The sequence below is a fragment of the Talpa europaea genome, assembly GCF_964194135.1.
Source record: "Talpa europaea genome assembly, chromosome: 9".
Classification (NCBI taxonomy): Eukaryota; Metazoa; Chordata; class Mammalia; order Eulipotyphla; family Talpidae; genus Talpa; species Talpa europaea.
Window position 1 is genome coordinate 38,502,771 of NC_140076.1, and position 61,989 is coordinate 38,564,759.

The window sequence follows — 61,989 nt, forward strand, 5'->3', positions numbered from 1 at the left end:
TCACACGAGAAAAATATTTTCTGTTTTCAGGAAGAAAAGGGGAAGTGAAGTGTCCTTCTTACACTTGCTGTTATTCATGTCTTTAGTTCAAAATAATCCTTATGCCAAAGTGGCATTTTGGGGGTGTCATATTCTGTATAACATGTAGCAGTAATGCTATAAAATGTAGTAGAAATGCTAGGGATTGTTGGGCATCAATTGGAGGCTAATGACAAGGTCTTGATTTTGGACAACCTGATCTTTTACTGAAAGACATGGAACATAATGAGCAATTATTTACATTGTGAAAGGAATCGATATTTCATAAAAGGGCTCATAAACAGCCCACTTAAATTATTAATTTATAAAGATTTTACATATTCAGAGAAGTAATTTAGAATGCATGCCTGGAATCTAAGAAAGTAACCTAAGGTTCATTCATATATTCTCTATATTTGTCAAGGACCAATTGTAATTCTTTCCAAACAACTTTGAATAGCTTGTTTCTAAAAACTTTAAACTACTATTCTTTCAATTGTGCTATGTAAGTTTATGGTCTATCAGCTGGCTCTCTTTATCTGATAGTGATGTGTCATGTATTTATTTTCTTCTCAAATTTTCTTCTATCATGCAGCATGTTTTTGGCCTCAAGAAGAATCTGCTCCCTAGGGAGCAGCACACAACTCCTGAAGACAATTTATTCTTCAAAAGTCCTTGCACTCTCTACTTCTGCTGTAGGTATTGCTTATCACAGGTAAAATATTGTATATATTCTGTGATGACAAGATGATTACAAGATATAATTTTTCAGATATTTTATCAGAATCAATATTTCTGTTCTATAAACTGAAGTCAATCTGTTGTCATCAGCCAGAACTGACATTACCGAGTAGCTGTTTGCCTGTCTATGTATCAGGCATAGTCCTGGGTATTTATATTCTTCATCTCATTTTATGTTCTCAAAACTCTTCAAGTTATGAGTTATTATATGCCAGTTTTACAAAGACAAAAGGTGGAGGCTTAGATAGCTTTAGTGACTTACCGATGGTCACAGTTGTTAGAGGGGGCATAACCAAGACACACCATACACACCCCTTTCAGCTCTGGCACTCTAAAGAGCAGACTATGTCCACTCAAGAAAAGGTATTATAGTGACTGTAAGTCACCAGGCCCTGTGACTTACAGTTTATAGGAGAGGTGGCAGATTAGAGATGAGGAAATGTTGCATCATAGAAAACAATAAATCCTGAATGTGGATCATAATACAGGAGTAGATAATTGACCCAGTTTCTTCAGCTGTCAGTGGCTTAAGGAAAAATGGGAGAGGGGTATTTTAGAGGGACTCCTCTATGGTAAAAAGGTCAGTTAAGAACCACAAATTCCAAATAAAATCTGTGGGCTTTGTTTAGGAAATTGATCCAGTCAACCAAAATAGTAAAAGGGTGTTTTTGGAGATAATCAGAGAAATACAAATATAGGTACTGAGCAACTTTGTTAGTTAGGAGTGACAATGAATTTGAAATGTGATATTTTAAAAAGTCATTTTTTTAAAGACTTATGTTAAGTATATAGGTGTGAAATGATTTAAGGTCTAGGGTTTCCTTTAAAATTACCAATAAAAAATTAAAAGGAAAAGGGAAGAGATAAAGCAAATGAGCAAAATCTTGATGATTGTTGAATCTGGGTAATATATATACTATCGGTAAGTGGTTTATATTATGTTGAATGATAACAAGTTGTCATTTTTGAAGGTCAGAAGGGATGAATATTGGCAGTTCTATCTTGTAAAACCCAATTAGAATCTCTCAACTTTTATGTAGGTTTGAAATTTTTATGAAAGCCATCATCAGCTCCTCCTTCTGCACATTAACACTTTCTACTATATAAACACTAAAGTTCTGTCTTTCTTCTTTATTAGTAACATGACTACCTTAGTTCAGACACTCCTCCATGTGGAGTTGTTTCAAGACAAAGAAGTAGATATACTCACTGAGGGTGATCAGATCAAGCCATGATGTTAAATTAAGGGTATTTGTATATAGATTATACCATCTGTGGAGTTCTGTTAAAATGCACTTGTCCATGGTCCATCCTAAGAAATTCTAATTCTATTAAGTCTGGGGTATATTTTGGAAAAGTTTTCCAAGTTAATTCTGATATGCATCCCAAGTAAGAATCTCTAACAATGCATTCGTTATTCAGATTCATTCTTTCCATCTTTAACACCCATATCAGAAAAGTCCTACAGTTCATTGAACCTTTGCAGTGAAAATAATCACACAAATACATGTGCTTCCTGCTCTGGAATCAATGAATAAAGCAGACTGCTCAGTATTATCAGGAGCAGTGATAAGTTTCAATCATGAAAGATTTATTAGAAACAGCCAGACAACTTTAAACCTGTTTTCACCAGAAAATCCTTCTCATCTATACTACTCTTATCATAGAAAATTAACTATAAAAGTTACCTCAGAGGAAGGGGCTGTAATGTGGCATGGCCTGCACTCTATTTATATCATTTACTTTAAAAAAAATTTTTTTGTTGCTTCTCTAATTTTAAATAATATTTTAAATGTTTTTAAAAATTACTGTTACATAACAAGTCAAGAAACAAGCAGAATTCACAATGAAAATTACTGTCTGTTCCCTGTTTTAGCATCTAAATCTTAAAAGCTTAGAAACTGGGAGATAAAAATTTATTTATTCTCTGATGCTGGAAAGCCAGAGAACACAATAGACAAGTGAGGAAGAGACAAATAGGGAGATTTAAGGAAGAGAGGAAGCAAGGGAGGAAGGATTAACTATTGAATCCTACTAGTTAACAATGTAGCCCTTTGTTAGATTATTCTTCTTCATTTAAGGTTTAAAGTCATTCAAATTGCAATCTGTAGCCCATTTTCTACTTTTTTCCATTAATAATTTATTATCTGCTTATCCTCAAAATAGCCTTCCTAAATAGGATTTCTTATGAAAACTATTCTATCTGTATACTATAATGATTGATACATAGCACACATTTGTAAAAACCCATAGATTGTACAACACCAAGAGCAAACGCTTATGTAAACTATGGCCTCTAGTTGATAAAATCATTAGTTACCACCAATGGGTAAAAGGGACCCCAAACTGTTAAGGGGGTGGTTACTATAAAAGGGATTTGGCCATCAACATGTGCAAAGGCAAAGGAAGCATATGATTAGTATGAAAGATTTTTAATAAAATTGATGGACATGAATAGAAGAAATTATATTTCTAATAAAACTCTGAAAATTACCCAACACCTCATGGGCAAATGCCCAGCCAAACAGCCTTCCCTGAAGTGTGACCACTGCTTGCACAAGTTTAAAGGACCACAAGAAGGGAATTAGGCAGGACCAGGGAGCTGGGACAGTTAAAGTTCAAACTATATCACATAATCTATCATGAGACCAAGATAGTGACTACCTTTATCTCTGCCATGGACCAGGCAAAGCCTCCCCATGTTTCTCTCACCCACGTATCTCTTCTAAGTGTCTCTCCCAAGTATGTCTACAAGTCTCCTTTTCATAGCATGCGTTCCTCTATATATCCACCTTACTCCTTCCCAGCTGCTTCCCCATTCAGGATGTTCAGTTCATGACATGCTGGAAATTGTAGTTCTCGACACCTGAGCTCTCTTCAACATGGAGATGGAGACGAAGTCTGTAAAGACATCAGAGGATGGGTTTCTTCTCTAACAAAATGATGTTTCAATGTCATCAGCATTGTCCATCAACATAGTACAAATGTACCCCTCTGAAGAAGGATATTAGTAGGAGAGATTCTGGGGGTGAAGAGGGACTTAGGGAAACTCTGTCCTCTATTTTGTTGTGAAACTAAAACTTCTTTAAAAGTCTATTTAAGTGGGCCTCCCCTATAGCGCAATGGTTGAGCGCTGGGTTGCGAAGCTGCCCGCAGCCTCTGCAGCGCTGGTTTGATCCCTGGCTGCCGGGCAAAGGTCCCACATGGTGCGCAGACCTCTCTTGCTGCCTGCTGCTCCCCTCAGCAGTGTACTTCGTCAGTCTGCCTGTTCTGTTCTCTGCTCCCACTCTGGTGAATTCTCTCACCCTCCCACACTTCTGACTGTACCTAGTGCTTGTATAAATAAATAAATAAATCTTTAAAAAAAAAATAAAAGTCTATTTAAGTTCTAAAATGGAAATGGCTTCCAGAAAAACACAAAAACCACATTTTGAGGTCAAAACCTCATCTATTGTACATTTAGTCTATATCTAACATCTCCTTACCACTGTTTAAAAAAAATTGATCCAAATAAATTTAGATATCTAATTGATTTTACTGAGCAAATAGAAAGGCCTGCGAAGAATTAAATAAAATGGAAAGGTTTTCTAGTAAGAAAGAAGATATAACAAAAAATAAAGATTTCAGGGAAAACCATCTTACCAAAGGGGGTCTTATGCAGCTTACTCGCTCGTGCTTACCATGGAACCCCAGCCTAATTGATTTAAAATTCTCCTTTTGGGAGAGGTTGAAACAAGTTAGGTTATGTTTTAAGTTTTGGTGGAGGCTGCATTTGGGACATTTATTTTTAACACCTCCTTTGGTATAAAGGTGTACTTGTATCTAAGGGAATCTTCCACTTTTTTGTACAAGAATCATAGGTTGTTTTTTGGTTATTGTCTGTTCATACCTCATGCCCACTTACTACTTGGGTTTTTTTTTTTCAATTGTTGAATTGTATGTGTTTTTTATATATCTTGGATATTAACCCCTTTCTTTACTATGAGTTTAGCTCTTTGTGTAATTTGAAGTCAAAGGTTCCTACTTTGCATTTCTACTTCTGAGTTTTACTTACTGTTCTCTTACAGTTACAGGAACATTGTCTTCCTTTTCTGCCATCTAGTGGCAAAAGAATAGTTCGCCTTTTGTTCATGTGCAGTTATACCTTCGAAAACATCTAAAATCTGAGAATTCTGTTAATATCTACTTGCTTGGGAGCATTTTGTCCAAAGGGAGAAAAAGGATATGTTAGAGTAGCCTTGCAGCTCTTCTAAAAAAGTTTAATAGACTTTTTAGAGCATTACAGATTCAGAGCAAAATTGAGCAGAAATTACATTCCTGTATAGCACCTGCCACCACATATTACGACTTGGCTCCCCCTACTGTCAACATCATGGGCCAGAGTGGTACATTTGTTACCATGAACCTATGTTGGCACAGCATTGTGGCCCAGAGTCCAGAGTTTACATTAGGGTTCATTCAGTATTGTACATTCTGTGGACTTTTGGAAATGTATAATGACATGCATCCACTATTATGGCATCAAAAAGAATAGTTTAACTGTCCTAAAAAAACCCTTTCCCTATCCATCCCTTTCTAGACCCCCACCCTGAAAGCCAGGGATCTTTTTACTGTCTCCATTCCTTTTCCAGAATGTATATTATTAGGATCATATAATATGTAGCCTTTTCAGGTTGGCGTGTTTCACCTAGTAACATGCATTTAAGTTTCCTTTATGTTTTCTCATGACTTGATAACTTATCTTGTTTTAGCACTAATTAATACTTCACTGTCTAGATGTACTGCAGTTTAGTCATTCACCTTCCAAAGACTATCTTCCTGGCTTCCAAGTTTTTGGCAGTTGTGAATAAACCTGCAGTAAACATCTGTGTTCAGGTTTTTATAGAGAACGTAGTTTTTTAAAATTCTTTAGTTAAAACCAAGAACGGTAATTGCTAGAGAATATGTTAAGTATATCTCTAGTTTCATAAGGAACTTTTTAAAAATCAGTTTTATCAAGGTATGATAAACTGTATCCAAAATTCAATTATTTCTAAATGTATATAGTGTGACACCTCTACCACAGCCAACACACATAACATTCTCATCATCCCTAAAAGTTTTCTGACTGTGATTTGTTCATATTGCCTCACGATTGATTTGTTCTTTGTTGCTATTGGTTAGCTTGCTTTGTTTTTAGATTATTGTTTTATGTAAATGGGATCATGCATATGTTGATTTTTTTTTTTTTTAGTTTTTTTCACATGTGTAATTATGAAAGTCATCGATGTCATGTATCCCTAGTTTATTCCTTTTTACTGCTGGGTGTTATCCCATCATATGGATATAACATTATCCAGTGACCTGTTGATAGCCATTTGGATTGCTTCTGGTTTTGAGCTATTGTGAGTAAAGCTTTTATAAATATTTATGTGCAAGCTATTATGTGGACATGGTGTTATAGCACAGCCCAAGAGGAACTGGGGGTGACTTGGGTGTGAGTCCTCACCATGCACTTGAGAACTCAAGACAAGCCCCAAAAGCAAGCAGAGAATTAAAAAAAAAAAAGTTTATTTACAAGGGGAACAGAAAGAGCAAAGAGAGGAAGAGAGATTGAGATTAATTGGCCAACACTTCCCACCAGCAAAGCCATCTGAGCTGAGACAGCAAGGTGCAAGTTGAGGCAGAAAAGCAAGATAGTGAAAGCACTTAAATTTGTCTTTGGTTCCTGTGAGCACCCCCCTCAATTTAGGTTCATGGCACCTTGGGCCGTGTCGTATTGATTTATCATGGTGGGGAGGAATCGGGGTATAGGCTGTAAGCATGGAAAAAGGGAAATAGGGGGTGGGATGGGTTGGGGAGGAGATTTTGGAAAAATTCACCAGAGACAGAGTGAAGAACAGAAAATGTGGATTTATTTATTAAATACGCTGCTGAGAGGCGCAGCAGGCAAGACTGGAGAGGCATCTACCCTGGTAGAAGATCTCAAGTGTTTTTTTTATATTTTGTTTTCAAGGGCTTCTTATTCAGGGAATCAGTGATTATCCAGAATGTCTAGTCTTGTGCATTGACCTTTGAGTAGAATGTGTCCTGACTCTGCTTCTGCATTCCTGGAACTCTGCTGCTCAGGATCCAGATTACTGGTTTAGTGTCCTGGTTCCCATGGCAACCCTATCCATTCAAGCCTCCCAAACCTGCCTGCTGTGCCAAGAATGGCACTTAATTTCTAATCTTACTACATGATATTTATGTTTAATTTTTAAGCAACTGCTAAGTGTTTTCCAAAGTGGTACTACCATTTTACATTCCCGCCAGGGTTGTATAGGAGTTCCAGCTGCCTTTTCCTAGGTTATTTGTAGAGAGGGGAGAAGACAAAGGAAAATGGATTTAGGAGTAGAAGACAAGAGTTGTTTTAATCATATTTGTTATCTTGGTTCCTTTGGTGTTCCCAGCTGTGAACAAACTAGAGTTGTTTCATGTGATTAGGAATTTCCCTGTTCTTCCAGGGGAGAGGGGGATGCAAAGAATTTTTCTTATGTCTGCTTTTTCTTAGTTGCCTTCCCCTGAAAATGATCCTAATTCAAAGTGGAACATTTGGGGATGGCACTTGGTGATTTCTTGTACTATCATAATGTTAGAGTTTTTGAGTCAAGCAATAATAATCAACATTTTTGAGTGTTCACCATGTGCCACTTCACTTTATGAGTGTTTACGTGACATTTAATCCTGTAACTGCCCAATATTGTAAGTACTATTTTCATCTTCAGTTTACTAATAAGAAAATGGAGGCTTCAAAGAGTTTACTAAATTTTTTAAGCCATACTTGTAGTCAATGTGATTAATATCTTTTTTTATTTAGATATATTTTACATTATTGTTCATTTTTAAACAATGTTTGCTTCCCCCCCCCCTCCACAACTGTAGTCCCTTAGCACTATACTGTGTATATAATGTAGGCAATTTGAAAGCTACAAGAAATGAGACAAAGTTCAGGTTCTAAAAGAAAACCTGAAAACAGACATGTATACACATATCGTAGAAATTATAATAGTTAGAAGGAGAGAGGTCTTGGGGAGCCTAGCAGAATTAATTAATTTTTAATTAATTCATTTTAACTGGGAATATGAAGACATTCAGTCTAAAGTATATCCTGTCCAGTGAATTGTATTTAAATAGCTGGGTATATTAGTTTTCTGTGGCTGCTATAACAGATTATCACAATTTAATGGCTTTGTGCATGCATAATCTCCTGTCTGATCTGTATAGTGCCTGTGATTATATTTAGGTCCCACCTGGATAATTCTAAATAATCTTCCCATCTCAAGAGCTTTAACTTAATCACATCTGCAAGGATCTAGGGGTGAATATTACCATAGAAAGTAAGAGTTTCCAGGGATTATGAAGTGGATATCTATTGGGAGTCATTTTTGAGTGGGGATTATGGAGAAGATCATATTAAACAGAGGAAATAGCCTGAATAAAAACATGGAAAACAGAAGCACAACAGAGGGTGATGTATAGGAGAGAAGGCTGGAAATAGATTAAAGACCTTGAATGCCAGATTGAAATTTGAATTACATTCCATAGAATTGGGACAGTAGCCAAAGATTTTAAAGCATGATAGGAATCTGTGTTTTAAGTATATAACTCTGGGTGCACTGCTGATGATGAATTAGAGGCAGTATGCCATTGAAGTCATTCAAAGTGATGATAATTAAGAGATACAATTTCATTCATGTGATCAAAAATACTTTAGAGCTTATTACCTGCCTGTGCTATTTTAGATACTGAACGGCGCAGCACTGAACAAGATAAAGTCTTGTCTTCTGAGGTTTTCATTCATAAGAAAAGTAAATACAGAAATATGCTAGAGTTCATGCTGATACTGACGGGAAAGAAAATGGGTACTATTAGGGCACATTTTTTTTTAAGGTTTTTTTTAAATATTTATTTATTTATGATTACAAGAACTGGGGTACAGGCCAGAGGTGTGGGAGGTGTGAGGATCCACCAGAGACAGAGCAGGGAACAGAACAAGCAGATAGACTGAAGTATACTGCTGAAGGGAGCAGTGGGCGAGTCAGTAGAGGTCTGCCATGTGGGTAGCTCCATGTCAGGGATCGAACTCACGTTGCAGAGGCTGGGACAGCTTCACAGCACTGTACTCAAGCCCTTGCACCACCAGGGAGGCCCGGGGCACATGGTTTTGGCAGCCCTCTCTGAGATGGTTATATTTGAATAGGGCACATATTAAATAGAACTGTTCATGGGCAGTTCTTGCACCTCTAAATAGGTTCTGCCATCCGTTGCATAAAGATAAAACATACTCTGAGTATGTTAGACCTTTGATAATAAAGAACTTCAATAGAATTAGTGTGCAGTTGAGAGAAGAGAAGAAAGGGTAATCGTTTCCTCAACTTCAACCCATTATTTGGGAAGACTTTCTACATGGTGTTCTGTCTAAATGATTCCGGTTTTATAAGCAGCATCCTCCAACTGGATACATTTGAAACTTAGTATGTTCAGGCCTTAGGATAATGGGTAATAATTTGCCTTCTAATTTCCAGACGTTCCTTGTTCCAGCACCACTGCAGTAAACATTTTAAAGAATAAACTTTCTCATTTTTGCCAGCAGTGCCACCTTGTGGTAATTCTTTAGAACAGCATTTTCAGCTTCAAATTAACAACAAAAAGGTGCTGCTTGTTACTTCTCTACCATTTTGTGTTTATAACATAGCAGTGCAGTATATGTATAACACACATTAATACACCTGGGAGCAGAAGCCACCTCACAAAGTTAGCTGACTCATAAATTATATATTCCCATCTGGAGCTCATGCATAATTCCCCCAGAATTATTTCTAGTGCTGTAACTTAATGTCTTGTAAGGGTATATTGTAAATTTTCATCTCTGTATTGTTTCCTTGGGCTGTCTTAACAAGCACCACAAGCTAAGTGACTTAAACAACAGAGATGTATTATCTCACAGTTTGGCAGGCTCAAAATTCAAAATCAAGTAGTCAGTAGGGTTGAGTCCTTGGAATGTGAGGAAAAATATGTTTTATACCTCTCCCCTAGTTTCTGAAGGTTTGCTGTCAATCTTTGTCATTCCATGACTTTTAGAAGCATCACTTTGATCTCTACTTTGTCTTCATGTGGTATTCTTCCTGCATGCCAGTCTGTCTCCAAATTGTCCTCAGTCATGGATTAGGATCCACCCTAATGACCTCAACCTATTGCATCAGCAAATGGAGCTGTTTCCAAATAAGGTTACATTCTGAAGTACTAGGTGTTACGATTTCAACATATGAATATGGGTGGAGGCTGGGGAAGAGAGGAGAGAGAACACAATCCAACTCATAGCAACCACCTATCTCATTATACCCCTAGACTTCATTTCTACCTTGTTGGTGTCAGGCAGATCCATAAAATTTCTTTAGCCATTAAAAAGTAAGTAGAAGTGATGTGTATACATCTAAGCAGAAACTGCTAAGAATTTTTTCTCTCTACCATCAAACTGACATTATTCCCAAATAGAGCACTTTCACTAGCCTATGACTCAAAGTGACAGTGACATGGAAGAGAGCAGTAACTGATCTTTATTGGATAGGTAGCATGAAAAAGAAAAAAAGCCTTTATGGTTTTAAGTCACCAAGACTTTGGATCATTTGTTACTGAAGCATGAACTTAAGCTGACTGATATTATATGCCAAACTTGCTGACACCATAAATTCACTCTTAGTGCAAGTGTTGTTTTTTTTTTCCTTCATTCATTTATTAATAATTTGCTGAAAACTTGCTGTCTAGTAGACATAGTACTGTGTGTTGGACTTCATGTCGGGTGATTTTATGTGTCAGCTTGGCTGATCCACGGCACTCAGATATCTGGTCCAACATCCGTCTAGATGTCTTTGTTAAGGTATTTTTCAGATGAGATTAACATTTAAATCAGTAGACTTTAAGTAAAGCAACTTGTCTGCTAGGTCCGATTCAGTCAACTAAAAGACTTAAGAGAAGACAGAGGCCCCCCTGCAGGGAGAGGGAATTCTGCTCCCAGACTTTCTTAGGACACAAACTTCAGTATAACCTCTTTCTTGGGTCTCCAGCCTAGGTTGTTCTGTAGATTTTGAACTTATCAGCCCCCATATATCACTGAATCTTTAGATTCATGCATATAGACACATACTCACACACTCTTGCTCACTCTTGCGTTCTCTCTCTCTCACACATACACACACCCTATTAGTTCTCTAGAAAACTCTGATTGATACAGATAGACATCAGTGAACAACTTAGATATAATCCTGTTTCCACAGACCCTACAACCTAAGGGAAGATACAGACCATGGAAACAAGCAAAATATTATATAGTAAATGCTGGAAGGTACTCCATGTAGTTGAAGCACAAAGGATAACACCTAATCTTGAGTTGGAGTGAAGTGAAATATATCTAGAGAACTGAATATGACAACCAGAATAGGAGTGAGCCAATCACAGGAACAGGGTGGTGGGACCAGGGATTAAACTGAGTATAGAACATATCTTCTCAACAGGAGTGTTACCCCACAAGCAGGAGAACATTGGTGCTTGGTAAGTGAAATAAATCTTAGCTGTTCTAATATTTGATGACCATCCAAAGCACATCCCTATCTGAAAATGAAAAAATTTTACTCCTTAATAATTAATTGGGGGGGGGGAGAGAAGAGGAATGATTAAAAAAAAATGTCTAAAAGTCTCATGGGTGCAGTGATGAAAAAGTTTGAGAAACACTGATGTAGAAAGGTTGTTTGGATAAAGGCAACAATGATCACATGTGAAGCTACAGAGGTGAGAGAGATCTTAGAATTGTTGAAATATTAGGATGGTTAAGGCAGAGAGTTGGGAGGGAGTAGAGGCAGTGAGAACGGCACACTTTTATATTTGAATATGTACTTTGTGTTTATAGTCACATACTAAATAAATAGATACATTTTAAATAATTTTTAAAGCTGGTAAAAGACGTTATTAAACTATCTTTTTCTGTCTATTCCACTGGGACTTTTTAGTTTTATAATTGCAGTCTCTAGAACAACATCATGCTCAGGTGGCTATTTAATCATAATGCTCTTCTGAAAGGCACATTAACCTCTGGAGAATTTGCATGTGATTTACTTCACTGGAGTTTCAGAGATTAAAAATATGAGAGCGGGCCTCCCTGGTGGCGCAGCAGTTGAGCGCTGGGTTGTGAAGCTGCCCGCAGCCTCTGCGGCGCCGGTTCGATCCCCGGCTGCTCCCCGGCCACCAGAGGAGGGTCCCACATGGCGCGCAGACCTCTCCTGCCACCCGCTGCTCCCCTCAGCAGTGTACCTTGGTTCTTCTGCCTGCTCTGCTCCCCGCTCTGGCTCTGGTGAATTCTCTCACCCTCCCGCGCTTCTGACTGTACCCAGTGCATGTATAAACAAACAAACAAACAAATAAATAAAACATGCCTCTATAAAAAATAAATAAAAATAAATAAAAAAATAAAATAAAATAAAAATATGAGAGTGAAGAAAGTATTTTCCTTGGTTGTTCCATTATTTGAAAAGAAGGAGAACGATGGCCTGTTTAATAACCATTATCATTATCTTCCTCCTGGATTGAATTAAAATTACTTTAATATTTTATTAGAAAATTCTTTGCAAAAATGCTGCCGAACATAACTTTTTATTTCCACCAGCTTGTTAACAGTGAACTCAAAACTAATTCATCAATGCTTATGTATGCTGGATGATCATTTTAATTTTTAATATTTTTCTACCACACCCCTAGCTTCTTTGCTATAAGAAGAACTAATCTAAATGTCTAACATTCCTTTAAGAGACAGCATTCTAGTAATACTTGGTTACATGAAAGACACTGCATGGAAATAGTCCTGACTGTGTGCCTGTTACACTGTCTGGGTTCAGATCCTAAATTAAGTCTGTTTGGGTCTAAATGTCCCCAGCGTTTGTAAATGTGGGGAGAATATATGTAAAGTTATGTGATCTTACTCTCTCTGTACCTTACTTACTTCATATGTAAATGATAGCTAATAATAGAACCACTAAGTGAGGTTGCTGTGAATATTAAGTGAGTTAACTATGCAAAGCTATAACAGTGCTTGGCATATACTAAGTACTTGCAATATTACTTATTATTGACGTTGTGATGATGATGATGATTTGGACCCCTTATTAAGTAGTTTAAATACTATTTGTTGAGTGCTTCCTGTATATGATACAAGGAATTCACTTGCTAACCTCTTAACATATTTTATCTAAAATGATCTTTATTTAGAGCTTGACTCAATGTATTTTTCACAGTATTGTTATCATTCCCTTTATTTTATTTCAGGTCTTTACATTGATGTTTTAGGCTAGAATGATATTTTTGTTCTTAACATCTTTAAATAAACATCTAAGATTTGTAAGAGAGGATATTCTTAGGGAAGTTGGTGGGAGATGGGTTCTTCGCAATTTTGTGTTGGGATTCTGGAATTTATCTTTATGATGCTGTTTTTTTTGTTGTACAATGGGGAAAAGGAAGAGTTACCTATAATTTCCTGATATTTTTGAATAATGATTAAGGCAATTTAAAAATACATTCTATGTTTGTTTTTCAGAAAACTTCTTTAAAATTCAAAAATGCAAAACGTATTGAAGGACTTGATAAAAACGTGTGGTAAGTATCTGACAGTAAACAATAATAATTTGGTGAGGTTTTTTCCCCATATTTTCTATCCTTTGTTGGGAATTATTTGCTTTATCTATCATCTGTAACTAAAAGCACTTGTTTTAAGGCAACAGTAAATTGGAGATGTTCTACAGAGGAGGGAGAGGGATCAAAACAGGTGAGGGAAGAGCACAAGGGACTATGGTGATGGTGCAGGGTGAATTGGTGGTGGGAGTGTTACAGGGACTACACCTGAGAGGAGAAAGCATACATTCTACAAAAATAAAGAATGATGTAAAATATATATAAATAAAATAAATAAATAAAAAACACTTTAATTTGTCTATTAAGTAGAAATAAAAGTAAGTTAATGAGCCACACACTGATTTACTCATTTAACAAATGTGCCAATCCCTGTGATAGGCGCTGGAAGGTGGCAAAGAAAATGTGGTTAATGTCTCATGGAATTTATCTTCTAATCTGTGAACTATTCTTATTAGCTCTCTTTACTAATGGTTGATGAGGTAGGCTGACAGTGGCTGGGATAATAAGACCATGAAGTAATAAAAAGCTAACTCTGTAACTGGAGTACTTATTTATGTTAGTGTTTTTTCATTTTAGGATTGAATTTACTAAGCTGGCTGCAGACCCCTCTGTTGTCAATCTTGGCCAAGGCCTTCCAGATATTTCTCCTCCTACATATGTGAAGGAAGAATTATCAAAGATAGCAGCAGTGGATAACCTGAATCAGTATACACGGGGCTTTGTAAGTATATGAGGACCCCATGTGGGACAAGAGCTGGTATTTTATATTGTGTATACATGCACATGTATCATTTCTCTGTAATTAGTTTTCTGGGACTAAATGTCCCAATCTGATAACCAATGGAGTTATCAGATTACCCTTATGTCCTAAGATCGCTGCTACCAGTTGCTTCTCCACAGTCCTCCTGTGGCCTTTCCTTTGCTGTCACTCCAGAATGGCATCCTTGGCAACATGGGAAGAATATTCTCTTGAGGCTTGTCTTTTTTCTCATTAACACCTACACAGCCTCAGCACTAGTTACTTAATTACATCTTCTCTTTCTAACTAGTTACTTTCTTCCTCTCTGTCTCATTCAAACCTCTGTCTGTCTGTGATGAAATGCCTAGGATAGCCAGAGATTTCTCAGATTCTGCAAAAAAAGCTGCCATACCTTACTAAGTGAATTGAGCAGGATTGTAGGACCCAACATCAATAAACAAAAATCCATTATATTTCTATATACTAAAAATGAACCATTGGAAAGCAAAATTCCCTAAAATATCATTTACTGTGGCAGCAAAAGCATCAAATATTTAGAACTGGATTTGAAAAATATAGGCAAGAAACAACAAAACATTACTGAGAGAAATTAAACAATACCTAAATGAATGGAGTGGAGACTAAATATTGTTAAGATGTCAGTTCTCTTTAAACTGTTTAATTGAAGGGTTTGGCAAGCGATTACCTATGGCTCAAATCCAGCTAAAACCCCTAAAGTTTTATTGGAACATGACTATGTGCATTCATTTATATATTTTCCAATTTTTGTAAATTGTAAAATTCTGTAAATATGCAAGTGTTTATGTATATGTGTTTTTGTATTGGTATAAGCACCAGGAATGGTCCTGTCGCCAGGCTATGGACACTGGCCACCTTGAAATACAGGAAGGAAGTGATACTAAGGAGAGTATTGTTGTTGTTTCTTTGCACATCTTTACCTAGTTTTGCTTATTATATGAAGCTTGAATTATTTTTGCAGTTAAAAAATTTTGAAAACACAGATCTTTATCATTCTAAGGAAAGAACTAGAGCACTTCTGGTTGCTTTCAGATCAGTCTTTGCTAGAATTTGTTACATCCAGTATTAAAATGGAATTCAAAGGAAATTTTTAATTTCCAGGACTGATGGCAACCTTCTCAGCTCTTTCAACAATTCATGTGTATTTTTTGAGCTTGAATCTCAGCGGTCTTTTCCTCTTGCTATATTTTTAACTGCATTTGGACACTTAGTCACAACTAACAAAATTGCTGTGGTTCTCCCAAAGCAAAAAAAGGAGGGAGATACTAGACAGAAGATAAATAATAAATATTGATTTCAATGCAAAGTGAGATGAGGGGGAAAGGGAAAGAAAGAGAAGGGAGCATGGAAGATGAGAAGACTGAGGAGGAGCTAATCAAGGTGTTGTGAGACTCCCTATTTCTTAGACTATGGTTTGCAATCTTTGTTCTTTTAGAAACTGCTACATACTCAACTATCAATTTGGATGATGTGCTTTCACCTAACTTTTACTGTCACATCAGTATTAATGTGAATTTCTTTGGTGAATTTTTTTTTGCCCCCCCCCCCCCATAATCCATTTGGAGAAAGAGATTCAGGCAATAAATAGTTAATGCAAGCTTGGGGGATTATTTTAACTGGGGGAAATAATCCAACTCTATTCAATATGATTTAATTATTATCAAAAGTAAAATTGTGAAATGTGATTTGATTATTGTCAAGAATATGTTTGGTGTTAAAGTCATTTTTTTTATTTTTTTTAATTTTATATATTTTTTACATCATTTTTCATTTTTGCACAATGTATGCATTTTCATCTTGGTTATAGTCTCCATACAATTCCCACCACCCTTGTTTTGATCTTATTCCCTTCTCCCTCCCTCTCCTTGTAGTGTGTCTCTGGTTTATAGTTGCTTGTTGATTTTGATTTTTACTTTATTATAATTAGTCTTCATGCAATTTGCAGCAACATGGATGGAGCTGGAAGGGATCATGCTCAGTGAAAAAGCCAGAAAGAAAAAGAAAAATATCGGATGGTCTCACTCAAAGCAGGAATTTAGAAAGTCAATTTTTAATCAAAGCAAATAACATAAAATTTTGTATTTCAAAACCAATCATATGATAGGAAGTTTTCAGTCATTACCAAGTATTCATGATCATTCAGGTGGGAACCATCTGAAAGCAGGGGAAAAATTTAAGTGTATTGCTATGTAAAGATACAGATTGTCTTTGGATAATGATAATTATAAACTTAAAACAAAAATTTAAAAAACATTTATATTTTAGAACCAAATTTCCTCAAAGAAATAGGTCCTGTTATCAAATTCAAGATTTTTTTCTCTTTTACTCAATAGGGTCATCCATCACTTGTGAAAGCTCTGTCCTGCTTATATGAAAAGTTTTATCAAAATAAAATTGATCCAAATAAAGAAATCCTCGTATCAATAGGAGCATATGGATCTCTTTTCAGTGCCATTCAAGGATTAATTGATGAGGGAGATGAAGTAAGTATATTGACATAATCATGTCACTACCATTTGTCCTACTTTTGAATCTTTCACTTATTTTATGTTCTTTTTTACTTTATTTTTGAGTATAATAACTATGCAGTAAAGTTCACAAGTCTTAAATGTATAGAGTTCAATTAGTTCACATGTATATGTATGTTAACACAATGACTTTGATGTAACTACAAACCAGATGAAGATATAATACATTTCCAACACTCCAGAAGGCTCCAGTTTACTTCTCCCAAGTCTGTATTCCCCCAGGGGTAGCCACTCTTTTTCCTCTGTCACTGTAGCTTTATTTTGCCCGCTCTTTTACCTGATATAAATAGAATCTTACAGTATGTACTCTTGAGTCTGGCTCCTTTCATTTATCGTTATATCTATGAGATTCATCCATTTTGTTATAGTTATTTATTATTTTTGTAGTGAACTTAAATTTAGATAAGGACAGGTAGAAGGGCTAGCCAGAATGGAAGAAAATTAATCTTCAGTTTGCACTGTTAAAATAACCTTTAGTCTGAACTCAATCAACAAGGCTTTAGTTAGGGAGGTCCCACAAGAAGGCTGAGTGATTTCCACTAGGTGGTACTGTGATGTGAAGACCCACTTTGGCATGGAGTTCAGTCAATTCTACTTTTTCTAATAACTCTGTGTCAGTGTTATTGAGGCCTGCATACTAGGATCTGTGGGAGAGGAGAATTTTCTAAAAGGCAGTGTCTATGTGGAAAGAGCCCCCTGTCTAATAGAAGACAGATGAGGAATGTATACTCCCCTAGTCTGTAGTGGGGATCGTGTGAGTTACAGTGGTAACAGAAAGAAGTGATCTGAAAAGTTCTAGAGAGGTGTTGCTTTAACTGGGTCTGAAGAATGGATATTTGCCCTTATCTATATTGTTAATTCCTTTCTTCGAACTCTCATCACACCTTATCTTTACCTCATTTTATAAAAAGTCTCACTTTTATTTGTGCTTTATTTTTTATATATCTCTAATTCCCTCTACTCTGCTGGATAATAAACTACTTAAGGAAACATATTTAAGAAAGTACCCTCGTTCTTTGCTACACATAATGTCCTTTAATTCTATAGAACAGGTGAAAGTTTCATCTCACATTTTGATATTGTTTATCTTTCATTGTTTCTTCCTTCTCTGCACCAGTTGGAGTATGCAAGGCTCTGCCCTTCACCTATCTATTCTTTCTTCCCTAATCACCCTATCTATTATTTTGAAACTCATGTTGACTTCTATTATGCTGACCTGTTTTATTCTCTATAGCTTTTCTTACTACCTGAATTTATCTCCCTTATTTCCTTGTTTCTTTGTTTCTTTGAAGTCTCTCTCAGTAGAATGTAAGTTGCAGAACTAGTTTATTGCTATACTGCCAGAACCTAAAATACTGAGTGTTCAGTAAAAATTCTTCAAAAAGAGAATTATTCCCATTATAAAAATACAGAAATTATAGCAAAGAGTGTTAGATATATGCTTTCAATTCTGTCTCTCTGCCTCCCCAATTTATTTTCCTTTATTGAGTTCTCACTTCACATCAGCCATGCGTTTCTCACCAAGGTTTATGAAGATAGGTTGCCTTAGTCCCTGAGAATTTTGCAGACTAATTAAGAACAAGTCACTTGAGGGAAAGATCCATTTCTGGTTCATTTTTTTCCTCTTCCATAATACCTAATCCCTAACATAGCACATTATGTTTCATGTAGGTAGTCATTGTGAGTTGAATGACTAGCACAAATGAAGGGACTTAAGAATGTAAGGGCCTCATATGATTTTAACAAGAAAGGCCTTGAATAGTTAATTCACATCATAGGAAATACAAACTGTGAACAGTGCACATGTACAACAATAATCAGGTTACCATTATTTTCACTAACAAAAAGTTAATTAAGACAACTTAGTGTCGACTCATAAAATTATAAATGGTTGGCAGATTTTTCAAAAGTAATTTAGGATTGTTGTCTACACAGGCAATGAAAAATTCTTCTAGAATTCAATAGAGTGTCTGCCATTAAAATAATATTAAAACTACAATAAAAGGAAATTTTGTGAAGTAATTACTAGGTTTAAAAAAGAAAAATTAAATGTATTCAATGATAAATTATTGATGTTCCAATAATCATAAAAATGATAAATATAAATTGATTAAGCGATAAATTTAAATTAACCAAAGATAAATGGAATTATAAATATGCAAACTTTCCTTATAGAATAGCAAAAAGCCAGGGATGTGGGTGGGATACCAACTGGACTGATTAGATTGGTCCACCTATATGAAAGTCAGGCTAGTGATTGAGAAAGAAGATGTAGAGGCAAAGGAACAAGGAATAATCTCAGAGGGCTAGGAAAAAAGACATAATCTGTATATAAGTCACTGTGAGGGAGACTGTGGGTCGGGCAGTAGCCTCCTCAACCTGCATCTATCCTTCCTTTCAGGATGCTTTTGTGAAAAAGAAACATCTTTACTCTCATGGCAATAATTATAACTTTGCCTCTATAATAGAAAGCATTGCAGTATTCTCTTTCCTTGTAGTTTTCTGTCACTAGCTGACATTTTATTTTCTAATTTGAAAATTCAGATGATGAGAACAATGGCCCTATTTCCTGGGAAAATTTACCTTTGCAGATAAAATTTTGCATGCAAGTTCAAAGGTCTCCACTGCAATCTCATCCATAGATCTCCCTAAGAGACCCAGGATTTCAGCTACAGCTACCTGGGACATATTACCTCCAGGGTATCTTCCATTTGAATACTGGCTCCATGAAGACAAAATCTGCTTTTTACACTGCTGCATCTCACATGTCTCATGTCTGACACAATAGAGGTACATGACACTTGATAAATGAGTAATGATCTATATATTATATTTTTGCTTGGCTTTATTTCAGGTCATAATAATAGTGCCTTACTATGATTGTTATGAGCCCATGGTGAGAATGGCTGGAGCAACACCTGTTTATATTCCCCTAAGATATGTAAGTTTGCCAGTACAATTCCCATGCTGTAAGAAGTTTTGAAAAGACCAATTATATTGTTACTGATAAAGTTTCCACTTTGATTTTTTCCTGGGATTTATTACATATCTCAATTATGATAGAAGGTAGTCAGCAATTCTAAGAGGGCAGCTGTGGCTACTTTATATGTTGTCATGTGTCTCTGTTGTACCAACATCCACATTTTATATAATATATTCTTTGTGGTTATGTGTCTCCCCCAGCAACTGTGAACCTGAGAAGTCAGAGACCATCTGTGACTCACTACTCCCCAGTGACTAACAATGTGGGATATATGCTGGGTGCTCAATAAATGCTTGTTGAATTCTGAATGAAGTGATATTTTTAACCTGCTATTATCTTCAGGAATATAACACAATGCTATTGCCTTTTTAAAAGTCTTACCCAAATAAATAATACACTAAGGTGAACTAAAGGACTTTTTTATTAACCTTACATTATCAGATATATTAACCATAGTGATAGCTAACTCCTTTGAAGGGATACGGGCACTATAATAGCTGTTAATGTTGACAGAATTCATTTTTTCCACTTAACAAGTGTGACCATGCAACTCAGTTCCTCTTGGACTCTCAAGAGAACTAAAGCTTAGTTATTTCTGCTTAATTTCTCTGTTAGTCATTTGTTCAGTTACCTTTGCCATGTCTTTCTCTAATTTTTTCCCATATTAGGTTATTTGTTTGTAAGACAGCAAATTTGAATTAATTGAATTAAATCACATCTTCATTCTTTATACTTAGAAACCTGTTGATGGAAAAAAATGGTCTAGTTCTGACTGGACATTGGACCCTCAAGAGCTAGCAAGTAAATTTAATTCCAAAACCAAAGCTATTATACTAAATACTCCACATAACCCTTTTGGCAAGGTAAGTGAATCTTTGTTCTCTCTCTGCCATCTTCCGACATATCCTTTTCTCACCTGTTGAATAGTAATTGACTCTGCTCTTATGTTTCCTTTAATATGTGTAGGTTTATTCCAAAGAGGAACTCCAAGTAATTGCTGACCTTTGCATCAAACATGACACACTCTGCATCAGTGATGAGGTTTATGAATGGCTTGTATTTACTGGAAATAAGCATTTCAAAATAGGTACTGACATAGACTCACAAGTCTAAATGATGTGTTTGGGCATGTGAAGAACTACTGATTGGAAAGGATACCAGAACAATTCTAAATATTTTTTTTTTTTTAAGGATTTATTTTATGCATACAAGAGCTGGGGTATAAGCCAGAGGTGCAGGGGAGGGGGTGAGAGGATTCACCAGAGACAGAGTAGGGAGCATAACAGGCAGATTGACTGAAATATACTGCTGAGGGGAGAAGCAAGTGAGACTGGATAGGATCTGCTGCTCCATATGTGGGTTAGCTCTCTAATCAGGAATTGAACTTGTCCTGCAGTGACTAACTGCCGATAGCTTCATAGTGCTGACACTTAACCCCTGCACCATCAGGGAGGCCCTCTAATGGTGTCTGTCTATAAGAGCACTAAAAATGATATTTGAATGAATGATGCTTGAGTAAATTAATGAACAGATTGAAGGACAAACAGTACACATTTAGGGAAAGAGATTTCAGGTCATACTATAAAGTGATGAAATCAGAGAAGTGGTTCTTTTGCCTATATCTGTGTCTTTTTATCAAGAATCAAATTTTATGACTTGACACCTAAGACATAGGAAGATTAACTTATCCCTGACCTGGACTATCTCTCTGAACAGTTGACAAAATGCCAGATTGGTGGGAAAACATTACAAGGACAATAAACTATTACTAATTGGACTTTGCCAGGATTTTACCTTTTACTCCTGGCCTGTCTCACAAATGCCAGTATCTTCCGGGTTAATCCAGACTAATATCAGAGATAAGATTATAAGCAGGCTGCTTTCTTTGGATCGTAGCACTGGCCCTTTTCCTCCAGATGTGCATATAGCTCAGTCTCTCACCTCCCTTGGGTCTCTAGTCAGACATGAAATTTCATGATCGCATCATTTAAGGTAGTTGCACCTCCTTCTGGCATTTGCTTTGTCCTTTTACTCTTCTATTTTGTTTTCTGTAGCAAATATCAGGGTCTATGTTTTCTATTTCTAAGCTGCAAGAGATTTTTTTTGTTCTCTTCTAAATCTGCAGTTCCCAGAACAGGGTCTTACATGTGGTAGATAATCAAAAAATAATTGTTGAGAGAGAAAGAAGTATGAAAATAGCAGGGGAAGGATAACTGAAATCACTGTGACAGAAGCCAGTTAATTAAAAAATTAGTGGACTTATTTTGTATCCTAAGTATCCCAATAGTACATGACAAATTGTTGTAGAGACACTGAAGAGAAAGCAGCTGCTTGAGGGGATCAGCAAAGGAGTGGACAAAGGATGAAATTAACTAGGCAGAGGAGTAGAAAGAAAATTCCTTTCGAATAAACTAATATGTACTCAGGTAAGGAAGCATGCAAACAAGAAATACTTAAGAAAAGTAAGTGGTTTAAAAGGTGGAAAAATAGGGTGATTCATATATGAAAATAAAGAGTCCTAACTTTACTGAGGAAACCAGTGGTTCAGAAAATGTCTTGAATGGTAGACACCTTGAAGTTATGATGTTCTCATCATGAAATTATGATATATTGCATTCCATCCTGAAGCTAGAAGCAATTTACCTAACAAAAATCAATAATTTGGAGATATCAATATAAAAAAATCACAATTCTGTGTGTTTGTAACAAAGAGCTATTGATATCAACATACTTGAGTTTTTCAGATTTTGCCATAAATTCATTTACTAAAATGTTAATTGGTTTCACTATTGGTAGTATTCATTATCAGATAAGTGGTAACACCAATCTTAAATGCTTAAGAAAATTTTGTGGAAGAAAATTTTAAATTGATTGCTTAAAAAGCTCTCTGTATTAATTTGATCACCAGAGTGTCAGTGAATCTACTTTGAGAACTATTATAAAAGGCGTGACAAGGTAGAGGAATTAATTCCCTGATTGGATTTGTTTTAGAAAGGTGAAGCCAGTTATAGGAGGGAATCTTAAGCAAATAAGGTTCCCTGGCTCTGGAGATAACATTTGAGGGCTATTTGGAAGTAGAAATTATATAACAGAATACAGTGTTTGAAGATGGCAAGGGAACAAGAACTGTGATTCTGTCACCTTTTGTCTGGATCAGTCAGCAGTGATGAAACCCCAGCCAAAGATAGATGTGGAGGAGGAGGAGTCGATCTGTGAGGGAAAGTGAGCAAAGGAATGTCTTGCTTTATATGCTTTAGACTTGTGGAGTTTCAATGTCTGTGAGACATAGAGATGGAGGTTTTTGGAGACCAGTGGAATTATAGATCTGATGATCAGTATCAAATTATAAGGGAATACGTTTTTGTGAGTTATCAAAACTTTATGGATTATGGAATCCCTGCAAGAAAAATGACTTTTCTCTCTAGAATGTGTAAAAATAAAGAAAGGTAGAGATTTGTAGGGGTCGTACCTTAACACAAAAAACTGTTGTTATATGTCAAAATTGTACCTTCAGCCATCTTGTGGATGATTTCTCCTGTCATTTGAACTTTTCCCTGGTTGAAAATCAGACAATATTGTGTTCCATCGATGCAAAAAAAAAAAAAAAAGAAAATCAGACAGTATGGACAGTTAATTGTTTTTGTAATTTTTGGAGATTAAACAATGAAAAACAACTGTCTAAAGAAAAAACATCATTTTATACTCAACATAATACGTACGTATCATGTCCATGGGAAAAGAGACATGTTTTTTAGTTTTTAGATTTTTAGACTCAATTTAGCAATGTTCTTTCCAATTGTCTTTTTAAATGATCTTGATGTGTACTCTTTAAGCCATTATATTCTTTAAATTTTATACTATAAGCCCTTCATTGTAAAAAGTGTAACTGATAATATTACTTGCTAAAGATATCAAGATACATTTTTAAGCTAACAACTTAAACTTTTGGTTGTTATAACAGCCCATAAAACTTAAACAAGAAAAACTGAAGTCACTATTTCATTATTTAGAGTATAATGTGGTTGCATTAAAACTTAGATATTTTATCAAATACTGTGACCTTCGCTACATGAAAGACACAAAATGGCTGAAAGTTAATACATTTATTTGCAGAGTGTGATAGTAGTTCTTTAATACAACACAGTAAGGCTCTCTTGCCATAAATCATGAAATTAGCATCATCTTCATGTTGTTACAAAGACAACTTTCCCCAAAGGAGCATTTTTCTGCATGTTGCTAATCTTTTTTTTTATTTAAGATTTATTTATTTACGTATAGAAGAACTGGGGTATAGACCAGAGGTGCGGGAGGTGAGAGGATTCACCAGGGACAGAGTGGGGAACAGAACAGCAGACTGACTGAAATACACTGCTGAGGGGAGCAGTGGGCAGACAGGAAAGGTCTATTGCGCCATGTGGGTAGCTCCCTGGCTGGCCAGGGGATCGAACTCACGCCGCAGCAGCTGCAGCGAGCTTCACAGTGCTATGCTCAACCCCTTATACCACCAAGGAGGCCCTGCATGTTGTTAATCTTTAACTTCTACTGAAGTTTAGATTGCCTATGAATAACTATTATAGCTGCTGTAGCTAATTTGTGGATCATGGTTCATTAATGAAATGTGCAAAGACCAGTTGCCTTTCAAATATCACTGTGCTTAACTTATACTGAAGAAAAATTTAAATTTTTTTATTAAATTTGTCAGTAATTTAGAAGAGAGGTATATGAATATGCTGACATTTATATAGTAATCCATTAATATTTGGAAGTAATGTAAGGTTTCTTGTTATTCAACTGATCAGACTACTTACTAAAAAAGACATCCACTTTTAAGTGGCTAAAATTGACAAATTAGTTTTCCTTTTTAATATTATAATTAGACTTAATATTTTGTGAACAGAGGCTACATTTGATGTCCAAGTGGTTTTGATTTTCTTCACACATAATGTATAGTGATACCATGCTGGGATTATATTCATTTTTCTGGATAATTCTTACTTTCAAAGAATTTCTAAATCAGAATTTCTAAATCAGCATGATTTTGGATATATATTATCACTTTAAAAGAAGTGACAATCTGCATGATACATAGTGTGGATTTTCTCTCTGGAATAGACAAGTGGGACATGAGTCATGGTGTTCTTTTGAAATACTGTAGAAGGCTAGAAATGTCTCAAAACTTGATAGCATATAATTATGTCTAGCAAATGCTGGAATGGTCCTTAGAGCAGATTACTTTACGAAAATGGTAGTTTTGAGCACCTCCTTCAAGAAATGGCTACTTATTTTCTTTTTGTGTGTACCAACACTCTAAGAAAAACAGAAAAACATCCTCTGACCTCTAGAAAACAAATGAAAAGTTTGTGAGATTGCCTGTGAAGAGCTTTACAACTAAATTACTTGAGAAATCCAAAAAGCAATGTTGGAGGTAGCATTCTCAGACCATTAACAGAGGAGCAGTTTCTCAACATCCAGCAAAGTTTACACTCATGCTTATTTATCCGCATGACTTTGTTAGCTGCATTCCCATCATTTCCCCCCTTTTCTGACTGGCAAAGGCCTATGGGATTTCCAAGTCTCAGCTCAAGCATTACAGCTACAGAAAACAACCCTTAACACCTTTCTCTACCCTGAGTAGTATTTCATGCCTACTGCTCTTTGTAGCACTATCTCACTATTACAAGTGTTGTTTCTCTGGTCTCCTACCCACTAGACATTAAGCTTCTTGAAGACAGGAGCTACATCTTTCTCTAGACCTAGCTTAGTTTCTGGCACTTGGTGGTAGTTGCTTATAAATGTTAATGAGTGAATGAATGACCAAATGAATGATTTTATTACAACATCAATAAATCCTTATACAATCATTTCTCATCATTCGCAGAATCTGTATTTGTGAATTTACATACTCCCCAAATTGTAATTGCCACCCCAAAATCAATACTCATAGTGTTTCATTTGCAGACATACAGAGATGGTGAAAAAAATTGAATCAACTTATTTGCGTATTCCCACTTGAAAGTGAACAAGGCAATATTCCTTCTCTGCCTTCTCGTCTTAGCTCATGCTATCAACAATATTCTTTTCACGGTGACTATGCTATTTAAAATGGTCCCAAGCATATTGTGAAGTGCTATCTAATATTTATAAGTGCAGGGAAGCTGTGATGTACATTACAGAGAAAATACATGTGTTGAATACGTTCCATTCAGGAATGAGTTCTAATGCTGTTGGAATGGGGATTATTAGGGGGTGATACCTAAAAGGCATGTGATGAATTTTTTGGGAGTCAAAAAAATATTCTAAAATTGATGTGGTAATAGTTGTACAACTCCATGGATATACTAAAACCCTTGCAATGGGGGAATTATGTGGTGTGGGATTTTGTTAACAAAACATGCACACAGGAACACATGCAGAGATTTCTGGGCCCCCACCCTCAGAGTTTCTGCATCAGTAGGTCTGGGATGTGGGCCAAGAATTAGCCTTTCTTCCAAGTTCCTCAGTGATGTTGTTATTAATGGTGCGGTGACCACATTTTAAGATCCATCACTCAAGGAATTCTACAGAAATAGACTCAGAAAATAGGCAGAGTAGAAGGGGGCTAAGCAGTAGCCAAGGCCACAGTCAAGACCAGGCCACATAATGATTTGTTAAACACTCACTACACTGACCTGCCTGGAACTCTGCCTACTGCCACTCCTGCCCCTGAATAAATTTGCTCTTAAAATTATTTGATCTGTTTTATACATTACTTTGGTGTAATATTACAGTATTTTAAAGCTTTGTAACATATGCAACTATTAATGTTTTGGGTTAAAGTTACATCAACTTAAAAAATACTATTGAAATAACTATATTGACTATGCTATATTTATTTTCATTAATCTTGAGTATCTTTTTATGTCTTTAGATTATATAAATATAAATTGGTTGGAAGGCTTTTAATCTTTTTTTTTTTCCCCTATCTAGCTACTTTTCCAGGTATGTGGGAGAGAACAGTCACAATAGGAAGTGCTGGGAAGACTTTCAGTGTAACTGGCTGGAAGGTCAGATAAATAAGAATTTAATTGTTTAATAATAGGATTGTATTTTAGTCCTTATAAAGCATGTTATGTTATAAAATTCATATTCAATTTAAAACAGGGTTTTTTACGTCTAAGTTATTCACAGCTTTCATGTTGGTCTTTATCCTTTTTGAGATCCAATCATTTCTATAAAAGTAAGGAAAAATTAGGTAATTTTTCATTTGATGCATAGCCAACTAATAACACTTTTTTCTTTTCAAGGAATGTTCAGATTACTGTATAATAATATATAAGGAAAAAATAATAATACTGGTACTTTGGTATTTGCTATGTGCCATACTCCAAGTGCATCACATGTACTGATTCATTTCATTCTTATAATCATATTTTGGGGGTGGTATAATATATTACTGCCATTTTACAGACAATAAAACCAAAATTCAGAAATGTTAAGTAACTTAAATTTTGTAAAGGCTAATAAGTTCAAACCAGGACAGGCAATCTAGTCTTCAGAATCCATGCATTTAACCACTATTTTGTGTAATACAATAACAATTTACCCAGTGAAAACCTGGTTATCTTCCACTTTACCTCTTCAGAACATGGCTAAGAAGTAGAAAATTCAAAAAACTGAGGCACACAGAAACAACTCATGGAAGAGCCCTATAGATCCTTATTCAGGATTATTTTTATGTATACCTGTAATTCAAACAAGCTTTGTTACTGATTTTTAGACCTCAGAATTCAAAAGTAGCAAATTAGAAGAAGGATAATAATTGCAGATGTGGTATTCCTTCTGAAGGCAGAGGTTAATGATTGCACTTGGAAACTTACCCCCAAAAAGCACAGGGTTGAAATGATTCAAACTACTAATGCTGCACTACTGCTGGTATAGTGTCAAATTGCATATATTTAATAATTTCATTAAGCTTAGCTACTCTCTAATTGGGTACATGCAATTAGGTACATTTTTGAAACCATGCTTGCATCTCTTCCTTTTCCAGCTTGGATGGTCCGTTGGTCCTCATCATTTGATAAAACATTTACAAACCATTCATCAAAACACCATTTATACTTGTGCAACTCCTTTACAGGTAGGTGTTGTTAAAGCTAGTTGAATCATGACTTTTTGGTGAGGGCTTTATTTTTTGTTGTTGAACATTTAAATGGACTTAGGTCTTCCCTTCATGTCCTCTTTGAGCAGAGCCTTTTAATATCATCTGGCAGTTTCAAAGCAGAAATATATTCATTGCTATCAAGATTAGCTTCTCTTTATCAATATACTGGCTTTTAATTTGGAACTCTCAATACATTGCTGGTGGGAGTACAGGGTGTCATAAACTCTACAGGACAATGACAGGCCAAGCACAATTATGGATGTGCTAGCTCTAAGAGCAGCAATCCATTGTCTGGGAATTACCCCTGTAGCTATTATTTGACAATGTAAGGAGCTCTTATGTAGATGGTCATTCATTGCAGTAGATAGGGATAGTCATTATCCATCTGTAGATAATTAGTTTAATAAATCATCATCTATCCAAATATTTAAGTATTATATGATTATATTTTATTAGTTTCCTAATGCTCTGTAACAAGTTATCATAAATTTAGTGTCTTAAAACAGTACAAGTTTTGTATCTTACTGGTCTGGAGTTCAGCAGCTAAAAATTGGTATTAGAGGGTAAAATCAAGGTGTCAGCATCGATGCATTCCTTCTGGAGGCTTTGAAGGAGAGTCTGTTTTTCCCAGCTTCAAGACACTGCTTGCATTCCATGGCTCATGGTCACATCTCTCCTATCACTATTTCTGTTAAAGTATCGCTTCCTATTCCTCTTTTCTGACACCCTCTTTTCCTTATAAAGATTCTTGTGATTAGCTCAAAGATAATCCAGGATTATCTCTCCATCTTAAAGCCCTTACTGTAAATCCATTTGCAAAATTCCTTTTACCATGCAAGATAATATATTTGCAGGTTCTTGGTGTTAAGATGTGGGCATCTTTGGGAGCCATTGTCAGCCTTGTCACAATGACTATAAAAATAAAATGAGAAGAAAAGAAAAAGGAAGGATGACAGAGAACAAGGAAACTTTAATTTCTGACATGCAAAAATTTCCAGAATATATTGTAAAGAAGAGCAAGATACAGAGCAGTGTGTTTGTTTTTGGACACAACATTTATTTATTAAGATTTATTTATTTATACAAGAACTGAGGTACAGTCAGAGGCATGGGGGGTGTGGAGGGGGTGAGAGAATTCACCAGAAACAGAGCAGGGAGCAGAATAGGCAGACCAATGGAAGACACTACTGAGGGGAACAGCGGGCGAGGCAGGAGAGGTCTGCCGCGCCATGTGAGTTTCTCCCTGGCCAGCCAGGAATTGAACCTGTGCTGCAGAGGCTGCAGACAGCTTCACAGCGCAGTGCTCAACCCGTTGCACCACCAGGAAAGCCCTGGACACAACTTTTAAAAACGATTTATTTTCTGTCAGCCTTACTCCATTTTCTATTTAAGTGCCTGTGGAAGAACAGCGTAAGACCACCCAGTGGTTGTTCCAAACCATTCAGTGGCCTGAGCACTGGGAGTTGCTTCAGACCGGTCATCAGTGGCAGGCCGAGCTCTCAGTCATCACTAAGGAACTGCTGAGTGGGCACAGAGGGCACCTGCATGCCCGCTGACCAGTCTGTGATCTCGGGCTGAGTAGCAATAAACTCAGGAGCAGGGCAATTCATCGACTTTGTAATTCCTCCTTGGCCACAGTCTTTTCAGCAGCAGCCAGAGCAGTGAATGTTTATGCTGTTTTGTATAAGAAAGGGAGAAAACTATTTGCATGTATTTTCTTAAAGGATAACTGGATGAATCCCTAAGAAGCTAGTGGAAGTAGCTATCTGTAGGGTTAAAGGGGATGGGTGAAATTTGTATATGGGGACATGAGTGAGTACAAGGCTTTTTAATGTATATATTTTTTATATTTTGTTCTATTTTTTTAAAAAAATTATAAAACAGGGAGCTCCATACCACCATTCCATTAATAAGCAGAACCCACCGAGAAATTATTTTTCCAGAAGACCAAAAGACTGAAATGTATTGGCCACAGTAAATATCGTTTTTTGCTCCCTGTTAAAAATATCTACTGAATGAGAAAAAATTCTATTAATATAAACTCCCCCCCCCAAAAAAAAGTGTGTAAATTTTTTTTTTCTACTCACTAAAATAATACTATCATAAAGACTGGTTCTGACATTTGGTTCTATTATATATTAAGCTCATTTCATTCCCAAAATTAATTTATTCACTTATTCAAAAATACAGAGTATTGGAGGTACAGAAGGGAAAGCTTCATGCCTTCATGGAACTTACAGCCTAGTGGAGGACACAGATAATAGTAACTATTTTAATAACACAATATGTCAGATGTTGATAGACACAATGGAGTAAAATAAACTAGGGAAAAGAAGGATGTGGGGTACCAAGAGGGAGAATATATGATGTTGAATATCATTCTCTTAGTAAATTGCTTTTATTTTTTTAAAGATTTATTTATTTATGCATACAAGAGCTGGGAGTGCAGGCCAGAGATGCGGGTGTGAGATAATTCACCAGAGACAGAGTGGGGAGCAGAATAGGCAGATGTACTGAAATACACTGCTGAGGGGACCAGCAGGCGGGTCAGGAGAGGTCTGCTGCACCATGTGGGTCACCTCTCTGGCCAGAGATCGAACTCATGCTGCAGAGGCTATGGATAGCTTCACAGTGATGCATTTAACCCTTGCGCCACCAGGGAGGCCCCAGTAAATTGATTTTCTTATAAGACCCTCTGCCATCAAAAAGATTGTGACCCCCCTGAAGATTCAGGAAAGTTAGCATTTTTTAGCTATAAAGTATTTTTTAATTAAGGCATGTACTTTTATATATATAATACTATTACATACTTAATAGCTACAGTACAGTATGATCATAACTTTCATATGCACTGGGAAACCAAAAAGTTTATCTAACTTGCTTTATTGCAATGTTCACTTTATTATGGTGATCTGGAGCCAAACCCACAATATCTCTGAGTTGTACCTGAATTTATTTATGCCCTGGTTTGGATTCATTTGCCTGTTCCTGACCTGTGCCCGCTCAAACATTTGCCTGATCCTTAATAACATTGGTTTTTTCCTTTGGCCCAATTTCTTTCCTGCCTCTTCTGATTTTCCTGAAGAATGGAGAGAAGTTATGCTCCATGTGCCCCAGAAACTCATTTCTCTTTCCTAGGTTACTTAGACCACCTTCCTGGGTCATGAATCATTAGAGCAGGGATTTGCACACCTCTGGGGAATGACACAGTGGGTCAGCTTTCATTTCCACTACATCCTTCAAGGTAGCAGAAAGGCCAGTTAGTTTATCATTTCTCTGTTCATTGCCCAGACTTAGATCGAGCAAGTCATTCTACAGCTCTCCTCAAAAGGAAAATAGCAAGTCTTTTTATTTCCAAGTAAGCCATCTTTATGTGATAACCTCTTTTTCAAATTGGATTTTCATGGCTCATTCTAATTTCTCAACATTAAATCCGATCATCTACACGTAACTGATGACTCTGTTAATCTCTAGTTTTACATAGGTTCAGAAGAATTCAATTGCAATTCCCCAGATGACTTTTTTCCTTTATCAAGGAATAGGAGGAGAGCGTTAGGTTTTAATAGGGAAGAATGGGACACTTCTGCAGGCTGAGGGACTCATCGCAATCTAGGGATTTATGATTTGGGGGTGCCTCAACTCAGAGATCCCATCTGAAATGTCATTTTTTTCCCAACTAGAGATGGCCTGTTTAAATTGCATGTAATCTTTGGAACTTGACTGCTCCAGTGTCCTTAGCTCTCAGGAGTGAGGACCTCTTTATGTGCCACCAGGGGAGCTCCCTGACTTACATTTTTCTAATGTAGGGGAATAACCAGCACCTCCTAGCTCCAGGTAATGTGTTTCTAAATTTCTTTCCTACCTGACCGGCTTCTGAAGCTTGAGAGAGAGATCTCATCTATCTTAACGTTCCTTCTCTCCATCCTTCACTGATTCAGCCTTATTCTACCTCTGGCGGCATCCTTCTTTTGTCCTAGTTACAATGATGAGCTTCTTTTTTTTTTTTTTAATTTCCTTTTTTCCTCCATTACCATCCTTGCCCCTTGCAGTCCCCTCCTTAACCACAGAGCCCTCAGGATGTTTGTTGATGTGCAGTAGTTTTGTTTTTGTTTTTAAGATTTGTTTTTATTTATGATTACAAGAACTGGGGTGTAGACCAGAGGTGCAGGGGCGAGAGGATTCACCAGAGACAGAGTTGAGAGCAGAACAGTCAGATCCACTGAAATACACTGCTGAGGGGAGCAGTGGGCACGATGAGAGGTCTGCCACACCATGTGAATTAGCTCCTTGGCCATTTATCAGACTCGTGCTGCAGTGGCTGGCGATAGCTTGATAGTGCTGAGACTTTAACTCCTGTGCCACCAGCAGGCTCCTGCCCAGTAGTTTTTGAAACTATTTTGTGTTTTCAAATTTTGTCTCTTATACAACTATCTAATATTTGTTTTTATCATTCTGACCTGCTTTGCTACATATAATTTTTTCAAATTCCTTCTATTTTGTTGGAAATGGCTGCAGTTCACCCTTACATGTGACTATGTAATATTTCATGGTGTCTATAAACCACATTTTTTTGATCAGTTTGTCTGTTGAAGGAAATTTTGGTTGCTTCCATGTGCTAGCTATTGTAAATAGTGCTGCTGTGAATATTGTAAAACATGAGAGTTTTTTTGTTGATGATTCATAATTCTGTGAATATATCACACCAGAGGCCCAGAATGTGATTGCTGGGTCATTTGGTATTTCTGCTTTTAATTTTTTTAAGGTTAATCCAGATCGCTTCACATAATAGCTTCACCAGTTTACATTCCCACCATCGATATAATAGGGTTTCTTTTTTTCCACATCCTCGTCAGCACTAATTATTGGGAGTCTTTTTGATTTGTGCCATTCTCACAATGTGAAATGCTCTAGTTATAGTTTTAATCTCTTATTAACAGTGACAATGAACATTTTTTCATGACTTTTGACCTCCTAAATATCCAGAAGATCTTCAGTGAATTTTCTGGTCATATCTGTTACCCATTTGATGATTGGGGTTTTTTTTTTTCAATTGTTATTGAATTATATGAGTTTTTTTATGTACCTTAGATTTTAATCCCTTATCAGTATATATTATGTAAATATTTTTTTCCCATTCAGTAGTGTGCTTACTTAGTCATCTTATATTTTCTTTTGCTTTATAGAAGCTTTTTAACTTGAGGTTATCCCAATGTTTCTATTTTTGATTTTAATTCTCTAACCATAGCAGTTGAGTCACCAGAAATATAATTATTATTGATATTGTGGAATGTATTGCCAATGCTTTCTTCTCTGTATTTTGTTGTTCATGTCTTATATCTAAATCTTTAATACATTTGGAGTTTATTTTTGTGTATGGGGTTAGCGAGTGATCCAACTTCATTCTTTTATGTATGGCTTTCTAATTTTCACACCATTTATTAAAGAGACCTCCTTTTCCTCCTTTTGTTGTCATGGATGTTTTTTCATAGATTAGGTGCTGATATGTGTGTGCATTTATTTCTGGTCTTTCAGTTCTATTCTGTTGGTCCTTGTATCTTTCAGTACCATATTGTTTCTAATACTGTCACTTTGTAGTAAAATTTGAAGTCAGGTAATGTAATACTTCTGTTTCTGTCCTTTTTTCTTAAGGTTGCTTTTACATCAAGACCTTTTATGGTTCCATATAAATTTCAATATTTTGGGTTCAGTTCCATTGAAAAATATTGCTGGGATTTTGATGCAAATTCTGTTAAATTTGTATCATTTTAGACAAGATAGTAAATTTGACTGTATTGATTCTCCTCATGCTTGAGCATGGGATATCTTTCCATCTTCTTATGCAGCTAAGTCTTTTTTTTTTTTTTTTTTTTTTTTAAGATTTATTTATTCATTCATTTTTTTTATTCATTTATTTAATTATACAAGCACTGGATACAGTCAGAAGCGCGGGAGGGTGAGAGAATTCACCAGAGCCAGAGCGGGGAGCAGAGCAGGCAGAAGGACCGAAGTACACTGCTGAGGGGAGCAGCGGGCGGCAGGAGAGGTCTGCGCACCATGTGGGACCCTCCTCCGGTGGCCAGGGAGCAGCTGGGGATCGAACCGGCGCTGCAGAGGCTGCGGGCAACTTCGCAACCCAGCGCTCAACCGCTGCGCCACCGGGGAGGCCCTGCAGCTAAGTCTTTTTATAACATTTTGCAGTTCTTTTATATGTTTTTTTTACGCCTTTGTTAGGCAAAGTCTGAAGTATTTAATTATTTTTGAAGCAATTATAGATGGAGTTATTTTTTTTAATTTTTTTTTTTTGCTTCTTGTTCATTGTTCATCTATAAAAAAAGCTATGGATTTTCGTAAATTGCCTTTGTGGCCTGCCATTTTGCTGTTATCATATACTGTTTCCTGTAACTTTTTGATGGCATCTTTAGGCTCTTCATTATATAACATATCATCTGCAAATAGTGATAATTTTGCTTTTCCTACTTGGTTTCCCTTTATTTCCTGTGTTTGTCTGATGGCTCTGGCCAAAATCTCTAATACTAAGTTAAATAGAAATGGTGATAGTGGATGTATTTGTCTTGTGCTGAATCTTGTGGAGAAAGTTTTCAGTTTTTCATCATTAAATATTATATTCCCTGTTAGTCTGTGACATATGGCCGATGTCATATTGAGGTAGGTTCCTTCTATCCCCATCTTGTTCAGAGTTTTTATCATGAATGAGTGTTGAATCGTATCAAATGTTTTCTTGGCATCTATTGATATTAACATATGATTTTATCTTTATTTTATCAATATATTGTATTATATTAATTGATTTATGTATATTAAAATATCCTTGCATCTCGGATCACACTTCTTTATAGTTTATAATCCTTGTAATATACTATTGAATTTGATCTTTTCAACAGAAATTTTTGTTGAAAAGTTTTACATCAGCATTCAGCAAGGTTATTGGTCTATAATTTTCTTGTACTATCTTTATCTGGTTTCAATTTTAAAGTAATGTTGGCATCATAAAATGTAGTAGGGAGGATTCCTTTTTGTATTTTTAAAATCAATTTGAGCAAGGTGGGCATTAGTTTGCTGAAGGTTTGATAAAATTAACTTATCAAAAAAATCATCCTTTTGGAAGATTTTTTTATTACTATTTCAACTACCATATTTGTGATAGGTTTTGTTCAGTTGATCTTTTCTTCTTGGTAAATTTTATTGATTAGAAATTTATCTGTTTTTTCAAAGTTATTGAATTCATTAGCCTATAGTTGTTCATAGTAATGTTTTATAATCTCGGAATGGCCTTTTTGCCAATAATATCACTCAGTCTTTATTATACCAATAAACTCAGCAGTCAATGACATTACAGTATTTCCTCTTCATATTTTTCAATCTACATACAGGAAGCCTTAGCTCAAGCTTTTTGGATTGACATCAAGCGCATGGATGACCCAGAGTGTTACTTTAATTCTTTGCCAAAAGAGTTAGAAGTAAAAAGAGATCGGATGATACATTTACTTGAAAGTGTTGGCCTAAAACCTATAGTTCCTGATGGGGGATACTTCATCATTGCTGATGTGTCTTCACTAGGTTCGTAAAGGTTTTTATTATTTCAAAGACACAGAAACTTAAGTGTGAAATTATAGCACAATTGAGGAAAGATTGGTGTCAAAATATCTATGGAACATTGATTTTTACACAATGTTTTAAAACATTGATTTTACACATTAATTAGACCACAGAAACATGAAATAATGTATATATCTTTTGTTCCTATAAAATTTTAGTTGCCTTTTGTCTTTTTCCTTAAGAAAAATACTACTTCTAGAATATTGAGTGCCATCAAGGAATATTTGTCATTTTAGAATATACTGAAGTGAAGAAGGACAGTAAATATACTGAGTGTTTACTACATGCCAAACACTCTCACACCTTCAAAGAAAGCATTGTTAACTCTATTTTTATTTATTTATTTATACAAGCACTGGGTACAGTTAGAAGCGTGGGAGGGTGAGAGAATTCACCAGAGTCAGAGCAGAAAGCAGAGCAGGCAGACTGACGAAGTACACTGCTGAGGGGAGCAGTGGGCGGCAGGAGAGGTCTGCGCGCCATGTGGGACCCTCGCTTGGGGGCCTGGGATCGAACCGGTGCTGCAGAGGCTGCGGGCAGCCTCGCAACCCAGCACTCAACCGCTGCGCCACCGGGGAGGCCCAGTTAACTCTATTTTTAAAGCCATGAATACTTAGAAAGTTTTAAATAATTTGCCTCAAGTCACACAGCTAGATTGCAAATAGTTCTGTCTCCAGAAAACGATGTTGTTATATGTAATTCTGATATGCCACATAAAGCTGAAGTTAGAAGCATGATAATGTATTATATATTGCAATCTAGCTGTGTGACTTGAGGCAAATTGTTTAAAACTTTCTGATTTTGTAACATATCAGTCATTGTTATTTATTCATTTGTTGTGAGGGAAGCAGAAGTCATGATGAGCAGATTCTTGCAGTCCTTTTGCCAGAGAGCTGTGTTTATCAGGCTCCCAAGTCCCATTCTTAGGTAAAAGCCCTTAAGGTGTTCTATACTCTGAGGTTTGGAAATCACTTTTTCTATATTGGATCCAAATGTACAGCTTATTTCATGAAATGATAATAACATCATTTATGTTTTTTCTTTTGGATTGTAAATCTGTTAAGATTTTCAACATAAACTATGTTACCTAAAGAACATATATAGTTCATTTGCTTCCAAAACGAATTTAACTCATTAAAAGTCTTCTGTGCAGTAATATATGAAGAGAAATATGTTTATATTTTATAAAACAAGTATCACATAGGAGGATGAGGAAACAGATATTTCAGTCACCTAAGTTCATGTGGTATTATATAATTAGCATTAACTAGAGCCCAGACTTCAAGGCAGCAAAGGTGAATAGAAAAATGGAATTAGGTACATAATTTTTGGATAAAAGGAAACTTAACAGCTTTTTAGATAAGAGCAATTCTTTTCTGGAGTCAAACTTTTTATATGGTAAATTTCTAAAAGGAATTTATCACATTGTGACTTTAAACATAAAAAGTATAGTTATGCAGTTTTTTTTGAATTGTTACATTAAACTCCTAGTTTCCCATTATATCCTTAGTTGATCCATCTTGCATGCACTATTAATTCTAGTTCTCTATCTTGAACTAGTATAATTGTAATAAGAACAAGAAGGATTTTAGTTAGAAAACTTTTTCTGATGATGGGGGATTAGAGTCCCTTCTTTATGGTCCTCCTTTACCTATTGGATGGGGGGATAGGATGCTAATATATGAGTCTCCTACATGGGCACATGTAAGGGCAAGTTTGTTTTATCTTACTCTCTCATCTGCTCAGATTAATATGTGGATATTCTTCCACTCACTGGAGGTTGATTCTACCATTTTCTAAAGACAAAAGCAAATAGGGCCTCCCTGGTGGTGCAAGGGGTTAAGCACCGCACTATGAAGTAATCCGCAGCCACTCCAGCACAAGTTTCATCCCCAGCTGGCCAGAGAGAAACCCACATTGTGCAGCAGACCTCTCCTGTCTCGCCCGCTGCTCCCCTCAGCAGTATATTTAGTCAGTCTGCCTGTTCTGTTCCCTGCTCTGTCTCTGGTCAATCTTCTCACCACCACACCCCCATCTCTGACCTGTATCCGAGCTCTTGTATGCATAAATAAATAAATCTTAAAAAAAAAGATAAAAGCAATAAACGTTCATTTGATGATAGATTGAAAATAAAAATAATTCATGATCATAGTATTTCTTTCCCTTTAAAATTCATAGCAGTTACTAAATGATTAACATTCATTTATGATTTAGTAGGTATTATGCTTAGGATTTTACAAATATCGCATTCTCACACACAAAAAAAATCTCATGAGTTTGGTGCTACTGTATCTCCATTGATAGATTAAAAAAAATAGAGGATTGAGAAAGTCACTGAAGTTAATCAACTAATAAGTAGCAGAACAGGGCTCTGAGCCCAGAAATCCCTGTGAACTTATCATTTTTCTGCTGTGCTAAGCTACTATTCAGACCACTAAACTTCACGGTAAAACTAAAAAGGATAATATTTGATTAGCAGATAAGATGAGAAATAAGGAAATAATTTGAGATTAATGAGATAATAAGATACAAAATTATTGAGGCGATAGTGGGAAATCAACAACCAAATTTGATTTTCATAGATTTCTTTAACATTCCAATGCCACTATACTCTGCTTTGGGTAAACAATAAGAATATCACTTGGAAGATCTACACATTCTCCCTTCATAAATAATGAGTAATATTCATTTATTCATCCAGAAAATATGCTTTTCACTACTTATATGCTAGAAGATACCTGAAAGTTGGGGATCATGATAAGTTGTAATGCAGACACTTGACCCTTGTGGAGTTTATAATCTAATAATGAGTGATAAAATTATTACTGATAAAATTATTTGGGGATAAAATTATTACCAATGACCTCTCTGTAGGTTTAGGTATTACTCTTTAATGATGATCATGGAGTGTTATATTATTTCTAGATGGAAAGACAACACTTCTTTCCTTCCTCTTTTCTGCTCTCTGATTCAAAGATCTGTATACATGCTTATGATCAAACAGATGTGAATACCACCTTCAAGAATCAGCAAAGTTGGCTGTGAACTTGCTTCCCACCTACCCTGCAGTGGAACGTTCCATGAATTCTTTGAATATTTTCTGCGAAAATTTTGAACCTTGACAGACTTCTATGAAATACATGTTTTGTTAGATCTAATACTTAAACCATCTAATCTTTATTGTTTAGATGCAGACCTCTCTGGTATGAAGGACAATGAACCTTATGATTATAAATTTGTGAAATGGATGACTAAAAATAAGGTAGTATTTACTGGACTTTGCAATATCATGTTTATTTTATGTTTAATTTATTACAGAAACCCACTGAGATGCTTTGAACAATGTTAACTGTAGTTTTGTTACATGATATTTCACTCATGCCTACTTGGATGATTTGAAAGACATTTATATTTTTTGAAATATTTTGAAGTATCTATCTATATCTAATGTCTACAGTCTTAATATTAATGTCTATCGTGAGTAGTTTTCCTATTAATTTTTCAGAAACTGTCAGCCATCCCGGTTTCAGCATTCTGTAACTCAGAGACCAAGTCACAGTTTGAGAAGTTTGTGCGATTTTGTTTCATTAAAGTAAGTTTTCTATTCTACTAAAGAACACATTTATAATGTTCTTCCTTCTTATTTATAAAGCACCTTTTTTTTTCCTACTGCTAAACATGATGTGTTCACTTGCAGTTTTTAAATTTTGGTTGCTGCCATGAAATTAACTGCCTGCCAGAACAAAACACAACACTGTTTGAAGGAATTAGCAGGCAAGGATATTAAAACAGATATAAATTATATTTAAGAAATTAAAGGAAAATATGGTCATAATGAATGGCAGAGGGATTAAAACTATGAAAAAAAATCAAGTGGAAATTCAAGTACTGAAAAGTATATCTAATATGAAAAATGTGTGGAGTGTAACACACAGAGGCTGGTGGATATCATTAAAAAAATGTTCATAGAGGTTCAAAGAAATTATCCAATCTGGGAAAAAAAGAGAAAAATCTTTTTTTTTTAATGGACAGATTCCTAGATCAATGAAACAGTATCAAATGATGATATATAAGAATTGAGAGATCTAAACTTAGATCTCTAAACTTTAAGGTTTAAAAGTTCAGTGAACTACAACAGGATAAATATAAAGAAAAGCATACCAAGATACATCATAATAAAAACTGCTGAAAACCAGAGGTAATGATGAGATCTTGGAAGCAGCCAAAGAATACAAAGGAACAGAGATATGAATGTTAACCAACTTCTTATCAGAATTAATAGAGACAAGAATACAGTTAAATGACATCTTTGAGGTGCTAAAATGTATCATCACACATTCCCCAGTAAATGGGGAAACATTGCCAAAGAAATGTTAGAGTGAAGGTACTTGTAGGGGGAGGAGACCCAGAAAGCTTTTGTTTCTACATCTTTTATTACAGACACAGCAAGAACCTGCCCATTATTCAGAGCAATAGAACGGTGGGTGTGTAGACAGTGGGAACTTCTTCCGACCCATGTGGAAGAGCAGGTAGAGACATACACTCTTGTCGTGTAGAACCTACTTAAAGCAGGGTAGAAAGGAGATTCTGGTTGGGCTTTAGATTTGTGCATGCACCCCTGTCACTTTTGCTAAAAGCTGTGTTAAGCAATGTGGTGGAGATATATTAAATTGAGAGCAGCCAGTTAAATTAATTGGGAAGAAATAAAGTCTAAAAGGACTTCCCTCGCTGATCTCTTCATCAATTTATTAAATATGACTATAAGCCAGGGAGAATGTCTGCTTTATTTCAATGTTGCCCTGACTCCTCCTCACACAAATTGACACACATCTTCATATCATAGACAAGCCAGCAGGCAGTGTGCTCTGTACCCAGAACAACAGGAACAGTGGGTGCACTAGTAAGGCGTTTAAAAAGAGAATTCAATCAAAAATGAGTAATAAAAAGGAACCAGCAATCTATAAAAAAGATACTAGAAGGGGGAAAGGAGAAAGAGAGAAGGAACAATGAGTATCAGTGAACATTCAACTAGAAAAATGTTGCCATGGAAAAAAATAAAAATTGTGATATTTCAAATTCAAATCATTTAAAAATAGAGATTTTCAAACTTCACGGAAGACAGAATAAGATAATATGAAAAGATGAAATGGTAGCTGTCAGAGCTCAGAGAAGAAATCAAAGGGAAAAAGTAAAGCAATTGGTGACACTTGAAACAGTACAGAAAGCACGGAATACTTCTGTAAGCACCTTAAGGTCTGAGAAAAGTGAGCCAAAAGAAGTTGAAAGAAAAAATATTAAAAATTAAAACTTATGATGTGAAAAACAAATGAAATATGCAAAACCTCTGAGGGAAACAAAAAGCAGAACATATGGAACTGGGAAAGAACTTTATAGCCTTATTTTGAAAATGCTTCCCGGGTGGGTGAAACACTGACAAATCTAAATTGGAAGGGAATGCCTTGTCTAAGGAAAAATTGTCACAAAATGATTAATACTACAAGCACCTTGTTAAATACGTCGGACTTTAAAGATTTAAAGATATATAAAAATGATCCTATGGGCATCTAGAGAAAAAGATGAAGATCACTCTCATTTATATCAAGATTCAAAGATCACAATTTTTATTTTGCTCATGAGGCAGGAGATGTGGGTCCATGTGAAGTTCCTTCCTTTACATCAACATTTAATAATAGTAGATAGTGAAATTGTACCACGAAAAGTTGACACATCTAACTCAAACTCATGGAAAAAATAAAAATAAAAGCATAGCACAAGAAAATACCAGAAAAAAGCAGGTTGAATTTATGGCAAAATAAGCCAAAAAGCAGCATTTACAATGGCTGTGGATAAAATCCGTAGTGGTTGCCAAATTTGAAAGGATGCTACACCTCACTTATGATAAGAGAAATAAAAATTGAAACTGCAATGAAATCTTATTTTGTCTATAGATTGTCCAAACAACTAAAATGTTCTACAAGATCCTCATAGACTAAGTGTGGAGAATTCAGTATATAATTTATAAAACCTATACAGTGGTTAGTTGGAAATTTCCCATTTAAATGTAAATGCATATACCCTTTGACTCAGCAATTCTACTGCTAGGACTTTCTCCTGTGACTTTATTTACACATTTGAATGACTTATGTTCTGGAATTTTCAGTGAAGCACTGTTTATAAGAATAAATGGCTATAAACTACTAAAATATTCACTAATGGAGTCTACTTGAATTGATTATGGTGCATTCACATTAGTAAAAAAAATAAAATAGCTCTCCAAGTCATGATAGAGTATAAGCAAAATGCAATGAGAACAGTTTGTATAGAATACTCTCAGATAAAGGGAAATGAAGACAGGAAAGATAGAGAATCCATACACACATAGGTACGTAGGCTCACAGCACAGATCATAGATAGATGATGCGTGTTCTTAAATGTCTGGAAAGTCTCCGCAAGGATACATGATAAAATCCCATTGTTGCCTCTGGAAGGAGATCTGAGTGGCTAAAGGAGATACATGGGAGGCTGGCTTACATCTAAAAAAAATTCTTAATTACTTTCCATATATATGTTTCAAGAACGTTTTTTTCTGAACTATTTCAAGAATAAATTGCTGAAACTGCATTGCATTTAACCCTACCTGGCCTGACAATATGCCAACCTGCTGCTGTCCCTCTCCACTCCCCACAGAGAACCCCTCCTCTGGGTCTCCTGTACCGCACACCAGGCCCCCACTGTCACCATCACATAACAGCCCTCCTAACCCATTGTCAGCTCTCTCACTCAGGCAGTCTGCTGTGGCAGCTGCCTGCCTCACCCTATCCAGGTTCTAGCCCACACATACAGAGGCCTTGCTTACTCTGCTGGGACTCTGACACCCCTTTCTTGCCATCACCACCACCTCTTGCCACCTCCTCTTGCCATCTTCCTCATGTCATTTGAGCTATGATATCCTGCACCCGGCTACCAAGGTTCCCCTGTCCCCATAATTAGATAATTTCTTCACTGAGACCTACCTAAGCCCTTTTGGATTAAGTCATTCTGGTAAAGGGAAATGAAAGAAAAAGAAGTAGAGGGAGAACAGGAGGCTAGATTTACACTTTAATTTTATACTATTTTGTAGATATTACCTATTCAAAAAATAAGTGAATTTTATCCATAATTATAACAAACTGGTAAGAGGGGCAGAGTATGTATGAACTCATTTTTCCTCATTTAGAGCGGAGAATGGCAAATATTATCTAAAGTGTAGAAATATGCATTACTTCAAATTTGGTTGTAACAACTAGAACTCAAGCTAGAAATTACTGTAAAAGGTGGCCTGAGAGGGATAACCCAAGTAATAGGAAATACAGAGGGGAGGAACAGATAAGCTCTTCTGTACTCTTTGACTTGTTTCTGTAATTAATTTAAATTGGTGTTTTCCTTTTGGGTATCTGCCTTTGTACTTTTACTTTGAAAATGTTTTCAGTTGAGATCAGAAAGTCACTTAACTCTTCATTTATTTCTATGTTTTATATTTCATGTTTAAGTGTTTACTTCATCTTGAATTTATTTTGATATGTAATCATGATAATTTTACTTATTTACAGAAAGACAGTACACTGGATGCTGCTGAAGAAATCATCAAAGCATGGAGTAGACAGAACTCTTGATACTTGCAGGCTTGGATAGTTTCTTTTAGGTGACCTGGCATAAAATAGTTATTTAGTGCTGCCACCTGCTGGATAATCAAAAACAAACACCGCTACAAACTAAAATTTAAAATAACCATTATTTTTCCAAAGAAGTTAAGCCCCAAAATCAGGGATCTGATTTTTACACGTGTGAGTCAGTATAGTATTGTGGATAAGAAGAAATGATGATTAATACATAATCTCTCTGTGCTTCGATTTTTTTATCATAAAGAGGGAATAAATAGCACCCACTTTGTATGAAAGTTGTGAGTTGGTATATGTAATAATGAAAAGATGATATGTGCAAATTTTTCAAACAATAAACACTCAACTAATGTTAGCCAGTTTTACTTCTTTGCCACTATCTACCACCTCTTAACCAATTACATCCCTTGCAACTCCATACATAGTTCCTTCCCTTCATTTACCTTTGGCTTTGAACTTTGCTTGCAGTTTGGCTCCTTTCTGAAGTACACCATCATCTGAAATGACTTCAAGGTCCACATGGACTTCCTAGACTTTCAGTACTTTGACCCCCTCACCTTTGGTGAGATTCACGTCCATTCTGTTCTCCACTTCAGCCACCCACTTCCTTGGCACACCTTCAACCTTTCATGATTCAAGGCTGTTCCACCTTTGAGGTAATAAATTTATCATCTCATACTCTAGTTATCTATCTTTACACCATTCTCTCTCCCTCTTCTCTCTTTCTCTTTCTGTCCACCCCCCCCACCCGTCCTCCTCTCAAAATATCACTTCTTTAAACCAAATTCACTGTAATTCACTATCAAATTCACTGTTTCTCAAAACATGCTCCATCACCCTCTTAGACCAGAATCACTGGATCCCTGTTGAAATGGATTCTGAGCTTCACCCCAGCCCAACTGAATAATCATTTCAGGATCTGACCCTTGCCAGGTGATTTATAACACCCCCTAAAGTTGGATGACACTGCTGTCGTTTTTAGAAGCCTGTGTTTCATTCCTATCAGTAGTACTCTGATATCTGAACTCCCTCATCCAGCTTAGATTTCATCCTCCAGCCCTCAAACCAAGATACTTGTGCTACTCTGAATAACTTGTTCATTGTCTGTTTCACCTACTGGGTCAAAAAAAGAAGAAAAAAACAATGTCAGTCCTGGGGTTGAAACTTCAAGTTTGCACTAGGCCTGCTGAGCACTTCTGTAGCAAAATGCATGACTGGTCAGATTCTAACCAGAATGAATACAAGTCATTAACCTTAACTAGACTCAATTCTTCTGTAGTTCGTTAATCAGAGTTTTCTTCCTTTTACCACAGCACAATCCTTAATATTTTCCCATTCTCCATAATAAAAAGATCAACCTCCATTCTCCTCACACCTCAAAGTCCGTTACCACCAACACAATATAGGGCATGACCTCATCTTCCATTTATTTCTACAAAGAACAAAACAAATGAAAAAACCAGCTATTCAGCCAGCACTCCCAAGGGGGATCCTACCAATAAGCCTATGACTTAAGTGCATCAGCATCCATCCTTTCTTCATTAATACAACATAATAGCGTGCAATAATCAAAATTAACAAACTGCAGCTATACACAGCAACGTGTGTGACTTTCATTAAGATTTTTTTTTCACAAGTTTTCCCCACAGTACAGAAAATCCTCACTTAATATTGACAGTATCATAGAACCTGTGAATTTAAGTGAAATAATGTATAACAAAAGCAGGTCCTCAAGGTCATTTCATTCAATATAACTCTGGCTTGTTTTTTTTTTGTTTTTTTCTCTCATTAATGTTGTAATAAAACAATTCTGGACAAAACAGTTTTATTCGAGAACATGTTGTTCTTTCAAAGAATAAGCTGGAGATCTCAGTAGGCAGAGAGTCTGTAACATTAGAATCTGGAGCCTGTGCCAACTCCAACCTTGGAGGCTGGAGAATTTCCATGCCTACTGGAATGAGAGTTTCTACACATTGATTTAGCTTTAGGATTGTCCACAGGGAGATCCTCATCTGGGTGCTCCAAGGGATCTTTGGCTAGGATGAGTAAAGCTGGCTTGGGAGGAACAAAGGAAAGATTTTAAATATGTGGTCTTGATGTGGTTTTTGGAGTCCGTGGGTTTGGAGTGCGGGGTCCTTGGGGTCACTCTGGGAAACATTTCACCAGAGCTCCAGTTTCAATGACACGCAGCGAGTTTCCCAGGTGAGTTTCTCCATGAGACAGAGATGCTAGTTATATTTAAAAAGCAAGTTTATTAGGGAAAGGGACAAAAGAGTAAAAGATACTTGCATAGACAGAAGTGGGCAGGAAAAGCTGCCCCAAAGGGACAGGTTTGCTGAGAGAGGTCTGCATGGTTGCAGGCGGGCAGCCTTGAGGAGAGCGGCCTCCACTGAGGGGGGTCAGTGAAGAGAAGCCCCGATATGGTACAGGTCACGGGCAGGCAGGAAGGATGCTGCCCTGCAGAAGGAGAAAGTTGGTGAAAAGAGGCACCTGCATAGGCACTGGTGGGCAGACAGAGCACTGCCCCGAGCCTGTGTAGAAACTGCGCTGATAAAGTCCCTTTCTCTTTGGGAGGGGTCACTCCTCCATGGAGTAGCCTGTTTGTTGCTGATGTTGGGTAACTAGGTAAAACCAGAAAGGGACCAGAGATTCCAGGGTGGGCCCAATCTCCGTATCTTTCCCCTCAGGTCTGTGCTCCACTCCCTATAGCAGTCTGATCCTGCTTGGGTTGTAGGCCTTGTGATAAGGCACTGGCGCCTAAGGGTCACGACCTCTACAGCTAGGTTAATGGTCATGTTATTCCCCTCTATCCCCACCTCCTTGTGTGAGTCAGGTTTTAGTGTTGGGGCATCTCCTTTCCAGTCTTTCTATTCTTGTCCTCCATCATACCCTTCGCGAACAGTGCAACATGGACCAAAGAGAATTTTTAAATCTGATCTGTCATGTCAGTCTTGGGATTTTAGATACCAAGTTCAGATCTGAAGCTTCTAAATGCCTAACTGTAGGCATAACCAGACCTAACTGGTTAAAGACACCTAATCGCTGCAGTAAGAAACTCAAAGGGCTTAGCCAAAAGGGTGGGCAAGAACCTGGCTGACAGTTCCTGACTCTGGCTGGAATACCCGGTTTATGCTAGCTCTGTGTCTTACACTGGTTCCCTAAAGATCACTGGTACTCCTGCTCAAATGAACCCTTCGATTTTTTTATCAACAAGGCACTTTTCCTGCCTTGTTAAAGACTGGATTCTTGGTGTTCTTAAACAAAGACTTCAATATTTTCCCCCCTTTGCTTTTAAGAGTACATTTCTCACATTCTTTTTTTGAGGGGACCCCAAGTTCCTGAGTCTCTTAGATCTTTTAAAGGATCAGTTTGGCTGCTATGTTGAGAGTAGACTGCAGGGGCAGCAAAGATTAAGGTGTGAAGATCAATTACAATAATTCAGGTCAAAGATCACAGTGGTGAAAGTAAAAGGATAAGAAATAATCAGCCTTCAACAAACTTGCCAAGGGCTCTGAGTTAAGAGGGGGAAGAGGGAAGGTTCAAGGGGATATATGAGATGGTAGGAAAAGGAAAGTGCTAATACACCCAAACAGTTGGAGACAATATTCTAGTTATGACCAACTATTGATCACCTATGGAATGGCTATTATGAACTGCACAGAGCCTTTTTAAGTTTTGTGTTACCTCTTAAAGACTGGGCACATTCTTCAAAGATACACATATCCAGGTGCAGAGGAAAAAATGTTTTAATTAAAAGTAAATTAAAAGAAATGTTGATATATTTGCAGGTAAAGCCAAGAGGATTTGCTAACAGAGCTTAAAAGAAGTATGGGGGAAAAAAAGATTCAAGAATGACTCCAATTATTTTTTAAAGATTTATTTATTTATGCATACAAGAACTGGGGCACAGGCCAGAGGTGTGGGGGGGTGGTGAGAGGATTCACCAGAGACAGAGCGGGGATCAGAACAGGCAGACTGACTGAAATACACTGCTGAGGGGAGCAGTGGGCGAGTCAGGAGAGGTCTGCTGCACCATGTGGGTAGCTCCCTGGCTGGCCAAGGATGGAACTCGTGCTGCAGAGGCTGCATATAGCTTCATAGTGCAGTGCTTAACCCCTTGCACCACCAGGGAGGCCCTGAGTCCAATTTTTGTCCTGACCAAGTGGAAGGATTAAGTGACATCTCTGAAGTCCAGAAGGTAACAGGAGGAGCAGGCCTTAGGGAAGATCAGGAAGTCAGTTTTGAACACATTAAATTTGAGATGCCCATTCAGCTCTCAAATGGATATCTTAGGTAGGCAACTGAATAGTCTAGACAGAGATTTGAGAAAGACACATTTGCAAGTCTGAGGCTCATTGATATTTTAAAGACATGAATCTTGATAAGAACACCAAATATATCAATATTAGCAATAAGACTAATATCTTAGCCGTGGATGTCTGAGAAAATTTAATGCCAAGTGGATCAAAAAGTTTTCCTTATTGGGCCTTCCCTGGTGGTGCAGCGGTTGAGCACTGGGCTGCAAAGCTGCCAGCTGGGCTGTAGAGGCTTCTACAAAGCAGGTTAGTTCCCAGCAGCTGATGAGGGTCCCACAAAAAAAAAAAAAAGTTTTCCTTATTTGGTGACTCCACTTTCACACACACACACAGACACTCCCCATTTACCCACAATCCTCTGCTCTGGCATCCACACCCAGTATTGTTCTGAATTCTCTAATGACTTCCACATTCCTAGATTTAAAGGAAACTTCTCAATTTCACCTGATTTTACCTTTTAGTCTTTGCCGCTGCAGACCATGCTGGGCTACTTAAAATCGGCCTTTTCTTGTTTTTGTTCTTGTGTTGCTGCCCATCTGTGAGATGCCTCCTGCCTCTCTGACTGGTCCTTCTGTGCCTATTCCTTACATATTGGGTTTTTGTCTTTCTTACTAAATAACTTCACTCTTTGGGCCTCCCTGGTGGCACAAAGGGTTAAGCACAGCACTAGTTGGATGCCCAGCCGGCCAGGGAGAAACCCACATGGTGCAGCAGACCTCTCCTGCCTTACCCGCTGCTCCTCTCAGCAGTGTACGTTACCTGCTCTGTCTCTGATGAATTCTCTCACCCTCACGTGCCTCTGGCCTGTACCCCAGCTTTGTATAAAAATAAAAATAAACCTTTAAAAAATATTCATGGTATAATTTATAGAAAGCCAAATCCAGATGGGTTTAAATTTTCTTTCTTTTTTTTTAAAGATTTATTTTATTTATTTATGCATACAAGAGCTGGGGTGTAGGACAGAAGTGAGGGGTGGGGGGAGGTGAGAGGATTCACCAGAGAGAGAGTAGGGAGGCAAACAGGCAGATCCACTGAAATACACTACTGAGGAGAGCAGTGGACAAGACAGGAGAAGCCTGCTTATCAAACCCATGCTGCAGAGACTGCCGATAGCTGAGTCATAGTGCTGAGACTTAGCCTCTTGCACCACCAGGGAGACCCCAAGATGTGTTCAAATTTTCTTAAAGGAATTTTCTGTCTCAATTGAACATTTTAGGAGTTTCTATGACATTTGGTTTCAGTTACAGCTTGATCCAGGGCTCAAATTATAATCCGTCACCAAGTCCATCTCATAGTTCCGTCCTCTCTGGGTTGGCTTTATCTGCAAATTGCCCTTCCTATCATAGCAGCACAGCTGCTGCATTGTCTTAGCATAATTTGGTCATACTAACAAAATCCAGCAAAAGATGACACTTCCTCTGGCAACTTCAGAAAACAGTATAGAGTATATAGCTGGATCATGTGCACAAATATATGATCAAATATTACTCTGGATATTTCTGTGGGGGTGTTTCTGGATGACATTAACACATAAATCAATGGATTTTGGAAGTTAATTGCCCTCCATAATGTGGGGGGAGCTGTTTCTCCCAAGCAAAGGGACTTCTGCCATCAGAAGGACTTCCAATGTAAACTGTCTCTTTTTCCGTCTCTAGTCTGTTGGCCCACCCTGCAGATTTTGAACTTGTCAGCCTTGTATAAGTCCATTTCGTAAAATATATATACCGATCTATCTTTATCCTTCCCTCCCTTCCTTCCTTCCTTCCATTTATTAGTCACACACACCCTATAGGTTCTGTTTCTCTGGAGAACTCTAACATAGGTAGATTAGAAAAAATGAAGATAAATCGTAAATTCACAAAGTTAATAAAGAAACCATTCTAGGCCTCCCTGGTGGCCTAGGTGTTAAGTCTCAGCGCTATCACCACTACAGCCTGAGTTCGACCCCCAGAGAGTTAATCCACACATGGCACAGCAGACCTCTCCTGTCTTGCCCACTGCTCCCTTCAGCAGTGGATTTCAGTAGATTCATCTGTTCTGCTCCCCATTCTGTCTCTGGTGAGTCATCTTACCCCACTCCCACCTCTGACCTATACTCCAGTTCTACACAAAATAAATAAATATATAAACTGTGACTTTATTTGCCTGCAGTGAGAAATGAAGAAATGAACTCCATTTAGTAAGCAATGATGAATTTTTGAAAATTTTTATGGATGAGAGAGGTTATAGCAAAAAGTGTGGCTTGGCTTTTCTACACCCAGTAACACCTGTTTCCTCTATCTTCTCATTTGACTACATATATATGTATGTATGTATATATAAACTAAAAAGTCAAAATTTCCAACTTCTCAGTTTCACTTGCAACCAATCGAATGTACTTGAGGAGAGATTTCCTTCATGGAAAAAGAAAAAAGGCAAAGCCATTGCAGCAGATCTTTGTCTTTTTGACTTCTTCACCCTCCTACCTTCTTCTTGTCTGGAATGCAGAAATGAGGTCTAGAGGTGCAGCAGTTAGCTTGCATTCCTGAAGTAACTAACATGAGAGAGAAGACTTATACAATACATATGGCAGAACAGAAAGATGGGAAAAGACTGGGATCCTGGAAATAATTTGAAGCCACTATTCCCACCCCCAGATTCTGAATGTATGAGATAAATAAACCTCTTTTTATTTAAACCACTGTAATAGAGTTTTCTGTTACTATAGATGAATGCCTGGTATAAAGGATATAGTGCAATGATCAAATTTTTCTTCCGGAAGATGAATAAACCTGATGAAAAGAGGGAGAGGGAGGGCCTTCCCTCGTGGCACAGGTGGTTGAGCATCTCCCTGTGTAGCTGTCCGCAGCCTCTGCAGCGCGGGTTCAATCCTGGCCTGCCGGCGAGGGTCCCACATGGCACTGCAGACCTCTCCTGTCGCACCTGCTGCTCTCCTCAGCAGTGTATTTCAGTCTACCTGTTCTGTTCCCTGCTCTGTCTCCGGTGAATCCTCTCACTCTCCCACACATCTGGCCTGTACCCCGGTTCTTGTATAAAAATAAAATAAATCTTTAAAAAAAAAAAAGAAAGAATAGAGGGGGAGAGAGAGGAAAGAGAGAGAGAGAGAGAGTGCCCATTCAGAGGTCTTACAGGGCCCCTGGATAAATATGGCGAAGGTCTGAAAGATTCAGTATGAGTCACAGGCAGATCATCACAAGTCTTTGTCACATTCTTGAGTTTTTCCATCATTGTTATGTAGTTATAATGATAAAATCACATAAATTTCAAATATTTTAAATCAAAAACTATTTCCAGATAAAATAAGGGATCTTCTTTGTCTCAGTGGGATAAACCCAAGGGTAAAACAAAACAAAACAAAACCCTCAACCACGTTGCTGAGACATGAGAATTTCCTTTTATTGCTGCTCTGAGGATACATCTAATTACTCAATCATGCCAATTAAATAGGAAGTTCACCTGCTGACAAACAGCTATCTTGGGATACATCAGAATAAATTGTAGAAATAATTGGATTTTCTAATCAATATTAACTTCATCATATACAGCTGCTGCTTTTTTTTTTTTTGATACAGCATTTGTTCTTATAATATATAAAAATTCATTTGTAGCAAATCTCATGGTTAAAAAGATGAATAATGATTTTGGCCTTTTGTCAGTAAGAGTGATTATCCAGTCTGGAGTAGTATTTTCATAAATTCTTTTATCACTCTATTAATTATCTATTGAAAATATAAATGAATTTTAGCTGAAACCTTGGTGCTATATCGTCTGACAATATAGCTCCATTTTCTGTGTAAGTCCCTGAGATGAACTATTATAATAGTACTTTTATAATTGTTCTTGAAGCAGTCTGCTGACCCATACACACGTGAAAACTGCTCAGTTTTCTAAATTATTTTTCTCTGGAGTGTTTTTCTGGTAAAATGCTAGTCTGGCTGCTCTCCCCTAAAGAGTGACTTTTTTTTTTTTTTTACTTTAACCTTCTGTTTTTTAATTTTTTAATTATACATATTTTTTACATCATTATTTCATTTTTGCACAATGTATGCATTTTCATTTTGGTTCTAGTCCCCATATAATTCCCACCACCCTTGTTTTGATCCTACTCCCTTCCTCCCGCCCCCCCTAGTGTGTCTCTGGTTTATAGTTGCTTGTTGATTTTGATTTTTACTTTATTATAATTAGTCTTTTTCCTGCAGCAACATGCATGGAGCTAGAAGGGATCATGCTCAGTGAAATAAGCCAGAAAGAAAAAGAAAAATACCGGATGGTCTCACTCATACAGGAATTTAGAAAACCTAAATAAGGGACCAGGAAGAGTGACCATTTTAAAGAAAGTCAGATCACAGCACTTCTGTGGTGAAAGTCCTTCCACGCCTCTCCTCTCACTCAGGATAGAAGTGAAAGTCTTCACCATGACTGTGGAGCCCCTGTGTGGCCTGACCTTGCCCTTCCCCAACCTGATCTCTCCCTTTTCCTTCATGCATTCCTCGCTTTTGCTGAATTTCAGGCATGCTGCAGAGTAGGTCCTTTGCACCCAAATTTCCCTTTATCTAGAATACTCTTCCCAGTGTCCCCCTGGCTAGTTCAGAATCAGATGTCACCTCAGGAGAGGTTATCTTACCCTCCATTTAAAATTGCCTTTCCATAAATCCTGCCCTGCCTTATTATTCTCCTTAACATCTACTACATAGGACTTACAACATTTCTTTCATTTAATTTATCATCTAAATCTCCTTCAAATATAAGTCCACAAGGCCAGGAATATTAAATGTTTTGTTTGCTGCAGTACCCCCACCATGACCTAAAGCAGAGTCTGGCATACAGTAAGCACTGAACAAATATTTGTTGAACATATGAATTTCTGCAAATTGAATTTGGGCCCCAGAATGTACCTCTTTTGTTTTTTACTTGGGGTCTCTCTTTGACCCCTGTCTTTCATTTATTATGATTTCCCAAAGTGCCTAAGGTAGTTCCAAAAACTCAGATATGATTAATGTCTTCAACCAGACTCCTGAATCACCTGTGCTCAGGGCTTCAGTTAATCAATAATGTGGAACTCTGTCTGATCTCGGAAAGCCCAATCCAAGGAAAAAAGACTGGGTTTCTGCACTTGGTTTCTGACTACAAGACAATTAGATTCAATAGAGTAGTGATCTGCAAGTATGTTTAAGCCACACAGTGCATATAAGCACATGTATATGCACGCTCACACATACAAGCTTAGAGTTACATCTGTCCATCTCCCTTTTGCTTTATACAACTGGCAAATAGATATTTCTAATTAGGGTCTGGTTCTTAATCTAATATGATATTCAGAAGATGTCTCAGATCCTGTTATCCAAATCTAGGGAAAGGAGCAACTACACAATATCAAAATGTTAGCAAGTCTTTGATGCCCTAATTCTATTGCTAGGTATTTACCTTTTGAACATGTAAATGTTTATCCACAAATATAAACCAGAATGTTCACAACAGCATTATTTATAATACCAAAAAGCAGAAAATAGTCAATTTCTGTATTACAGGCACTGTAGTTAATTAGGCTATCTAGTAATGAGTGTGGTTCATCTTTCCTACTTGAGAAAAACTGAATAGACTATTGAATAGGATCTGTTGTGCAAATAAAACAAAAAATACATCCATAGATTAATATATGTGGGTACAACATGGTTGCATTTTACATGAATTTGAATTATGCATGTTACATATTGGGTTAGATGAAAATACTAAGTCTTGTGCTCAGAATTTTTTTGTTGTTGTTGTTTAAGAAAACTTATTTTCAAGACTGGCACTTCCTATGCTTACACAATTGTAACATGTGGTGTCACCCAAACTGTAAATAGTACTATTTTTTCAGCTGGTGTGTGGGTAGGAGTTTGAGAAGGAGGAACTGAAAGACAGCTAATTGTGGGATTTACAGGTTTGAAGCTCTAGTGGTGTTTTCAAGCATAGACTTTTGTTCAGGAAATGGAAGTAAATGTCTTACAGCTCTTGACAAATGACCTTAAGTAGTCACAACATCTTTCTCTTTCCTAATTTTACAATCAATTAAAAGGAAAAGTAAATTTACCTATTAATTGACCCAAATAGATTTGAGTTCCAAATAAAAGCATTCAAAGTATGATCTGTCATCATGTACTTTCATTGTTTGAAAACAAGACATAACTAAATTCTTGTGCCTTTAGGTGTAGCTCATGTCATGTTTCTATGGAACAATTTCACAAAAATTTGAAGAAATCAAACAAATCTAGTTATTTTAGATGTAGAGACTTGTAACCATGGAGTTTATTAAGAAATTCTCAGGATCTCTTCTGTAAAATCAGACTATTGACCTTGGGTAAGTACAGAATTTTATTTTTTATAACATTAGCTCCCATATAACAGAAAAGAAAGCAGAAAGATATAACCAAGCCCTCATTCACAAAATAGATGATAATACAAAGCTACAGCCATAGTTTAACATAACTGAAAGAGTAAAGTGATAATCCACAGCCATGTGAAGAGTGAGCATTTGACCAGAGGGCTAAAATTACCTTGTATGGTCAAAATCTGGGTTAGGGGGCTCCCTGGTGGCCTAGGGGTTAAGTCTCAGCGCTATCACTGCAAAGGCCCACCACGATGGCCTGAGTCTATGCTCAGCCAGGGAGCTAACTCACTTGGAGCAGCAGACCCCTCCTGTCTCCACCACTGCTTCACTAGTAGTGTATTTCAATAGATCCGCCTGTTCTGCTCCCCACTTTCTCTCTGGTGAATCTTCTCACCCCTACACCTCTAGCCTACACCCTTGGTTGTTCTATGCAAAATAAATAAATAAAATCTTTTTTAAAAAAATCTGGGTTAGGACAGTTGAAGGCATAAAGTAGCATGACATTTATGCAGCTTTTGTACTGCATCTTGATGCAGATGCCATAGGATAAAGTCACTGGAATTAGTAGAAGGTGGTTAATGCAATGAGAAAAACAACTTTTCCATTATGACAACCTTGCACACACCAGACTGGACAGTAAGATAGGGATTTAGGATTCCCACCACAAGTTTAGGATTCCTACCACAAGTTCTTGCTTTTCCCAGGACATTTTTAAAAATTACCACTCAGAGTTAAGCCCTTGAAATGTTGTATCTTCCCCGACCACCTGATAAGTCATAGGTACTCACTACCTGCTCTTTTTTTCCCTAAATTTATTTATTCATTTTCGTACATTGTTCATTTTTGTACAGTAATTGGTTTCTTCCCTCAGGTGTAGTCCTCATGGGTCCCCCACTACCACAACACCCGTGAACCAGCACCATAGTCCCTGCGCTCTTCCCCACTGTTTTGACCCCTCCATTTTCCCCTCCCCTGCTGTCTGCCTCAGCTCTATGGTCAGTTTTCAAGTTTTGTGTTTTTCTTGACCTTTTGTTCAGGTTCTCTGTGTTCCACATATGAGTGAAAACGTCGATATTTATCTTCCTTCTGACCTGTTTTGCTTAGCTACTTGTTCCTTAGCTCCTGTGGGCTCTGGACATGACCTGAAGTGACTCTCCTTCCCTGTCTCATTGCATCTCTCCTCCCCCAGCTGGGATCTGTAAGTAATAAATTCCATGACTCTACTTCCTTAGTGTGAGTGTATTGAAACTACACCTTCAATCAAAAGAACACGGTGGGTTTCACTTCCTAATATGGGAGCAGAGAGGCTGAGGGAACTTCCTGCTGACCCTGTGTGGGTGGTGTGTGTCTCTTCATTCAGCAAGTCATAACCTGCATGTTTTTAATTCACTACACCAGCTCCAGCTTCTCCCCACACTAAGCTATTGCAGATTTCGTGGTTTTAATAGAAAAGCTGCATTCAAGTTAGGTTTCCTTTTTTTTTTTTAACTTGAAAAAAATCCGCCTCAATAAAAGTACCCAATATGACCGATGGTGAACCATATGCCACCTCCAGTAAACTGTATTTGGGGTTTGTTTATTTTACTGTCATTCAAAATGCTTATTACGGGGACTTGGTTTGGTAGTGAGTATACTGTCAATATACAGATTATTATAATACTGGTAAATACAGTGTGCACTTGTGACATCTGAACATGTGACACTGAACAGAGACTACCCATTTTGGCTATGATCAGGGCTAAGACAGAGAGTGGCAAGTGCCCCTTCATTAAAGAGTGGCAAGTGCCACTTCATTGCTTCATTAAAATGTGGGACAGGCCCTTTATGTCATTAATCTTAATAAAATGCTAGGTAGGAAAGGTTAGAAAATAGTGAGAATGAGCAGATATAATAGATGATTTTGTAGAAGAGAAAAAGCTTTAAGGAAGAAAAAAGAAAAAGCTAGATATAGTGGGAAAATCCTCCTGGTGAACCTCATTAATTTGGTTTAATTCTTGTAAAGAAGTCCAAATAAAGATATTTCAAAGCATGTTCTTCATTCAATCAGCCAATAACATAAAAACCAACATCAACTGAGTATCTTCTGTGGACAAACGGTTAAAGAAAACTTTTTCCAAAGGAAAAATTAGGATGTTTTAGCCCTCAGTGAGCTCACTGCAGTTTACTTTCAAGCATGCAAAGCAACAGAATTAGCCCTAGTAAAGTGTTGTTTAGAAAAGGTCCTTGGTTCAAGTTGTACCTAAATTGCAGCAAGGCTTTTATGTACCTCCTTCTATTTTATTACATTATACCAAAATAATTTTCCTATTTTTAGTATTTATCTTGCTCTCAATTTTATATTATTATAAATAACATTACAAGGGACATCTCCATGAACATAATATCCCCTGTATTAGGTTACTTCCTTACTTTAGTTCTCAGAAGTGGGATTACTTTCTAATCTAAACCATTCTTGGAGTATTGCCAAATAGTTTTCTAAAAAGGTTTTACTAATTTATAATGCCATGAGCAATGCATGACAGTAATCAGAGAAGCAATTTCATAGTCTCATCATATGGCCATATTTTATAATTAATATTTTCAGACTTTTAAATTCAAATATATGAGATAATTTAAAAATAGGTACTTATTTTACACATAAGGTTTTTAGCATGTGATTTCCATGGAAACATTATACATTTTATGTTTGAAATCAGTCTTTAAGAAAGTATGAACTACAGGTGACACAAATATGAGCGTGGTTCATATTCTCATTTCCCGCTGGGTAATTTAGGGCATTTGGAAATCATTTATTCAACTATTAAGGAAAATCTTCTCTACACTAAAATAAATTTTAAAACATTTTTAGGAAAAGGTATTTAGGAAATTATAATCCTGTTTATTATTCAATTAATAAAACAACACTAGATAATGCAATATAACTTTTGAAGTCATGTACTTAATGCAAAATGACATCTTTTTGGAAAAAATATTAACTAAAAAAGTTACAAACAATAATGTGAACACTTTAGTTATTTTGTTTTTATTAGAGTAGTTAGACATTTAAAAGAAAACTACCACTCACTGAACACTGAATTAAAGTGAATTTATTTCTAGCAATCTGCCTTCGTGATTCTGTAAGAAGATAACCAACAACATTTTCTGCTTATAGATTATTAATGTTTTAAATCTACATTTTACTTCTTAGTACTTGATGAAGTTGTTGGTTTTTCTCGATGAAAAGCTGGATTTATTCTCAAATGGAAGACAAACCACCAGTATTGGGGAATAGATGATTTCAAATAAATCAACAAGTAACCAAATGGAAAGTTAAATCCAGGGTCACATATGCAAGCACATTTAGCAGTGGGATATGAGCCAGGCACATTTCAGTTTAGGTAGCACATGGTCTGACAAGCACAAGTATCCTTATGCAGACAGTTGGTGGTATATTTTAGGGCACAGCTGCCCCATTAAATCAAGCCCACAAGATTGCTGTAGGTACACTGTTTGTAGAATTCATTCCTTGGCCTTAAATCTATAAATCTGAATTTCTGTATATTGCATCTTTTAGAGGGCAAACTCTATAGACTTTGGAGCCAAATTTTCAGGGTTCACATCCCAGATCTACTATTTACTAGCGATGTGACATTAGACTAGAAACTTAACCATTCTGTTCTTTAATTTCTCCATCCATAAAATGGGAATAATAATAGTCTCCAGAGCCTCCCCGGTGGCGAGCGGTTGAGCGCTGGATTGCGAAGCTGCCCATGGCCTCTGTGGCGCCGGTTCGATTACCGGCTGCTCCCCGCCACTGGAGGAGGGTCCCACATGGCGGGCAGACCTCTCCTGCCGCCCACTGCTCCCCTCAGCAGTGTACTTTGGTCCTTTTGCCTGCTCTGCTCCCTGCTCTCTCCCTGCTCCCTGCTCTGGCTCTGGTGAATTCTCTCACCCTCCCGCGCTTCTGACTGTACCCAGTGCATGTATAAACAAACAAACAAACAAACAAACAAACAAATAAATAAATAAATAAAACATGCCTCTCTAAAAAAAAAAATAATAGTCTCCAACTTATAAAGTTGTTGGAAAGATTAAATTAATTAATACATGCAAAGCCTTAAAATAGTATCTGGTACACAGTAAGCACTACGAGTGTTTGCTAGTATTATTAATATCATGATCATTAATTTTTATTATTACTTCTACCTGAATTTAAATAAAGCTTTATAGCCCTTAGTGAAGAATCAAAAGGATAGTGAATGCATCTACAAATATTAGCTCTATTTCCTAAAGCATAGTAATTTGGGCCTGAAAAATTGATCTTGCAATAACAGTTACATAATAGGCATTCATAAAAGTGGAAACATTTTTTACTGCAGTTTTATAAGTTTATTTGACAACCAGTGGTTAATTATCATCCATGTTGACTATGTAGATTTTTGAAAGTGGTGATAGGTGTTGTGGGGAGAATTTGGGTAAGGAATGATTTGAGCCTCTCTCTAATCCTTTCTCAGTTTGCACCAGTGACTTGCTGGGATGTTTGGTTTTGGGTGCTGGCCTTTGACACAGAATATGAGCTGGCCCTACTTCTGCATCCCTGGAGCTAGTCTGGTTTTTCTGGTCACAGTGGTGGGTCTTATGGCTCAGTTCCCAAGGCAACCTTATCAATTCCTCTATCGATTCCTCCCAAACTTACCTGCTGGGCAAGGAGTAGGGACTGGGTTTTTAACCTGATGAAATTGTACCCTGACAACAGGTACATAGATGGCCAACATATAGGGCTTGTTTAGTGAAGCTTCTTCCTCATTACATTTTTTGAACAGCTACGCAAAGATACAGTAATGGACATTCTTACTCCTCTGATTAGACAGCTTTGTTGAACCTGGTGTCAACATGCCTATCTGCAGTGCCCATCTCCTTGTTGGCAAATTTCTGAATCTCTTGAGAAGCACTCTTCTTGTAGGCCACCCCATGACTGTATTTGTGAACATCCACAGCGTGTTCTCTGGTCACTATCTCATTGATGGCAGACTAGCCCTTCTCATTTCCCTTCATTGCTGGACCCACTCTACTGGAACCAAAAGGAGAGAGAAAAACATTAGGTATTGTCAGAAGCAGGACAATTTTAGTTAGTTGAATTCTTGAATTCTACCTCTGCCATTAACTTATTATGTGATCCTGGGCAATTTACCTACTCAACCTCTAAGCTTTAGGAGGGGAATAATACTTGCCTGACAAGATAATCGAGAATTAGATAATGAGTGTGAGTGGCCTGACAGATGGTCTACTGCATAAAGATCTCAGGTCTACATCCACGAACTCAACTAGTTTCTGCACCTTCATGTGGGGCCCTCTCTCCCTCTCTCTGGCTCTTTGCCACTTTTAGCAGAACCTTACTCTCTGGCTAATGAAACCAAAACACCACAAAGCAGGTCCATGATAATGACCAAACTGAAAACAATGTGTAATGACATCACTGGTCATTTAATATTATAATGCTATATAAAAAAGATTTAGCAGAGCTGACTCTAGGGCCAAGATGTGAAAAAAGCAGTTGTGTGAACTTCAGCCAATCATCTCACCTCCCTCCACTTCATGTTATCCATTAGTTATTGAAACTGAATAGATGGTCTCCTTCATTTTTTTATACCAATCAAAACCCTTAAATTGACAATAGGGAAAATAAATTATGAGTTACTTAAAAAAAAAGGTTTAAAAGCCCATATTTTAAAGATATGTACATTAAAGTATATACTGGATTTGTTTTTAAAATACTTTAGAAAAAGGGGAAAAAAAGGAAAAAGTGCATGAAACAAATGCCACAGAATCTTGATAAAATCAGTTGGATAGGAATATGAAGATTTCATTGTACAATGCTCTTGAATTTTTTGGTGTTTGAATGTTTTTATATGTGGCCAAAAAATGGAAAGAATTTAAAAACTCTCCCATTTCAAAAGTATGTGACCTCTTATGACCAGGCACATGAGGCTTATCTAATATTCTAGACATTTCATCCCATTTCTGAGTCTAAGTCACATCTATTCATACACCTATCAAATCTTCCATTCCTTCTATTTCAGCTGGGTATGTCATGTAATTTCCAAATAAGTATTTACACATCTGAAGCTAGGAAATTGTCATTTCCTCCTATATCACCACACAGACATTTTTGTAAGCCACATTTGTAGATCAATGTTTCCAATAGTCAGGTCACAAGAAAACTGTAAAGAGCATCCACATCAGTTTAGTGAAAGGTCAGACACAAAGATAATACATTGTATGATTCCATTTATATGAAAAGTCCAGAAAGGGCAAATCTTCAGAGGCAGAAAGTAAATTTTAGAAAATGTTACCAGGACTGGAAGTAGAGTGGGCACTAACTTTAAATGGGCATGACTGATTTTACTGGGATGAAGGAATTGTGCTAATATTGGATTGTGGGAGTGATTGTATGACTTGGTAAAATTACTAAAAATCATTAATTTTTAAAGAAGTGAATTCTTTGGTATGTAATTTTACCTCAATAATTGTTTTTTTAAAGCCATATCTAGGTGGATCATAAACTTTAAATAAATCATTTGCTAGGTATGTAAAGCATTTTACATAATGTGCACAACAATTTGTGTGATTTCACACTTGTGATAAACACTTTTTAAATAAAGCTTTAAGTTAAAAAAGATGAGTTAAATAGACTTGACTAAATCATTGTAATAAGTTCATATAATTAAGTTTAATAAAAAATGTTAACAAACCAGAAGTTTGGGAAATGCTAGTCTTTGTTTCCTAGGTGATAAAATCCCAGTTTCCTCTGTGTGTGTTTTAAATCTCAGAATCAGATATAAAGATTAAAATGGATGATATTGATGAAAATGCTTTCTAAACTGCTATAGCTATCCTAAGAAAATAAATGACCTATCTAAACTGTTTCTGTTTTATTTTTAATTACCTATTTATTTATTTTTACATCATTGTTCATTTTTAAACAATATTTGCTCCCCACCCCAGGTGGGATGTAGTCCCCATAGACTTTCCTTCACCAATGCACCCGTGCACCATCACCTCAGTTGCCTGTGGTCCCTCCCTCCCTCTGATCCCTCTCCCTCCTCCTCCCCTGCAGGATGTCTCTGGTTTATAATTGTCTGTTTTTTTTTTTTAAACAGTTTCTATTTTAAAGAAATCCTAACTAGGTTATTATGACTGATAAGAGATTCTCCAGGTGGGGCTGGAGTAATTTAAGTGGTTTCCCAGCTTCCTTCCATTAGGGTTTCAATTTCTCTGACGGTTTCTTCCTTCCTCCAACAATACTGAATGGCTGTTATGAAGCCATTAGGTGGTGGGTGCTTATTTTTGATCCTCAAGAAATGCCTTGTTGCCTTCTTCCTCTCTCTTTTCTGTTTACAAGTCAACCTGCTCCATTATGAAAACCACCTGTCTGATTGGGGTGCATCAAATCAAGACCTTTCCTGGTCGTTCATGGCACAGCTGAAATGAATGTGCATTTTTAAAACTTTCCCAAATATTAAATGAGAATACCCTCTACCCCTTCAAGTTTTTAAATTACAGTACTGTCAAATTTTTAAATTACTGGATACTGAAAAAAAAAAAAAAAGTTCTCCACCCCCATCTTGATTTCTGTTCCTAAATTCTTGTCTCTTCTACCCCCTTGTTTTTTTTTTAAGAAAGCCAGTCTTGCCACCTTTCAAGAAAATATTGAGGGTCTGAGGGCTCAGCGGCATTTAAGTCACAAGCCCTAATGAAAAAAGCAACACACACACACACACACACACACACTTTTCTTCCTAAATTCTCATTCCCATAGAAACCCACCCAGAGCACTCTCTTTGCGGCGATCCCTGCATGGTCAACATTTGTTTTCAGCAAAGAGGTGATACCATTATTGTTTATTGTTATTACTACTATTAGTTAGGCTAATGAATAAACCTAGGGACCTTTTGCTGTATCTCAACGTTCTGCTAAGTTCTCAATACTTCAGCTATCAGCCAAATTTGCGAAGGCCATAAAAAAATAAAAACAATGATCAGGGCAGGGTCCATAACTCCCAGCCCCCAGGCGCACAGGGCTTTCACTTGGTTCTGTTTCATCTTCTGCCAATTCTAAAAAGGTTTGCGTGGCAGATACGGTTACTTCTTGCACCGAAGGGCAAA

At 36.8% G+C, this 61,989-nt stretch overlaps 1 protein-coding gene across 1 annotated transcript; it reads left to right on the top strand.

The window, feature by feature from the left end:
• Window positions 1–614: 614 nt before the first annotated feature.
• Window positions 615–43,153, top strand: KYAT3 (kynurenine aminotransferase 3; the record flags this gene model as incomplete). The annotated part of the gene is made up of 13 exons (XM_084243184.1): window positions 615–713; window positions 13,361–13,419; window positions 14,032–14,176; window positions 16,567–16,716; window positions 19,616–19,702; window positions 20,482–20,607; window positions 20,711–20,831; window positions 26,711–26,787; window positions 27,771–27,860; window positions 35,276–35,462; window positions 38,690–38,763; window positions 39,007–39,093; window positions 43,091–43,153. The coding sequence occupies 13 exons, from the start codon at window positions 615–617 to the stop codon at window positions 43,151–43,153; spliced, it is 1,365 nt and encodes a 454-aa protein (XP_084099310.1).
• Window positions 43,154–61,989: the final 18,836 nt, after the last annotated feature.